General features: G+C 45.6%; 2 protein-coding genes and 1 long non-coding RNA gene across 4 annotated transcripts; 2 read left to right on the top strand and 1 right to left on the bottom strand.

Annotated features, from left to right (window-relative positions):
- Positions 1–1,894: 1,894 nt before the first annotated feature.
- HGD (homogentisate 1,2-dioxygenase) lies at positions 1,895–26,450 on the top strand. Of its 2 annotated transcripts, XM_008922534.2 has the most exons (14): positions 1,895–1,909; positions 6,621–6,692; positions 9,569–9,657; positions 11,380–11,485; positions 14,782–14,841; positions 15,315–15,406; positions 16,064–16,098; positions 17,265–17,344; positions 17,474–17,573; positions 19,909–20,033; positions 20,604–20,708; positions 21,847–21,973; positions 25,306–25,487; positions 26,082–26,450. In XM_008922534.2, the coding sequence occupies exons 1-14, from the start codon at positions 1,895–1,897 to the stop codon at positions 26,211–26,213; spliced, it is 1,320 nt and encodes a 439-aa protein (XP_008920782.1). In that variant the 3' UTR covers positions 26,214–26,450. The 2 variants fall into 2 exon arrangements, with proteins under 2 accessions (XP_008920782.1, XP_017930177.1); XM_018074688.2 differs by lacking the exons at positions 1,895–1,909; positions 6,621–6,692; positions 9,569–9,657 and adding an exon at positions 9,906–10,031 and having other exon boundaries at positions 26,082–26,213.
- A 3,141-nt stretch (positions 26,451–29,591) lies between these two features.
- Positions 29,592–31,823, bottom strand: NDUFB4 (NADH:ubiquinone oxidoreductase subunit B4). The gene is given in 7 exon segments (XM_018074689.2): positions 29,592–29,709; positions 31,245–31,391; positions 31,622–31,636; positions 31,638–31,658; positions 31,660–31,707; positions 31,709–31,799; positions 31,801–31,823. Coding segments are annotated over 7 exon segments (405 nt in total). The 3' UTR covers positions 29,592–29,649.
- A 1,282-nt stretch (positions 31,824–33,105) lies between these two features.
- LOC108640069 lies at positions 33,106–54,237 on the top strand. The gene is made up of 3 exons (XR_001920921.1): positions 33,106–33,141; positions 38,483–38,607; positions 54,118–54,237. It is a non-coding gene; the product is annotated as an uncharacterized LOC108640069 (long non-coding RNA).
- The last annotated feature ends 6,711 nt before the right edge of the window (positions 54,238–60,948 follow it).

Here is a 60,948-nt window from a genome sequence, read left to right as displayed (position 1 = left end):
ATGGAATGGACTGGAATAGAATGGTATGGAAAAGCAAGGTTAGACAGCCTAATAAGCTTTAAAACATTACATGGCCATCAAGTGAGTAAAGTGATAACACCTTGTCCTTTTTTAGGAAACAAGAACAAGCAGGAAGTAGGTCTACCCATAATTAAAAAACAACACCTTTATTTTTACCTGTGCCACAAGAAGAAAACAAGAGAACAGGGCCTGTAAAGAGGTGAGAGCAAGGTGAAATGTAGTATCTCAAAGGGGAATGTAAGCTAAAATGTGATGTTACCTCTCCTTCTGCGTGGCTCAGTAGAAAGGGATCTTGCAGACCCCTGAAACTTTGCAACTCCAGGTTGCAAAACTGTAGTCAAATGTGTAGTTCTTCACTGTCAGAAAATAAGTGAGGTGAACTTTTTACTCTTAACTATTGTCTGGTAGGAAAGGAGTCTCAGGGGTGGGTGACGAGTGCCAACCACTTTATTTCTTTGGCAATGATGAATCACTGCTCGGGGTGAGCTAACATATTCACAACCTCTGGCCTGTGCTGGAGAATTCCTCATCGCTGGTGCAGTTTTTTATGGCAAAGCTGAAAGAGGCCAGGGTATGGAGAGAGCCTTCTTGGCAAGCAGGAATGGAGATCCGAAGAAGACCTAAACTTGGAGATTACTCAGTTTATAGTCTTCTAGAGCCAAGGAAAGCTATCTGTCCCTCTCCCCCATCCATAACCACTGTCTCCTCATACACCCCATCTTCTCCCTTGTGGCAGCCAGCCTATTTTGCCAGACCTTAAAAAGTGACAGCTCCCAGTGGTCCTAATGTACTGCTCAGGATGGTGTGAGGAGGTGCCTATTTTTAGAGAAACCAAAATTATTTAAGACCTGTTCTTCTTGCAGCCTGAGCTCTCACTGGCTGCAGTGGGGGTCACATGAGCTGGTAACTGCTTTGGGGAGGGAAGGCTTCCAGGGTGCTCTATGAGAGGAGGAGATATTAGGTTCAGGGTCACATTCAAATTTCCTAGAAGTTTCCTGCTGGCAGGACGTATAGTAGAGCAGGTGATGGAAAGGGGAAAAAATACTGTTTTATTTATTGAAGGGGGGGGCAAGGAAGTTGAGAATTCAAAGTAAAAAGAAAAAATCAAAATCAATTGTGGGTTTTTTTCCTTCTTTCTGCAACTTCTGGAAATGCAGAGCTACTTTCATTAGTATTCTGTAGCTAAATGCTTACTGCTGTTCCTTCCTTGGCAACAGCTTTCTTGAAAAATATTAATATTTCAGAATTTGTAAGTTCCCCTCACTGACTCTAATCACAGGAATACAAAATCTTCCCCTACTTTTGGCTCCAAAATGCTGTGTAATGTTGCCACACAATGTTTCACAAATAATTCTACCTTCACCAGGATGGGGATGCGATCCTTTCTATCCCCATTGTAACACAGGTCAGAAGAAATAATGAACAAATATTTGTTACACATTTAGAGCACTGTAAATGAAAATTGCTAGAGGTATAATATATGAAAGAAGGTTATGAAACATTTCTAAGTACCTTGTTCTAAATACCTTGTCCTCTCCCTCTCCCCATGTGTGGGAACTGCGACCCCTTTTTTAACATTTATGGGGAACAGGAGTGATGAGCAAACCCAGTCCCTCTGCCCTCCCGCCTCTTTATTATCTTCAAATCGATCCTGAGGTTGGTTCTGCAGAGAAGGGCTGGTGTTTGGTTAAACACACACCGGGTTGAGCAAACAGGTTGAAAATTCCCTTGGACTTTCTCACTTCCAGCACTGTCAGCCTGCCTCCAACCAAGCTCAGTTGACCAGCGAGCAGGCTTTGCTTGGCAGGCTGCTTCAGCCAGATACCTGCTTGGGGTTTGTGTCTGCTCCAAGAGGAGGACAATCAGGAGGAGGATGACGGGCTTGCAGGTAAGAGGTTGGGTGTCTGTGCTGGCTGCGGACACCCCTTCTCTGCTCACACTATTTTTTTGGAGCCTGTTTCATTGTATTGTGCCCCTTTTTTGTGGGTCAAGGTGTGTTTTTAAAGCTTTCTTCAGATAAAATATTTTGCTGTGTTTCTCCCCCTCTTCACCCCCTTTGGAAATCATTCTTGGTCAGGCTGTCCCAGCACAGAACCTCTTCATGGTGGGAGTTGTCCTTCCTCCACCCTCCATGCGCACCCCTCCTCCCAACCTGGTGCCAGGGGGGGTGTTTCCCCCTCAGCCTATGAAATCTGGCTGGCAACATCTGCCCAGATGTTGCAACCCTGTCAACCATCTTCTCCAGCAGCCCAGGGGAGTGACTCCATTCAGGCCAATTTCTTAGTACCCCTTGCAGGACACCCTGGCACAGTGAGGCTCTGGCCATGCCCTTCTCTCCGAGCCCCAGCAGGGCAGCTGGTAGGAGCCTTCCCTTCCACCATTTGCCAGAGCAGGGGGGAGTTCTGGGAGAAGGATGTGGCATGGTGGGCTTGTGCCTCATGAGTAGGAATATGAGACTTTCAACCCTGAATCTCATCAGCATCTCACTGTTGTTGTGGGGGACAAGCCATTCTGGGGCCATCAGGGTGCACAAGTAATGCTGCAGCAGGCAGGAGTGGCAAGACCTCACCCCAGGACATGGTGGGTCTCAAGAGCTTGTGCAGGATCATCAGGTTTCTCCCCAGGCTTCAGGGCTGTGACTGTTACTAAGCATTTTCCTAGCCCTGGATATGCCTGGGATATGTGTATTCCTTCACCACCTTCTGTCAGGGGAAATGGCATCTTTGACTGGGGATATTGGCCCTTGCAGCACCAGGGCAGAGCTCCGATTTGTGTGCTTTGGTTTTAGGCTGCAAAGAGGCTGTGGAGACCCAGACAGAGGGTAAGACCTACTTTGCCACAAATGCTCATCTCTGTTTCTGCATGTTTGTGTTAAACACTCTGGTTTTGACTGGACTGAGCTGATACATCTCTTGTCAAGAGACGAATATTGTTTTCCTGTGTCCTGCAGCAGGAGCTGAGTGAGAAATATATTATGCAGTGTTTGAAGAAGGGTCTTAATTATTTTACTGACTATGTGTTCAGACTTCAAATGCCTTTTTCCCATGCCTGCTGTCTAATCTGGTGAACAAAAGGTTATGGTTTATAGGTCAGAGCATGACACCCATTGCGAGCACTTTGCTTTGCATCCTGGTTATTCCAATCAATGAGCTTTGCTGAATTTTTTATGCTGTGCTGGGCTTTTATCTCTCTCATTTTATTGAAAAACTATAGAACAAAAACCAAAGTGGAGTCAGATGAATTCCTAAGGCCCTGTTGGCATAAAAATCTACAGGATCTTGAACAAAATAACAACAGTAATTAAAACCAGAAGTGAAAACAAAGAGCTACAGGGAACATTTTGTCTAACAGAGAAACCACCTGCCCAATTACCACAATAGTGTCCATGAACCTACCCAGTCTGGAGATATCTAGAACGTAGCTAGGACTCTGGAGGCCAGGCAGAGACGTAGAGGGAGGTTCCTTTGGACTACAGTCATGGTGCCACTTTATGGAGAAGGTTTGGTTTCTATCTTTCCAGATATTTTTCACCCAGGAAGGATGCTCTGGTGCAGGTGCTGGTGCAAGGGGTCATTTCCCTTGGCTTGGGGGCACCTTGTGCCACACAAACTGAGAGGGAGGACGTGGACTCAGAGGGTTGGCAGGGAGAAGGGCCATGATGTGTCTGGCCTTTTCACTGCTGCTCCTGACCAACCTGCATCAGCAGGGCTCCTGCATGGTGCTCCAGAGCCCTGGAGCATGATGACTCTGATGCTCACAGGGAGCTGCTGTAGCACAGCTCTTTTTGCAGCCCAAGTAATATTTGACACCAACCCCTATAAGCATGTACAGGAGAGAAGCCTCTCTGAGGTCTGCCACAGGGAAAGACAAAATAAAGCTGAGGGAACGAGAAAAGCCACACTGAACATCTAGGCAAAGCCCTGGAGCCACACTCAGGGTGATAAATCATCAGCAAGACATCTACCCTCCCGCAGCTGCAGTCCTGCCAATGTCTTTTTTTCAGCCCTCGATGCAGTTACCTGAGAATTTTATTCTTTTTCTTGGCAAGAAAGAATTGATTTGACCAAACAATGATGCAGCAGCTTCTGCCGCCACTCTCAAGGCAGCAGGGCTATGCCACCCTCTGCAGCCCCAGTGATGTGCAGCTGAGGAAGGCAGCAGCTCTCCATCCAGCCCAGTGGGAAGCTGTTTCCTGCATTGCTGCACTCGGGCAAGGTGCTGTGCAGCACCAACGTGGGCATGGAGCAGCTACTGTAACAAAATGCTTGCTGATGAGTTTGTTTTCTTTCCTTCCCCTGGCCCAGCAAGCAGAAGCAAAGGGACTTTGGGGAATGTGGATGGTCAAGCCAGATGTGCAGGTCGCCAGCTTTTCAGCCTGAAGGACAGAGGATGGATTTGTCACAGCAGAATCTCTGTGCCTCCTTCCCCCCTCACCCCAGCAGCATGGCAACGTGCTGCCAAGGAGCACGTGATGCTTGCCAGATACACAAACCCATCAAGGAACCACATAGACTGTCCCGTCCCAGCTCTCCACCAGCTTTAAGTTGAGCCTTTTGTAGGTGATGCTCAGAAAGCAGCCTGCACACTGCATTATTCTCCTTGCTGTGCTAATGGCAGAGCCTTTCAGGCCTTGCTGGCTGTGCCTCCAGAAAATCAGTGTGTTCTCTCCTCTTCCTCCTCCTCCTCCTCCTCTTCCCCCTTTCCTCCCATTTTCACCAAGGCTGCCCTGAAGGCAAATGCCCAGACCACCTTTATGTTACTGGTAGAGGAGTATGCAGTGTGGAGGTCTCAGTTAATTCTGGAACTGCTGCAGTCCCATCAGATATTGCTGCATTTCCGTTTAAAAGAAGCAAGGGGGGAAAGAAAGAGGGGGAAAAAATGCTCCAGTACAATACATTTGCCAAGGCTGCTTAGGTGACCCGCTGCTTTGCATATCAATATGCTTCTTGCAGAACCCAGCAGAGAGCAACTCCTAGCGATGTATGTTCATTTGCAAGATGGAGAGAAATATCCTCCCTGAACCGATGGAAACCAGGATGTTTTCAGGTTCAGGCTGAGCAGGGCTTGCAGCCAGCCTGGCTCCCCTGGGAATGGCCTTTTCTTACAGGTCGCTGAAAGGGGCCTGAGGAAAACACATTGTTTCTCGGGAGGTTTCAAGCTTGCTCTCTTAATGTCTGCTACATTTGGAAAATTGTAAGGGGACTGCAAATTGCCCAAGGCTGAACACTCCTGGGGGGAATAATCCAGGGGCTGTATAATATTAAAAAAAAAAAAAAAAAAAAAAAAACAAAAACCAAAACAACACCAGGTCTAAGGGCTTTGTCCCTCCACCTTTGACTCAGACCTGTGCCTCTCAAGGTGTCACACCGCACGAAGGGAGAGTCCTGCCACTTGCCAGGGTTGCTCTGTGCAGGAGCCCGCAGGCAGCTCCTGGGGCACAGCAGCACTGCAGCGACCCCGCCACAGCAAGGGTGTGTCAGTCAAGGGCTCCTGGGTTTTGCCATCCCGGCACCGCTGTATGAAGGTTGATGAGCAGCCTGGCTACTCTTGCAGTACTTAGAGGGGAGCATTAATATTTAACTCTCTTCCCAGGCCACAGGGCTGTACTGTTGATCACTGCCAAAACACCTCTGCGTTCATGCAGAGTTCAAAAGTGCTGCTTCGTGCCTTTCTATAGGATCTGAAGGGACTGTATTTACATTTCTGACAGTGCAAAGCTAAGGTCTCTGTTATTCCTTCTTCCTTTGTGTGGCTCAGGCTTGCTGTGGGGCTTTTCCCAGTGCTGCAAATCTGGGACCCACACCCACCATGTCCTGTGGCTTTTGGCCACACTCAGACCACGGCAGCTGTAGGCAGGGTAGGCATGGCAGGTCATGCACGTCTGTTCCATCCACGGGTCTCTCGGGTATTCATTGCCCTAGAGAACCAGATTATCACCCAGTAATGGATTAATTCTTACTCACTACCATGATGGATGGTTCATGCTCAACTGGACAATGCTTATTTAGGGCAAATCAGTGACATAGTTTAACTTGGCTATGTTTCCCTTCCTCCCTCCCTCATCCCATCTATGTCCTGACCCTTTCCTTGATGAACACGGGGATGTATCACAAGACATGTCAACCAAACAACTCCCAGTTTTATTTCCCGAGAATCAGGACTCAGTGAACAAATTTGCTAGGCTATCTGCAGATTTTGGAACATCCATGACTCAAGCAAAGTCAGACTGAACTTGAATAGTGCTAGCACACATCCATAATGTTGGTGTGCAGTTCTTCCTATCCATCACCCTGTTGTTCTTGAGTCTGACTGTATGTGCAATATTTGTTTCTCAAGTAACTTCATGGTGCAGAGTGCAATCAAAATAGACATGCAGACTTAGCAGGAGAGCAAATCCTGTCTGTGCTTCCCAGCCCACCACATAGTTAGCTAATGAAGCAAATTTAGGAGCTGAGAAAATGGTCTGCAAACAGATCGCTTGAGAAAGTCTTAATGCATACAAAGAGCCTGAAAAAATGCACGGGGAAGTAATGGATGGGTTGCTTGGAGTTTTGCTTGTGTTTTCAAAATGCTGATGAGCTGTGTGGTTTATTTTACAGTACTTGTCAGGATTTGGAAATGAACATGTTTCTGAGGATCCACGCTGTCCAGGAGCTTTGCCAGAGGGACAGGTACTGAGCTTTTTTAAAGTGATTTATCAGAACGACATGGAATATAGTGAATATCTGCTCCCTGGGCTTCTTTTCATCTTAACTGTTTCCTTTCTCTCTGCCACCATGAAAATCACCAGGAACCTTCTTTATGCAAGACTGGAATAATAAGATGCTGGAAAAAATCAGAATTAAAGATTTCCATTCATACTTTCTATTTTTAAGTTACTTGTGAGCTTCCAAATTTCACCTTGGGGGTTAGGACTTGCCTAAATTACCTCTGCTCAAGAGCGGGGTTTTTTCCTAAAGGAGTCTGCAATACTAGTGGCTCAGCCACACCAAGAAGGAAGCCACTGGCTCTGGAATAAACCAAAGCAGAAGCCTGAAGCTTGGCAGAGAGACATGCTTGTGCAGGAGAAGCAGCTTTTTCAATCTCTTTAAGAATCAGGTTTGATGAAGCCGACATCCAAGCCTTTGGCCAGAGAGCAGCTTTTTTGTAGGGAAGGGACATGAAGGTCTGTAGTAACAAACTGACAGATTCATTCTTAAAGGTCACTTCTGAACATGTTTGATGAAAATAAATTATGTTGGGTCATTCTGTTTTAAAGAAAGGAATCGTGACCCATGTGGTGCTAGCCCCTTGATCTGTAGAGGCAAAAACGAAATCCTGAAGAATTAAAGCTCTCTCATCTCCCTTGCGCAGTCTTTTTCACACCAGCACACGTTTTAAGGCTGCCTGTGGCTTCCCTTGGATCTCCTGTAAATGCTTGGACTTGAATGGCAGCACCGCTTCTATGAAGACAGGCTGAGAGAGTTGGGGTAGTTTGGTCTGGAGAACAGAAGGCTCAAGGGAGACATTTTAGCACCTTCCAGTACCTAAAGGTGGCCTGCAGGAAAACTGGAGAGGGACTTTTTACAAAGGCATGTAGTGATAGGACAAGGGGGAATGGCTTCAAACTAAAAGAGAGTAGGTTTAGATATTAAGAAATTCTTCACTATGATATTGTTGAGACACTGGAACAGGTTGTCCAGAGAAGTTGTGAATACCCCATTCCTGGAAGTGTTCAATGTCAGGTTGGATGGGGCTTTGGACAACCTGGCCTAGTGGAAGATGTCCCTGCCCATGGCAGGGTTTTGGAACTAGATGATCTTGAAGGTCCCTTTCAGCCCAGACCATTCTATAATTCTATGATTCTATGGATTAATGCTCAGTCAATCACTTGGTGCTCCTCTTCACCCTCTGTGCAAAGAGGCCAACGGGAAGCTTCACCCTTTGCTTTTCCTGAGTTCTCTGGATCTCCCCAGTTCTGATATTGTGCATGTTGTTTGCCAGCGTGGATACTAACATAAAGCACAATGACACATTAAGTGCATATATATGTCCCCCAGGTCTGCATGGCAGCCTATGATGTGCTCACAAAAAAGACAAACCACTGTGCTGGATCAGACTGATGGTTTGGCTGGCTCAGTGTCTTGCTTCTGAGGCTGGCTAGAAAAAAAAATGTAAGAAAGGGACACCATAAAACTGGAAGATCGACAGTGATGGCTACTGGTCTGATCAGGCAGTAGGCTGTGGTGAATGTGCTCCACCAGGTTTTCCAGAGTAGCATCACTTTCCAGAGGCAGACCCTGGCTGAGGTGCTGTCATCTGGCCAGAGTCTGGACTCAGTGTCTAAAGAGTTAATAAAAAAATGTGAAAATGAGCTAGACAAAAAAAATCTTCAGTCCCAGGGGTGGATTCTTTCTCCTATGCAGTATTTATAAAACTGGCATCTGCAGTAGTGCTGGCTAAGATAAAAATTCCAAGGGCTATTGATCCTCCTGCTTCCCTGTATACCTATGCCGACAAGACAGAGTTTGAGGGTTGGAAGTTACACATATTATGAGAGCTCTACTTCTTCCTTCTGCCCACCTGTTAGGGCAGTGTTTGATACTGTGTGGATGGCTGATCCGCTCAGCTGCAGCACGATGACAGGATGCTGTACTAGATCTTGCGGGAGGGAGATTGGATAGCAAATGGTGTATGGCTGTCCCCACTGGGGTATTTCCTGCAGTTCTTGGATGCCTTTGCTTCTTCCTGATCTCAAAAAAATAGATGCTGGCCTACTTAGATCAAAATGTTTAGTTTCTTCTCTCTGAATAGGAGGAATCTGTCCTTCAGTTATGAACTCATAAGGGCTGCTAAACCTGTGCTAGTTGTACCCACAGCTCTGCAAAGGGGAAAGTGCCCTCTTTGTACTCCAGATGAAGACTCTCACTGTGCAGAAACCCTGTGGAAAAGCAAAGGCTCCTACACAGGTCACTCAATGCTTTTGGGCAGCAAGCAGCATTGCCAGGAAGAAGCAGCATGACATCAAAACTGCTCTGGGCACCAGTTCCTTGGGCAGAGGGCAGGAGGAGAAGGGGCAGAAGGTTCAGTGCGTTCAGCTGCTGTGAGTCTTTATCAGCCCTCTGGGAAACCAGCCAGTCACGATGCTCTGGGGCAACCTCCATGAACACTTGGTCTCAAAAAAATCTGTGCATAAAAGTGGTCTGCTTTGCAGTCTGTAAGCACTGGCAATGATTTTGTTTTCCCTGACGCTCCCATTGCTGACCCTGCCAAGCACTGCCCTTTGCAGCTTACCCTATATTGCTGCCTCAATGGCTATGCCAACTCCTTGGGGAACTTTTGTGACATGTAGGAAGGGGATTTGGGGTCTGGCTGGTATCTGCATGGCATCCAGCCTCACAGGAGCAAGAAGATACAGCTACTGGGACTGAAGCACAGCCTCAGGAGAGCACACCACCCCATGGCATTGGGATGCCAGGTACCTGTTGCAGTGCTCTGCTGGAGGCTTCAGAGCCAAATCCTATGCTACTGCTTCTCATTCCTTATTTTTCCTTCTCCTCCCATTCAGAATAACCCTCAAGTCTGCCCATATGGTCTATATGCTGAACAGCTCTCGGGCTCTGCCTTCACCTGCCCCCGGCCCACCAACAAGCGAAGGTACCGTGACCCCCTGGCAGTGGGTGGGTGGTGTGGGGCACTTGGGGTGAGCATTGGGGAGCAATGGAAAGGCTGCCTCAGTGCCACCAGTGCTTTCTGCAAGGCCAGACTGGTAAAAATCCTCTGCTATGCACTGGGAGAGGGGCAAGGACAGAAAACCACGGGAGAGGGAGAAGAAAGGCTTTGGTGGTGCAAGCAAGTTAAGAAAATGCTGAGAAAGGACCAGCCAGGATGGTTTTCTGAGCGAGGTGAGGGAAGGAAAGGATGCTCACAGAGGCCAGATGGTCCCCAGCGGGTCGTGTGTGTTGTGTGAAAAAACCTCGGGATTTCAGCCCTGATGCTACTATGGAAACATCACCCTGTGACGGGCACTGGTAAGCACCTGATAGACAGTGTCAAAACCAAGCCTGTGAGCAGGACTCTCCTCCTAAGGGATGTTCCTGCACCATGACTGGGACCAGTTAGCTGCTGGTTCAGGCTGTTCCCATTTTGGGGCTGCCCAGGGGCTCAGACCAGTGCCAGGCACCCAGCATGCAGTTTAACACCTCAGAAGTACTGGGGACAGCTTGTTCCAGCCAGCAGCAAACTTCCCAGAGCTCTGTCCCGGTTGTCATGCTCTGACCATGACCAGATTGCAGAAGATGGGTTTCTCATTTTGCTTCTCCCACTGTGGCTTTTCTGCCCCTTTTGTTGTTCATTCAAATGAAAAGCAAATGCATCATCTGAGATGCCTCTGCTCTCCAGGCTGGTGCCAGCTCTCAGTGTGCGTGGGAAAGGGATGAATCATTGTTTGCCGCACGAAGATGTCCTTGATGGAATTTTTCCAGCTCTCAAGGGAGAGCTCCCTCTTCCTCTCTCCCACCCACCCAAACTGTAATCACCACTGTTAACACATCAAAGGCACTGGCAGACCTGCCTAGCTCAGGCTTTTTCCTGATTGCCTCTGCTCTCTCACCTGATTAAAAGCCCAGCTTTGGGCGTGGCTGCACCCCTGCATGGCATGCGAATGCTGGCCATGGCTGCTGGAGAGGCAGGGGCCACAAGGGGCACAGCCACAGGGCACAGCAGGCAGCCAGGAGGGAGAGTGATGGCCCCAGGCAGTGACAGAGGTATGGGTGACCTCCTATAGCGGCAAGAAGCATCATATAAATATCTGGTCTTCGCTGCATGGGCTTGCCAGTTGCCCTATGGGCATGACCAGCCAGGCATAGGATGCTACTCTTAGTAATCCATCCAAATTCAGATACAAGCTGTGACCTTCTGTCTCCAGAGAGCCCCTCTGTTCTTTCAGTTAGATACTGTGCTTATCCCTGTCTTGTCGAGCTGCTTTGTAGCTGTGTTTAAACAGACATTTCTTTCCAACTGAGAGATTGTTGTATTTCAGCCGCAGAAAAAGCTTTATTTTTTTATATGCATACATATGTGTGTAAATGTAGACATATGTAATTATATGTAAATACACATATAGATATTTACCTATGTATAGCAGGATAGGTTTATATTTAGAACCAATAATAAAAGCCATCTCTCTGGAAATCTCTGGCTGTGAGCTGGTGTTTGATGTTTAATATTAATTTTAATATTAATATTATTGATATTTAATACACCTTTTGTTCCAGTTGCCACCAATGTAAATGTTATTTTAAGAGCTCTATCAGCCAGCAGCCACCCAGAGGTTTAACCTCTTCCTCAGGCTAATCCAGATGTTTTCCTTCTTTGTAGCTGGCTGTATCGAATCCTTCCTTCAGTCTGCCACAAACCCTTCAAACCTCTTGAGGACGGACACTTGACAAATGACTGGGATGAAATTGAACCTGACCCCAACCAGGTAACCATGCTGGAAGGAGCCCTGGCCCTGCCAGGAGGATGGTCAAATATTAAACTCACCAGGAGCACAAAGGCACTGAGCTGCAAGAGGTCTGAGGGGAGCCTTGGGATCGGGGGGTCTGGCCAACACAGGAGCAGGGCCTTGACTGCCACCTCTTCACTGCTCCTCAGCTATGGGTCACCCAAGGAAGGACAGCCCGCTGTGCGATGCTTGTTACTTCCCACCTCACTGGATCCTTGTGCTGCTTCCCAGCATGTCTGCAGTGTCATAGGGTTTGATCTGTGCCACCTGGAATCTCCCTTCAGGGCTCCTGTTGGCCACCTCTCAGTCTGCTTTTTCTTCTACTTCAGTGTCCCCCATCAAAAGCTCATCGTGCCCCAGCCCAGCCAGCAGAGCAGCAGCATGCCTCTGCCATCCATCCTCTCCTTCCCTGTGCTTTTGGAGAGGCTACTGGCTGCCAGCCCATTTCTCTGCAGCCCTCATGGGAAATCAAGCTTCCTTCTAGAGAGTCACACAGAGGCATGGCATTTATCTTCCTCTGTTACAGCCTTGCCATCATCTTTAATCATGATTTCTTCCCTGCCAGCCCCAGAACATTTGAGTTTGCTAATCTTCTCCTGCTGTTCTCCTCTCAGCATCATCTCATGGTCATTGGTTTTCACTCATCTCAGGTTTTGCCCTTTGATGCATCATCATTAGGTAATTTCCAGCCTCCCAGCAGCCTCACCATTTGTCTAAATATTTTCCCAGATCTGCTAGAATATGTTTTCCAGCCATTGACCAAGGAGCAGTGACAGGCTCATATTTACATGTTCTTGGTGCTCCTTCACAGATGAAGCTCCAATGATTTCTGTTACCACCTCATCCATCCTTGATGCCTTTTCACAGCCCGCATCTACCATTACGGTTATTTATGATTACAGTAATTCCGAGATGCCCAGCTCTCAAGCATCTCAAGCCATTTACATGTAGTACATTTTTTACCTAAGGGAACAGCAACAAAGCTTCTGCCCACTCTCTCCCTCACCGCTTTCAATGGCAACCACCAAACCCAGAGGAGTTATTTCCTAGCAGTAAGTGGGAGCCACCTTCCTGCTTTCCTTCTCATTCGCTCTGAAGCAGAGCCAGAGACAAGGTTCTGTTTGTTGGACAAGATCTACTCTTCCCTGCAGTGCTTTTTGTCTCACCAAGCTTACTTAAGGAGCTTTCCCAATTGTCATCCATCTGAAAAGATGGCCATATGGAGGCACCTTATGCAAAGCCCATTGAAGTCAATGGAAAAAAATAGATTACCCTAGGACAATGGCAGAATTAAAAAAGACACAGAGGTCAAAACTGAAAAGCGGACAATGGTGATGAAAATATGTGGGGTGGCATCTGTGCAAGAAGTGCTGAAACAGAAGAAAGCTCTCCAGCCTGGAACAGAGATGACCTAGGGAAGCTATGATTGAGAGGCAGGGGAAAAAACAAATACCAATAACAAATGTCACAGTCAGAAAAAAGAGCATAAAGTGTGGAACATCTTGCCGGAGGATGCAGGTGGGTTCGAAGAGTGATTGGGAGATAAAACCTGAAAAGTAATAGTAAGCACAGAGGTGCTGTATCTCAGGAGCATCACAGGTCATAGAGCAAAGAAACAACACTAAAAGCTTCCCCAAGCAGCTGGTGCTGGCTGGTGCTGGCTGCTGTGTCTGTCTTGGTCGTTCTTCTGGCTCAAGACATTAATTCTTTTCTTCTTGCATCTCTAAAACCCAAATGGAGCAGAGATGCGCCAGACAAGCAGCACACAGAGCTTGTGGCTTTGCAGGTGGAAAGCCCTTGAGAGGAAAGGGACTAAACACCACTGAAAGTAAAACCTGTGGCTCAGCACCTCACTAACATGTGTGAGGTGTCAATACCTCGCAAGAGTAACATCTGATCTGATCTTCTAGTGGGTGTATTTATCACCATCCAGAAGTATGTGGCTTCTCCAGCAGCTTCTTCCCCCCCACCCAGCACCCCCTGCAGTGTGACCCTGAGCAGGCACTGGCCCAAAACTGCCAGGGTCTCCTGGGGAGGAAAAAGTGCCTCTACCCAGCAGTGAATGGGATGGGGGGAGGAAGGGATGAAGGATGGATCCAACCAGGTGACCCAGGGCTGCTGCAGCAGGGTTGGAGAGCAGAGCAGAGAGGGCCAAGCTGCAGGGCCAGGCCTGGGGTGCAACTTATTAATTAGGGATGGGCCCCTGCTTCACTCAGCTTTACCATCAGATTCTCTCACTGGGTACAGTTGCCTGTTTCCTCCCAAGGCTGGCTTTCCAGGAGAGCCTGAAAAGTTACCTGGGCACCTACATTTTGACTTGGGTTTGGAAACCTTCCATGAGGCTTGGGGGAATCCCTTTCAAATTTAGCTGAAATTCGTCATAGTCCATATTTTTTGGAGCAGCAGGCACAGACACAAAGTACTATAAACTGTTTTCTCAGGGCACCAGCCTAAAAACATGCTAAGAGAGACCACATTGGGTAGATAAAAGCAAAACAATATTCTTGAGGTTGCCCAGAGTCACAGGTACTTTCATCTGGGGTCAAGCATATCAATGCAGGGGTTATATCTGGCATCTGGCCACATCAGCATCCTCCTAATTTGGGGTGTTTGAGTTAGTCTGCACTGACCCCCTCAGTGAGGGGCTCTCAGCTGCAGCACCTCATTTCCAAGAGCTGCAAAGACCCTGAATATTACAGTAGCAGCAATAAATACTTTGGACTCCTCTGGCACCTTCTGCCAGAGGATCTCAACAGGTTTTGCAAAAAGTAATTAGTGCTGCTCATGGCTCTCCCTCACGCAGGTAGAGTTATTTCTGCTTCTTATGTGGGGAAAATGAGGTGGAGCAAACAGGAATGTTATGCTTGGGTCATGGAGGGACTGAATCATCCAGAGTGGAGTGGAGCACAGGACCATGACAATTTGGCTGTGAAAAACCAGCTCATCTGAATTTCTTTGCTCTCAATGGTGTTGTTAGTAATAGAGAGAGAGACGGCTTTTAAACAGGATTTTTTTTAACTTTGGGACTCCACAGGCCTGCCAACTATTTTAAAAAATTATGATTAAAAATTAAAAGGGCTCCATAAATCAAAAAATTCAAAAAAATCAGACTACCTGTAAACCAGATTATCAAGGCAAAGAGGAAGGAGAACTACCTCAGCTAGCAGAGGGCAGGGAAGCAGGGAGAGAACAAGGGTATGCTTTCTTTTGAATTACCACCATTTGTGTTATGATCACTGGCGTCTCTTTCTTGTTTTTTGTTTGCTGCAATCTAGCTGCGATGGAAACCTTTTGAGATTCCAAAAGCCCCTCACAATAAGACCGACTTTGTGAGCGTAAGTTGGGGGACCAGGGCATCTGGGCATCCTCCATCTCCGTTCCCCCTCAGGGGGTAGCAGGGCACACGAGATGCTCAGCATTGAGATAATAGTGGTGATTTTGAAACCGCTGAGCTTGCAGAACACTCATGGGAGGGGAGAGGAGCACGGATTTCAAACAACTGAGAGTGGACAATTTTCTTCATACCCTTTCAAGGAACTCTCAAAAAAAAAAAAAAAGCCCCAGTCTCCAGCTCTCCCCAAATCCCTGGCTGGAAAACATCAGCTTACATGAGTTTTAAGAAATCCTTAATATATTAAAGAAAAGCCAACATATTTGACAAAAGGCTATACACAGAAATGCTGGTAGTAGTATGGGAAGTGGGGAGAAGGGATGAGCCCCAACAAAAGGGTCGGATGAGGGGAGGAAAGGGGGCTGCTCCTGCTCTCCTGCCTGTTGCTCGCTCCTGATGCTTTGGATTTGCCTGCAGGGACTGTACACCTTGTGTGGTGCCGGTGAGCCCAGAGGACGCAACGGCATTGCCGTCCATATTTTTGTCTGCAACACCTCCATGATGGACAGGTCAGTGGCTGCTGCTCTGGGGGCTCGGGCTGGTCCAGGCTGGCTGCCTGCATGTGTAGGTCTGCTGCCACCATGCTTGAGTCTACCTGCTCCCACCATCACTCTCTGTATATCCCTGTGTTCCTTGTGTGCACAGGCAAAGGTGCTCACAGTGTCCGTAGCAGGTGTTTGTGAAGCAGGTTGTGCTCAATGGGCAAGCACTGGGGTAGGGGGTGGGGAGCCACCAAGAGAATGGTGGGTGGATCAAGAGGAGATGTGTTGGATCCAGGTGCTCTTGTCCCAGGGACTGGAACTGCTCCTCAGAGTTCAACACACATGCAGCTTCTGATGGGCATTGCTGCTCCTTGCAGCGGCTCATGGGGGAAATCAGCCCCACTCCTCAGTTTACAACGACTGATGTGCTCATGGCCACGAAGACACATACATGGTAGAGGTTGGAGGATGTCCTGCTTCCAGGCCAGGCACGTTAAAACTCCCTGCTTCCTTCACACCAGACATGATGTTGCATTCACTGACCTGCAGATACCATTTCTGGGGCCAAAGGGAGATCTCTGCCATGTCAGTCTCCCAGCTCAAAACTCCCCAGCTGTGGCTGTGGTGTGCACAACGGCCTGGGGCTTACACCACTTTGACCTTCCTGTTTGCCTTTTTCTTTAGATGCCTTTATAATTCAGATGGTGACTTCCTGATTGGTGAGTTGATGTTTTGGCCTTTTCTTTCCCTCACTTGGTTCTACCTCGGTTGCCACCTGCCTACCTCTTTGTTCTTCCGGAACCTTGGGCCCTACATCCAAAATTTGGAGGAGGGTTGGCTTCACCCTCATTCCATGTAGATTTGGTGGTCTGGCATCAGCTGGGCTGTTGGGCAAATTGCACTGCTCCTGTGCAGCTCAGAGAGTTCACCTCTGGGACAGACCTTAACTGTTTGAGCAGTGACCCCGCTTCCTTGGCGCAGTGCTCAGGGATCATTTCCCAATGCTCCCCAGACTGGTATTAGACACGCCACAGGCAGAGGTTTTCTGGAAATCATAAACCTCAGGATTTCTAAACAGCTTACAGTTAGATGCCTTTGTTGCTTCAGCCCAAGAGTATCTGGCACAGCAGCTTAGCTCCCACGCTCTGCCAGCCTCAGGCAACCAGACTACCACGGTGAGTGTGGAGATTGGCACATAAAATCCGTACATTCTGAAAAATATTCTGAGCGGTATCAGAAGCCAGATATTTGCTTGTATCTTTCTTGACCAAGGGACGGGAATGCCTTCAGGTCACCCACAGGAACATTTCTCCCATCAAACAGCTATTAAATTGTTCTTGCTTACTTCCCTCACTACCGTGAAGTAGAAGTGCCAGGGCAGGTTTTGTAAATCTGCTAGTTTTTCAAGTCAAAATTTGAGCTCTTCTGTGCCAGGACAGTCATAGAAAATAATGTGGATGTCAGCAAAGCATTGTTTCTACCCTCAGGAAAAAGTTATTCCCAGACATCTCACACTGCCACAGCCATGACAAGGATGGGTGTCTGCACTGTTTTATGTGAAGATCATGAGACAGACAGGTGTGACCCCAAATATATCAAGTCCCATTTATTTAGACTGTGGTGTAAACCTCATATCAAAGGGCCACAAGGTGATGGCCCACACAGGTACCTTCTGTGCTGTGGGGATGATGGGGCTGGTCTGGAAGCTTTCACTCCAGTGCAGGCATCTCAGCTGCAAAGCTCTGCATGGGAGCCTGGACCCATTGTGTAGCTCTGTCAGAAAGAGCCCATTGCTCTTCCTTGGAGCCTGGTGCTCTGGCAGGGACAGAGAAGGTGCCAGTCACTTCGTTACTTCAGCTCCTCTGCCTGCATTTTGTTTCCACAGTGCCCCAGCAAGGAAAACTGCTCATCACAACCGAGTTTGGGAAGATGCTAGTGGAGCCCAACGAAATCTGTGTCATCCAGGTAAGGGCTGACTGTGCCTTGCCTGTGGCTCAGAGCCAGACATTGGAGCAAGCCAACTCCTGCACTCAGCTGCTTGTGGTTTGTCAGCAAAGTCCTCAGAGGATCCTAGTGTCTTCCTTTGTTTTCCAGCAAGGAATGCGTTTCAGTGTGGAGGTGTTTGGAGAGACCAGAGGCTACATTCTGGAGGTGTACGGGGCACATTTTGAGCTGCCTGACCTGGGACCCATCGGTAACAATCTCCTGTTAGACCTACAGTGAATTTCATAGGGACAGGCATGAATTACAAGCCCAAATCCATCCTTTTATATCCTATGTAATACATCCCCCCATGCATATACTCCTTCACAATGATGGTTTCCAACCCAGCACTATTAGTCCCCAGCAGAGCAAGCATTCCTGAAAAAATGTGACAGCCTAGTTGTCCCAAGATTCCCCTGGCACCAAAGGCACTATTTATATCCTACCCTTTTGTCTACTTTCTCTTTTCCCTTCTGGCCTGAGTGTCCCCATCTGCTGGCTCAGAACCTATTCCTACTGAAAGAAACTCAAAAGGTCATCGCCACTGATGCCTCTTACTTACAGACAAGGCATCAACTGGAGTAATAGGAGAGAATTTATGTGGCAAAAAGAAAGGCAGATTTCAGAGGCAACAGATATTCTTGAAGCCCTGCTTAAGATTTAATCAAGTGGGTTTTTCCCCCCCACCTCTTTTAACAGAGGCAGCTTGGAATTCTAGAGTGCCTTAGTGCCAGAAGCTGCTCCCCTTGGAGAATTAGAAACCAATAAAATGAGCAGCAGAGGGCTCAGATCAGCAACACATTCACATCTCAGTGTTGTGCTGCCAGGGCCGATCTGCTTTCACTGAGTGCAGGTCTAGCTCTCATAAATCACAGATCCTCTCTGTCAGCTGCCTCCTGCTCTGTGCATTGCCACAGATCTTGAAGGCACAGCCTCTTGCTGCCATGACAAAGATATTGTGAGGGGGCACAGCATCTGAAGCCCCAACACCCACGTTGTGATTTCCCGGCCAGCTTTCTGGCAGTGCTCAACTCAGGTTATGTCACCTTCCTTGTCCCTGGAGTGCTTGCCTCCAAATTTATCTTGCTGAGAAAAATGCCTCCTGGTTACTGCTACTAAGATTGTCTCAGTGAAAGGAAGTGAAACTGCTCTTGTAACAGCTAAAATAACTACATAACCAGCTCCAATAGTTCTTCACTTTTCAGACAGGTGTTTTGGGCTTGGTTGTTTTTCATTTTAAGTTGGATTGGGATTTTTTTCCCCACTTGACTGAGCTTGTTTCATAACTCAGTGTGATTTAAAAGACTGGCCATGCTTCAAGTAAACTAGATGTTACCTATCAGTAACAAGCTTGGCATGACACATCTGCATTCAGGGGGCATTTGCAAACATCTCATGGCCGTGGCGAAACAGAAGCTGGTCATTTTTGCAATAGAGAACTAACCCAACTTGCAGCTGTTTAATGGGACCTCATTTGAGCATCTCTCCCGTATGACATGCTGGGCACATCTTTTCCACATGGAGCCTACAGTGACTTTTCAGCAGCTTGCCTTTCAGCTGCAGATTTCTGCCTTCACCCACTTATTGTGGTCTGTGCCTGCTCCACTCTATTATTGATATGGTTGCCCTAGCCTGTTTGTAACAAGTTTTCCCATTAGCTAGTTTTTCAGACACAGTTGGACTGGCTTTGATGGGATTTTTTTTTTTTGGTCTCCAGAAGGTAGGACTCTATTATAAGGTTTACTTTCTGGAGAAAAGAAAAAGGGTGCACTTGCCTGTAAACCTTTTCAGGAGGTGGTAATTATAAGAGCTCCTCTTCTCACCACCTACCTGCCTTCCCCTCAGAGACCAAAATCCTTTGTATTTCACTCTTACTTTATTTTAACTTCACTTTTCACTTGTAAAAAGTGACAGCTGGAGAAAAGCAATGACTGCTAAACCTTAGCAGCAGGTAGTAATGTCTGCATTTTTATCCAAGAAATTCAAAACTACTTTATAACAATAATACTAACGAGAGGAAGAAGAATGCTACAGTATCCATATGGTGTTTTGCACTTTGAAAATGCACTCCTCACACTGAGCAACCCCCCAGTATGCCCAGAGTCTGTAGGTATCACTATTTTATTACTCATTTTGTAAGTATTCAGAAATGTATTTGGCCCCCTCACGACATGGCTCATAATTTTTGCATGGCTAAGCATCCAATCAGCAGGATGTCCAGGAACAGAGAGCAATTCACCCTCTGTTTTTCACTTAATTCCTAGTTCTTACATGCATTTAAATGAGGATGATGTACTAATCTCATTCAGAAGGCAACTAGGGGAGACCGGTCTTAGTCACAAAAGGGACGTAAATGCTAGGATGTATTACAATTACCTACTCGTAGGAGCACAAGTACATGACTATTTCTGGTTTTGTGGTGGGCCAAGAAGCAATAAGGTCATTCACAATGCAGAAGGGCACCCACAAAGCCAGGAAATTGTACCAGTCTCTCACTTCGCTACCAGGTTGCTCAAAGAGCTCTGGCATCTCTCCTTCTTTCCCAGGAGCCAATGGCCTGGCCAACCCACGTGACTTCTTGGTGCCCGTCGCATGGTATGAGGACCGCCAAGTGCCGGGGGGATACACGGTGATCAGCAAATACCAGGGCAAGCTGTTTGCAGCCCAGCAGGTGAGGATGCCCTGGGACAACAGGTAACACTGAAACTCAGTGCCAGTGCATGGCCTGGGATATGCAGCTGAGTAGCATGGATGTAGTCTCAGGAGGTCCTTCTGAGCTTTATGGAATAGAACTGATCCCTTGTCTTCTTGTGTCATTCATCTTCCCACCTGGGGAAAAAGTGTTAGTGAAGACTCGGTTGCCCAAAGACCCAGTGATGTTCTTTGCCTCACTGTTTCCATACGTTCATAGTGGCAGAGAAGAAAAAAGGAGCTGGGGATGTGAAAAGCCAAAATTTTCTAACCAGACAGCCAGTGTTGCAGCTTGCCTTGTCCAAGCACTGCCTGGGCATCAGAAACCCTCTGAGACCAAACCTCAGAGGGAGAGCTGAGACTCACCAAGTGGAAATGCTGAGGAAAACTCCCATCCTCACAGTGTCGAGCTGTGCCCAAAGGGCTGCCAGTGTACCTCTCATTGGCACTAAACCCATTTTTCATTTGGGAAAGAGCAGTGTCCTGCATATGTGCAGCATGTTGGAAGTCTGTGTGTGGTAACCTTCTTTCTGTCTCTTTGCTTTGGTAGGATTTCTCCCCCTTCAATGTTGTAGCTTGGCATGGGAACTACACGCCGTACAAATACCATCTGGAAAAATTCATGGTCATTAATGCTGTTGCTTTTGATCATGCGGTAAGTTCTGGAGCTGGGCAAGGCAAAGCATTTGTGGCTACCACTCCATCCAAACCCGCCCTGAGTTCCAAGGGCTCAGTGCCTCTTAAAAAATACATTGTGCTCTAAGAAACAGTGTGAAATCTCTTGTGCTGCTTTCCCTGAGCCCAAATCAAGCTCTTGTAGAGCAAGACTTGTGGTGCAAAGACATAACTGGAGATTGATCAGCTTCTTAAACAGCTCTATACAGCTTAGCATAGAATTTCTGTGCCCTGGAGGAGGGATGAATATTGAAGCCAACATATACCGTGCAACTCAGCAAAAAGGCTGTTGCTTCAAATTCTTGCCTTGATTTATTTCTTGCAATTGGACAGACTCCTTCCCTGGATCCTCTGAGTCCAGCACAGAAATTAATTTGAAGAGCTGGCAGCTTTCATTGTTATAATTTCTAGATCTTATGGAAAATAACTAAAGCCAAAACTAATGTGAGCAGCCCATCTAAAAAGGAAACCAGCCCAGTGGGAGAGGTGCCCAGAGCAATGCAAGTGGGTGTGCAAGGAGATTGGAGCATTTCTAGGGAGAAAACCAACAGACAGTATTGTTTAAACTCCAGAAAAACCTGCCAGGAGAAGGATGGTTTTGGGATCAAATCCCAGAAAATCACTTTACTGGACTAGAGACTTCCACGAGCCAAAATTTCTTCTCCCTATTGGTAAACTAACAGGGCCATGAGGCTAAATGCCTCCAGCAGAATGGTGCTGTCCCCTGTAACTGTCTAAGCAAAAGGTGTGGTTTTGTGGTAGGAGAAGTGCTGGAGACTGCTCCTGGAATTGCAGTACCTTATCTTGCAGGGCTGTTCACTCCCTGCATCTGGTCCTCCAGCTATGAGGGCATCATGGCCAGGATGGGGAAGGATCTCCAGCACTCAAAGGAAGAACCATCCAGTCCAATCTCTTGTCCCCCATATTCAGCATGGGATTGAGATGCTGGGTGCTGTCCCACGGGGCCCCAGATCTCCTCTGTAACACCAGGTGCAGGTAGAAAAAGTATTTTGGCAAGGGAGAGGTGCAATCAGTCATGTTTACCACCTGGATGACATGAGTAGACAGCTCTGAGCCCTGCTTTGTTTCATGCTTTTTGCTTTGGGTTTTTTTTTCAGGATCCTTCTATCTTCACTGTCCTGACAGCCAAGACAACCCGTGCTGGAGTGGCACTCGCTGACTTTGTCATATTCCCCCCGCGATGGGGGGTAGCTAACAACACCTTCCGTCCACCATACTACCACCGTACGTCTGCTCAGTGTGCTTGAGCTCAGCACTACAGAAAAAAAACAAGCCTCCATTTATCTGAGAGCATATGCAGGGAAGCAGCAGTCTGATTTGTTGCCCTTGGCTCAATTAGTCAGCTTCTTGGAGTCAGTCAGTCAGTCCTCCCTGGAAAATGAACAAATCCAAAGATGTGCCTATTTAGAGCATCTCATGAAAACTCAGAGGCGATGGGCTCATTGTGTCTACATAGATGAATATGTCTGTACTCGAGGGGGTCCCAGAGAGACCAGGTGCATATTGAACTTGGCATGGTACAAATGCGTCAGATATTGTCCTGTCATCCAGCCATGAATTGCTTAATATCTCGCTAGAGGACATAGATAAAGAACAGGGGAAAGGAAAATATTGTGTTACAAGTGGTGAGAAGCACAGAGGGGTGTAAAGCTGGCACTTGTGTGGTGAGATCAGAGTTACAGCGAAGGAGTGACTTGGCTCTCCTGAGCCCTTCATCACCACCTGCACAGTGATGGAGGTACTGCTGCCATTTAAGAAGACAGTGATCAGGAACAGGGCTCTTTCTCAGGCAGGGCACTGGATGATGGTTTTGGGATTTAGTTGCCATCACCAGAGCAGGTTTGTTTTTGGCAGTTTCTTGGCTTCTTCTTGGCAGAGCATGGCAACATGTTGCATTGAATGGGTGCTAGAAATCCAGTTCCCCACATGGAACTTTCCAGTGTGAGGATGAGGCACGCTGCTCTGTGAGACTCAGGGGCAAAGCTTGGCCACCCTGCACCCCTTCTGTCAACAGCTAAGAGGCCCCATCTCAGGAGATATCAAGTGGCCATACTGTGGTCACTTTGAAGTACTGCGAGGCTTTCTGCACACTTACTAACCACAGTTTAACAGCCAGCTCCTCCTGTTACTTAGACTACTTCCAAGCATCTTGGAGGCTGGCAGAATTAATAGCACTTGGAAGCACAGTAGATGCACCTGTGCAGCCAGCTTAGTAAATCCCACAAAGTCCTGTCCTGTCATTCTGATTTCATTTGCAATAATGAGGGAGACATGCAAACATGTCTTCTGACTGGTTGGTATAGTGCCAATTAACTTTTTTTAGATGCCAAGAGGTGAGACACGCTGCTGGTTAACCATGATGAAGTTGCTGCTCATCAGCAAAGCTGTGCTAACTTTATGCAGATGCATTGTGAACCATAACAAATATGAAGTTTTTCAACCTTGCTTTGTCTGTGTTAAAACCAGCTGAAATAACTCTCCTTCTCTTGTCCATGTTGTGATGATCTAAGAGTACTTATGCAGACAGCTACCACAGCTACTCACTTGACCACAGTACCTTAGCCACAGGCTTCAGCACTAAATTCACGATGAGCAGGTTGGTTGTCTGCTCTATCCCAGCCCTGGAGGGGAAGAGCTTGAGCTGGTAAGGCAGACATGGTGATAAGTCAGTTATCAAGACACTGCACATCTTAGTTCCCTCTGAATTTAGTGCCATGATGAGAATCTCGTACCACGAAGAGAGCTGTAACAGGACTGAGCAAGTCTGGGGTAGTGGAATATTTAGCTCAACAAGTTCAGTGCTGCTGAAGACTGCCCTCTGCATATATTGTACAAGAGGCCTATTTTGTGGAAAGCCTGTGTTCAGAGAATTTTGGTGCACCCAAGAGTCATGGGTTTTGTCTTGCCTTAGCTTTGCCCCAAGTATAGCAGTGGTGGTCCAAAAATATTCCCCCATACACCATAACAATTTCACATACAAAGGTGGCTGTACAGCTTATAAATACTGACTTCTCTTGGCCACCTTTACATCCTCAAAGGCTGTGAATTACTCTGTGTACTTTGGAACACAGGCCGAAAAATGTCTGATGCAGTTTTTATACCACAGGCATATACTACCTCTTTGTCTGAGGGAGCGCTTATGTGATTCTCATGGGGGATCTAATACCTAATAGCCACTAAAGGATTTTAACTTCACAACAGCCTGCTTGTAGAGACAGCACTATTTTACTGTTAGGGATTAAAGGCACACGTAAGTCATTGGGGGTCACACAGGAAATCTGCAAAAGAATAAGAAACTGGACTCAGCTCATCTCTTAAGTTCCAGCCTGGTTTCCTACTCACCTGCCCACTCTTCCTAAGAGATATTAAAAGTCCTGTTGCAGACACATTGATGATCCAGCTCCTAGGGTCTGTACTGCAGTCTAAATGTGCCAAGCACAGTACATGAGTGGTTTCAATGAAAAGCTTGTAACAATCCAGTTTTACATGAGACACTGACAACTTGGGATGAAAATTAATGAATGTTTGCATACATATGTAGGCCAACTCTTCTTTGAGCTAAATTAGTTTTGTTGTTAAACATTTCAGACCCTGGATTGTACTTAACAAAGACAGAACTAGTGGTTAAGAAGGTCTATATATAACACAGCTACAGAAGCATGTCCTGGTTTTGCAAAAACTGACTGCTAAGCAGAAAGCTGCCATATTGTTTAGTCACATCAGGTCTACTAAAGCTGAAAGCTTTGGAAGGCAGCTGTTAAAGTACTTTCCTTACAGGGAGCCTAACTCAGTAAGTACTGAATTATTAGATATAGCCATCCTTACCTAAGTTAGCGTTACTAACTTAGATTAGTGTTACTAAAGTATATTACTCCATTTGTTTCAGAGGGTCTTCTTAAAGAAGAAGACCTTCCTTAGGGAAAGGCAGAATCCGGTTCCTTGCCTTTGGGCACACAGTGGCTGTAGTAAGATAGGTAGATACTGCATGAATCAAAAGCATAAGCTAGTCAAGCGTCTGCTGCACTGGAGGTGGTAGAAGAGTATCAAACAAAATAATTTCATGCTTATAACCTGGGACAGCAGATGAGGCTCTCTCACCAGGCAGGCATTTTGTGTCTGTAGCACAGGGATGATTATACAGAACTTCCTTTCCTGCACTTTAAGATCTCTAATCCAAGTGTGTAAAATTAGGTTACACCATGCAGTCCATATGCAGGTGTAGTACTTAAAAAGCTCAAGGTGGTAAGAAAAACACAGGTCTACCTGTGCATCAATCATTTGGGGATTGATGGAATCACCTTCATTAGGGTGATTCATAATGAAGGAACAGCCTTCATTAAGGAGCTCTGTTTCTGAATCCAGATAATAAAATCCTGTACAGCTTTAAAAGCACTGCCTGTAGAATCCCTGATGTCCCCTCACATGATACCCTTCTAAGGAACTTCCACTCCACCCTCAACCTGGCCCAGCTAAGCTCATGAGTTTCAAGGAGCTCACAGCATAGCTATGATCCCTCCCAGTCATACTTCTTTGCAAACTCTTCTCTTTGCCTCCAGGGAACTGCATGAGTGAGTTCATGGGGCTCATCAAGGGCCACTATGAAGCAAAGGAGGAAGGCTTCCAGCCTGGAGGCGGCAGCTTGCACAGCATGATGACCCCTCACGGGCCGGATGCCGACTGTTTTGAGAAGGCGAGCAAAGCCAAGCTGGAGCCTGAGAGGGTTGCAGACGGGACCATGGTAAGGAGCCAAAGGAGCTAGTAAGACTTTGAATACAGCTTGGCACAGTGCCACTCTTAAACTACAGCCTAGTACTGTAGCATTTTGGCAAGCTGGAAAAGTACTTGGACCCAAGTGCTGCAGCATTCACCTCCCTTACTGATCAGCACCATTCAACTCCCAGGAGCTCCCCTGGAGACATACGATGGCAAGCGGCTTTGATCATCTGCCCATGTAAATTGTTGCCTGTGCAGGAAGCTGGGAATTTTCAGACTGATTAATTGAATTTTTGGACAAAGAAGCAAACCCCTTGACTGTCCTCCTGTCTCTACCCCTAAAATCTAATGATGATTATCAACAGACCTTGAACTAGAGCTTTTGGAAGAACATGGCTTGTCTGGGCGTGCAGGGAGTCCAAAGTCACTCCTGAGACGTGACTAATACCAGCATTGCAATGCCAGATAAGATCTTTCTTCCCTTGGGTTGATCAGGTTGGAGACATAGCCTGGCAGTGCTGGACCGTGCATACAAATCCTGTTTGTGGCAGAGCAGACACCTTGCCTGGATTTAAGCTCTCCCTCTCCTGCCCTAATCTACCTTCCCTCTTCCCAACAGGCCTTCATGTTCGAATCATCCCTCAGCCTTGCTGTCACCAAGTGGGGCCTCCAGACCTCCAACCGCCTAGATAAAAACTACTACAAGTGCTGGGAACCTCTGAAAAGCCATTTCAACCCTAAATGCAAGTAAAGAGAAGGTGCTCGCTGCTTGCAACACATGAGTGAAGGCAGGGAAATCCAGCATACCTACGTGTGATGGCACAGTCAACTCGGGCAATGCCGAGTGCCCTAGCACAGAACGGCACTTCCAGCAGCCACCGAGCCACGAAAATGATCATCCCTATGTAACTTGGGAAATGCAGCAAAAGAACACCATTATTCTTAACTTTCAAGTATCCAATTAAAGCTTTCCTGGTGCCACATTGAAGCTGAAGTACTTGCGTGTCTCTCACCATACATAGTCGGTGTGAAAGCTGCACCTTGTGTGGACACAAGGTGACAGTCGGCTCTTGTTCAGAGGGTTTTCAGAAAATACAACCCCATGTGTCTTTCACAGGGAGGAGCTAGGGATTGACAAAGCATTTCATACTGTCTGTATGGGAAGAGCTTTACAGAGCCGAAGGCTCTATCAGACCTAAGCCCCCTATTAGAGCAGAACACTTCAACCTGCTCATCTGTGGAGGGTTGCCAAAGGAAAGACTTGATTGTCAGAAAAGTAGACCACAAATGAAAAAAGGCTGGAGAATCCAAAGCATTTCACTGATAAGTAAGGGAAAGTTTCTGTTCCACACCCTGGCCATCCTTCAACATTGGCTCGTTTGTCAGCACTTGACAAATCCTCTCCGTAGTTCAGTGCTAATTTGCAGCATTGCATTGGTGGAGACAGAAAAAAAAGCCCCAAATAGGGTGGGAACCAGGAGGACAGCCCAGACACCTCACACTTCAGGTCTCTACCACGTACCCACATGAAGGTTTCTAAGCTTGGTGCCACCAGAATCTATGTTTCTTATTTCCCAAGACAAACAATTTTCCAAAAAAGAAGGAAATGTAGAGCTGCGACATGTAATTTCAGTCAGCTACATCTATCATCAGTTTTGGATCTGCACCAGATCCTTGGGAGGAAAAAAAGCATCAGCTCTGAGCAAAGTATTACATTATAAAATCTACACGGAGATGTTTACTCTAAAATAACCAATTCAGAAAAGGACGTTCGGGAGAATCAATTTGCCAGACAAGCTGATTTAATCAGACTGATTCAGGGATAAATGAGGTCTGAATGTTTCACGTGCAGAGGGGAAAAGCTTGTTTTCTGTTTGGGACTTAAATTATCATGTGGTGACCAGCAGGCTTGAATTTCTCTTGTATGGACATATCACTGAAGCAGATATGGGTGGTAACACATCAATCAAGGGTCAAGTTCCACAAAGCACATTTAATTCCCTGTCTTCATTCTACATATCTAAAGGGAAACTTAATTCCCTTTCCTTCCTCTATGCACCCAGCACCACTGCCTCAAACACCAACCCCACCTCTAGTAGCACGGCACATTCATTCCTTGCAAGAAAACAGCATGGAGAGTTCTGCAAATAATGAGAAAAGTAGGGCAGCATATCCCCCAGCACCACGCTCAAATCCACAGGGATGTAGCATCAGAGACTTTTATCTGCACAGGAAAGGGCTGTGGCAGGTGCCGCAAGCATCAATCTGAGGCTGGCCTGAAAGACCAGAGGCACTGTGCTCATCCACAATCCATCCCAAACCATCGGCTCAGCTGGCCTGAAACAAACACAGCTGCAAGGGAGAATTTACATGCGTGGCAACTCGAGCTGCAATTAGCTGAGGAAATGGGTCCTGGGAGATCAAATTAGTTTGTGGCAGCAAGAATAGTTAATTTAGCATGCGCAGACAAGCAATTATTTCTTTCCCTAAATACCACTCTCTCCATGCATTGATGCCTCTCTGCATGGATCCACAGCCATATCTTGTAATATCATTTGTGACAGTCTTTTAGAAGCTGTTCTGCAGAGAGAATAATCCAGGTTTGCTTTAGTTAACCCTGCCCAAGAACAAGCTGCAGAAACAAGGGCAAGAGGGTTGCTGGGAGCACATAAGGGATTGCAAAAGCAGGGCACGTCTTCGCACAGCTTCTGCACGCAGAATTAGTGCCAAACTCCACACGGGCTGAACGTTTTGCGACCCAGACAGGAAAGGAAAGAGCTACAACAGGAAACACTTAAAGAAATTATAAACAAAAATAAACTTCAGGAAGCATTTTTATTGCCAGGGTGACTGAGCACAGGCAGAGGTTGCCCAGGGAGGTTGTAAAGTCTTCAACCCTGGAGATACTGAAAAGCCACGTGGACATGGGCACCGGACAACCCACGTTAGACAGCCCTGCTTAAGCAAGAGGTTGGACCCAGATGACCTCTAGAGGTCCTTTCCAACCTCATCCATTTTGTGATTATGTGAAAAAGCTCATTAACTCACTCTGCTGAAGACAGAAAGCAAATGGCCCATATTTACATTCAGGAAAGCAAATGGCCCATATTTACTCGGTAGAGCTGGTTTTGCTGACTTAACATTGGCTGCTTTCCCAGAAGGCAGAGGGAAGTTTTCAACTTTTGCATCAGATTGAGCTTTTGGCATTAACCTCAACGTTTGGGAAGAAACCACTCCCATACAATGTCCAAAGAATGAAGGTTGTCTGGGTCACAATGGCACCTACAGGCCACTTGAAAATTCAACTCTGAATTAAAAATCTTTTCTCGCACTCACATTCCAGTACCTTGGCAGTAACAATTCCAGAGTCATCTATACCAGTTGACCTAGGTAGAGAAGTCTTGTGTTCTTCTAAGAATAAACAGAGGAGGCATCTTTGCAGGCACAAGGCTTGCTTGGTGTTGGTTTCTTGTTTTTGAACACAGCCCCTTTACAGGGATGAAACAGAATTTTCCTATACTGCAAGGGATCCAGTGTCAAAACAAAAATCTTTCTCTTTTACTTCTTATCTCCCACTCACAGGAATAACAGAATTAGTAGAAATGCTAGTCACGTATGGCATGACAACCTTGAGCTCACTGTTTCCAAATATGGTACTGTAATTTCATCCAGAAGTTTATTGCAATATACATGATTTAGGCTTGCATTTTATTAAGGAAAAGAAAAATTAATTCAACTTATTAGACCAGTCAGGCAGGCTCCCAGGTTCTTAAAAATGTATCACAGAACTTGCCTATTCCCAATTAGGGCAAACCACACAGTCAAACTGACACCAGGAAGAAATATCTGGAAGGCAAGCAATAGTTCTTTAGGAAAGTGCTTTGGTCTTACTTAACATTTTACCTGGCTAGCAATTCTAGACTTCAGCCTGCTTAGACAGCAACAACTTCTGTGGTTTAAAAGGAGCCTCTGTACATAGATCAAAAGAGTGCACTGGCCGAGTTTCAGACACTGTCTATCCATCTGGTTTAGATACAGAGATCCTACTTTATCACACTTTCCATTATTTTTAAAGATGCAAGACAACCAACAAGCAATTAAGATTTATTCTTATGAAGGAGAAACGTCAGCACATAATATATCTTATTTTATTTATATTCCATGAACATCACTGCAATTCCAGGAACTCAGAATACACTGAATGGCCGCTCGAATTTACCTTCTTTGATAAGCTTCTCTTTATGGTCCTGTGGAAGAAAAAGAACATTTGTTATTATTTTACTAGAGAAGGATTTCAATCAGCCTGGGATAAGAGAACAGCAGCTCTAGTATTTCAGCATGGACTACACAGAGACAGCACCATATATGATCTTAAGGGTCTTTTCCACTCTAAATGATTCTATAAGCACACACTCTGGTAAGAGCTGTTGTGGTTAAAAAGATAATAAGGCACTTAACTTCACCTACTAAAGACCTTCTCAGACTGACCTCACCTCACATCAAGCTACTCTTACAGGCCAGCAGAGACCAATTCCTGTGAAGTATTTTTCACCAAACTAGTTGTGTAACAGTTAATTTGTAGTACCTTAGTTTCTACCTCCTCCTTGTGGCTGAATAATCCAGCTTAGAGACATAATTATGGAGAAACTTCCTAATAACTTGTCTGACTGCTCACTTTCAACCCTTTCGTATCTCACTCTGCAGTCATTTACCTTTCTGTCAGGTACCATTACAGGACACTGCAGATACTGCCCAGATTCCTTCTGCTGGATAAAACCAGCAGATTTGCTTAAGACTTAGCAGTGTATCTTTTGCTTTCCCAAACAAAGAGCAAACACTTCTCAGAGAAAAATGTATAATGATTATTGAGCGTTATTTACTATCAGAAAAACAAGAAAAATCCCCAAACATCACTAAAGGAACTGCAATAAAGGAAAAGAAATTATCCTGGGCACTAATTAAAGACCTCAGTATGACTGCAGAGGTACTGAAGTCTCAAAAATATTCATATCGACATGCTCAGCATGTTTCCTAAAACCTGTATTTTCAATTCATCCTAGCAAATAACATTCCCTACAAAGACTCAATTTATGTTAGTGACTTGATCTAAAATGTTACTTCTGTGCAAAAGAGGGAAACAAAGAATATTTTACCACAGCTCCAAACTCTCTACAAAAACCAGCCACTGTATGCCAGTTACCTAGAATTTTCTTATGTATGCATAAAGCTGAGGTTTTTCATAATCATCTACCATTCTCAGATTCTGATGTCCACATTCTAGAAGTTAGAATGGAAGAAAGATAAACCTTCCAAAATCTTAAACAACCAGCTGAGGTCAGGCACTGCAATCAACATTATTATAACTCCTCCTGATTTGTTTCATGAGATTAGAGAAATAGTCAAGCAATTGCACTGAGACATTGATAAGTCTGTCCTCCATAAGCTTCCTATTTAAGTTTAGAAAGTATAGGTAATGCTTATCAACCGCTGAAAATAAGAGTCTCTCATGATTAATTTCCACTATCAGTGCTACAGAGAGCTTTATTACAGCAAAACAGCCTGATCGGGCAAACTGTGACTGGCCATACCCCAGCATACAATAAAAGGCTCTCAGAAAAACAAGACTTTGCAACCAGTTACGAGGCTTTGAGATAGCAGGCTCGGTATCAGTCTTCCTTCCCTCATTACTTTAATGGTATTAATCATTCTGAGGTGCAGATCTATACCTCACAACCCGGTGTTTTTGCTGTTCACCGACGTTCGGTGTCGCCAGATGACTTACCCTGTCAAGTTTGAAGACAGCGATCCAGAAGAGGATGGGGCCTATCGCACAAACAGCTCCTAGGAAGGACGTCTTGGGGGTTGGGCGGAAATTAGGGTACACGTTGTGCGTCCTCGCATAGACCCAGCGGATCATGGCGGGGTCTTCCTGGGGTGCAAAGAAAACCGCGGTGAGGCCTGCGGGCCCCTGCCATGGCCACTCCACCCGGGGGACGACGGGAAGGGCACCAAGGTCACGGGGAGGACGGGCAGCGTCCCGCCGGCACAGCCCCGGGCACGGCCCCGACCCCAGGCCCGGCGCGGACCCGCCGGGTGAGGCCGGACGAGCCCGCGCTCCCCCCGATGCCCTCGGCCCGCGCCCGCCCCCCCCCCACTCACGATGACGGCGGGCGGGTTTGGGGTTGTTGAGCTGCAGGCTGGTACTGCCGCTTGAGCCGGGCGCGGATGGCCAGGCGCTCGGCCTCCGGCGCGGCGCTTCTCCGGCGACGCATCGTAGGTGTCGGGGTCGAGCTCGGCGGGCAGCGAGACGTAGGCGTTGGGCCGGTACACTTCGGGGCGACGGAGGCGGCCCGACAGCCATCTTGGACCCGGCCTGCGGCGCCGCCTCCGCCGCGCCCCTGCGGCCCCGCGGGATGGCGGGAGCAGCGCCCGCTCCCCTCAGGGGGGCTCGGGGCGTGCGGGGCACCTCGGGGCGGGTGGGACAAAGGTGGGACTGCAGTCCTGTTGAAAAATGTGGAATACGTAAAAGTTTTCTTAAGGAAGGCTGTCCTTTGATGTTTGATCTTTGTATGCTTTCAAGCCTAATCAACGAGAAAGGAGATTTAGTCCGCGAAACGGCAGCTAACAAGCTCAAAGTGATGTCCAGGTGTTGGAAAAACGAATTACTTGTTGGTAGAATCATTAAGGTTTGGGGCTCGACCTGTTTCAATGATCTCAGGACTACCGGGATGTTAACAAAGCTTGGGAAGAAGGACGTACCACTGACGGTGGATACAAAGAATGCAGAATTTACAGGCCACAAGGACATTTGGCAGAGCCCCCAAGATAAGGAAGAAACTAATAAAGGCAGCTTGGCAATTGTGCTGAAATCAGCTCTGACTGGGTTAAAGGTGGTTCTGGAAGGGGCAGATCATGACCACCAACTCAGGGACCAATGACCCAAAAAGCCCACTGACTCAAAAGAAGTGAAAGACTGAGCATGTGGACATAACTAGCATGAGAAGCGAGAGAATCATTAACCAATAGAAGATAGAATAATAATTAATTAATGCAATATATTAATACTAATTAATAAGAGAACTAGGTAACTTGTAGCCACTGAACATTAATGCCTTTGCTTGCTAAAATGTATAAATGGTGAAAAGTTTTTGCTGGCTTTCTGGATTTGCAACTGTTTCTGTGCAGAACTGTAAATAAATCAATTACCTGGACTCTCTGGATTGGCTTCTTGCATGCCGGGTGAAAGAACCTATTTTGGGACAATAGTCCCAGCGGGTTGATTTCCCTATCCCCCGCAAAGAAGAGGGCCTTTGGGAATGAGCTGGTCAGGGATGTCGTGTTGTTTGCCTGCTACCTGCTGGGAGACAAAACTGGAGGAGCATTGCTGCAGGGACTTTTGGAGCCCTTTTCAACAGTATTCCTATGTTTTAGAAAGCATAGTTAATGCACATCAAACTGCTGAAAATAAGAGTCTCTTACAATTACAGAATCACAGAATATCCTAAGTTGGAAGGGGCCCACAAGGATCATCGAATCCAACTCCTGGCCCTGCACGGGACCATCCCGAAGAGTCACACCATGTGCCTGAGTGCATTGTCCAAACACTTCTTGAACTGTCAGACTTGGTGCTGTGACCACTTCCCTGGGGAGCCTGTTCCAGTGCCTGACCACCCTCTGGGGTAAGAACCTTTTCCTAATATCCAACCTAAACCTCCCCTGACACAACTTCAGGCCATTCCCTCAGGTCCTGTCACTGATTGCCAGAGAGAAGAGATCAGTGCTGGGTTAATGACTGGACCCAGTGATCTTAGAGATGTTTTCCAACCCTAATGATTCTAAGGTTTTGACTTTAGGAAGTTTCTTTCTTGTTGATATTAAAGGCTTTGTTCTCCAGAGATGTAGGAAAATATATGCAAGTTGTTTTTCTGGAAACAAAGTTGCCAGTAAACAAGTTTTCTGTTTTTTTTATTTCTTCTGATATACAAAACAGTGATAGCAGTTATGCTGATTGGGACCAAATAAGTCAATGGCTGTGCATATATAGTTATGGCCTGATTTACACTGGGGTAACTCTGCAAACTCAGGTAATGTTGGATGAGGGATTACAGTTTCCTCCTAAGCACACACAAAATAATACTGTTGACTTTATTTAAAGATGCTGTGCTTTGGCACTGCAATAATAGAACAAAAGCTCTGCCTCAGATTTTCAAATTTCACTCTTCTTTTTTCTAAGCACTTGGAAAATCGATGATCGCCTTTTGGTCTTAGCAGCTAATTAGGAGTTGTGACTTGCTTCTAGCAGGATGAAATACAAGTTGGATGTTCCTGAAGTTCATGTACCTTGAGCACCTGCACACATACACAGCAGGAGGTACTTTTCCCTCTCTCAAGTGCAAGCCTATAGTCCTTTCAGAAATCTCTCCTGCTGTTTCTCCAGCTTTTCCACCCTCATTTTCCTCACAAACATGTGGCTGCAAATCCAAGTGAAAACCAAGCTGCTTCATTCACAGTCAGCTCCCAAGGAAGTACTTACATGCCCTTTTTCTTTTTTCCCCAGTTTTCAGTTTGGGTCAGTGACTCCCGCTGCATGGAAGAATTTACTCCCTTTACTTTCCCATTTTGTGACCATCGGATTTAATGATCTCTGTGTCCCCAGCTCCACAATTGTCTCTCTCCATGACCAGCACGTGGAGAGCTATTTTAGCAGCACAGTACCTATACCAGCAGCACTGCCATGCGACACTCCTCTGGTACTTTCATCTCTGAGTGTTTCCAAAGACTTGGCAGCCTGTGTTTCCCAGCCCATATGTGGCTTTCTTCTTTAAAAGCTATTCCTCCCTGCTCTGTCTTATTTCTTAATAAATGACACATGGAGCCTTGAAACAGATTAATTCCTGGCAGGAGCAGGAGTGTAGGTTGGATTAGCAAACTGGGAAGGGTTAGCCACTCTGTGGGAAATGGTGGGTGTTTTTCCCCTCTTTGTTGCATCACAGAGTGGAACAGAAAACTCCTGTTCCTGCAGATCTCCCAAAGGACTTTGAAACAGCCAGATGCTTTTCCCCGAATCTGCTGGCTCCTGATGCCTGTCTGTAGTGGTGTGAGACAGTTCCTATGGGCAGGAGAAAAGATGGTCATGTGGTGAAGTCACTTGGCAAAGGCAGCAGGTTCAGCTCCCAGCCCTCTTGCAGAATCTTTGTCCAAGCTGTGCCTTCTCCCTCTCCCCAGAGCTCATAGCTGTGAGTGTGCATGCTTGGCATGCAAACAGTGCTGAAATTAATTCTACTGGGAGAAAAACAGAAGGTATAAAGCAACATTTCCATTAACAACGTAATGTACTGTATTGGAAAATCGAGCAACCAGCTGCTGTGCTGAAAACACCTTTGCATTTCATCTCTGATCACTAACTCATTCTACCTCCTGAAGAATCAAGGTTCTCACAGGGAGTGTTTTCTGAGAGATGTCACTTGTTTCATGGGGAAAAAAATAACTAAATCCCTTCCAGAGAAGCATATTCTCTGACACTGAATCCTATACTTTGCAATTTGTTGTTTTCACTCCTCCAAGGGTGAATTGGTGCACTTTCTTCATTTTGTAACAGCCATGTCTCTAACTTTAAAACACATCCTTCAGCAAAAGCCCAAGTCACCAATAGTAAATGTCTAAACCTTGCATAAAACAATGCAGGATAAAGACAGAAATACTGCAGTCAAAGCACTTGACTGAAATCAGTGATTGTTTTTTCTCCTGCTGACAGGGACTGCTGCACAGAGTTAGAAATACTGTGATGACAAACTGTACTCCTGTGCAGACCTTCTGCATCATCTGCTCCTTCTGGACCACCTTTATAGCAGACTGAACACAGCCTGCCTGCTATTGCAAAACCACCTTGGGAACAAAAGATTTTGCAAGAATGAACAAGACCCTTCTTGTCTCTGTTTTTGTCAGCCAGATCATGGAGCTCATTTGACTCTTCTCCTGACGGCTGGTGTTGACCTAAGGAAAGCAGCGGGAATATAAAACAAGCACTTAGGAGAGCGGGGCCACTCTCAGCGGGGCAACACAGGCTAGAACTAGAACATGCTGGTCATAAAACCACATCCTTTTGGGTTTATGCACCAAGGCTTGACAAGTAAGACCCCAAGTGTTTTTTCTTCTTTTTATCAGGGCTGATGCTTACTGAATGTTCGAGATTGGCAGTATTAAATGAAATGGACAGTTCTCCTATGAAAATGCCTTTGAAGTTTACATCATCTGTTTTCTTTGCCATTAGCAGTAACCAAAATGGAAAGAACCAGTCAAGACAATTAATCTTTGTCCAGAACCCTGTGGAGAGTTGACCTTGACTGGCTGCCAGATTTCCACCCGGCTGCTTTCTCACTCCTCTCCTCAGAAAGACCAGGGGAAAAAATTACATGGAAAATCTCATGGGTTGATATAAGTGCAATTCCTAGGAAAAGCAAAAGCTGCACAAGGGAGCCTAGTAAAAGGAGGAAATCATTCACTACAGCCCAGTCAGCAGACAAATGTCCAGCTACTTTAGGGGAAGCAGGACCTCTATATGCATAGCAGTTGCTTGGGAAGACAGATGACATCACCACAAATGTCTTCCCATCGTCCTCTTTTCCCTCAGCTTTTATTTCTGAGCAAGACATCATGTGGCATGGATATCCCTTGGGTTCTTTGTAGCAGCTGTCCCAGTTATTTCGCCTCCCAATCTCTTGTCCATCTCCAGCATACAGTCCTTTAAAGTTGTGGTGGAGTGTTGGAGGGAAAGCCTTGATGTTGTGCAAGCACTGCTCAGCAATACCCAAACTTGGTGTGTTACCAATGCTATTTTAGCTACAGATGCAAGGCACAGACCAGACAGACTGCTGTGAAGTTTAACTCCATCCCAACCAAACCCAGTACAAAGCCAGCTTGAATACTGTCTGACACACCACTGAATTTCTGAGATCATTCTCATATAAATTAACCTGAAATCAGACACATTTCTATGACACTTTTTGATTGAAGCTGCAAATAACTTCCACCTTGAGTTTAAAGTAACACCAGATACTGACCTTCAGTTTAGAGCTGTGTGATTTTTCTGGTGACTTTTTAGTCATGCCCCAAAATACACAGACTGAATGTTTAGACTGTATACACAAAGTCACATCTTTTCAGTCACCAGAATAAGTGACTCTGTTCTTCAAGTGAATGAGAGAAAAATTAACTTTATTCACAGACCTGTCTCCAAGGTGATCATGCATAACACTTTCAGAAGAGACAGGTTAAATGTGCTGTCATCTCAAAAAAATACTTGTGCCTGTCAAACTTGTGCTGAGTGCTTGCAATTGCTCCATTTGCATCACCTGTCAAGCTGGGTCAACATGCTGCTGGGCTCTGTTGTGAATTCTCACTGACCTTTTGCAAAGAAAGCAAGCTGGAAAACAGGGAAGAAGCTGACAAAGTCATTCATATCACAAGGAGGTTCCTGAACAGAGGTCCCTTACTTCTAGTTCCCACATGTAATGGGCAATAATGGTCATTTGTCTCCTGTTCCTATTCCATACAAGCGAATAAATTCTGACGTGTGTGCTGCTGACCTTCTTCTGAAGGGGGATCAGTATCAGGCATCCATCTGCAGGGATATATCCATGGTAAAAAGCCAAATGGATACAGAAGGGGAGCAGTGTAAGAAGTGTTAAGACACAGCATAGTTTATCTGAGCTCAGAACAAGCATGTCTAACTGCAGCATATAGGTATGTTATTAAGTTGTCCAGATAAATGTAATCCGTTCTGCATTAAGAACTGAGGTCCCCAGTATCTTTATCTTATAGTTGTTTAAAGGAAGCCTGTCGTGCAAATGAAGGAGTTAACGTCGTTAGGGGAATTACAAATCATTAGTACATACAACAGGCCAGCCATAACTGTGTATCAAGTGTTGAGCTCAGCAGGACTTAGTTACAAAACCAGGACACTTAATGAGTCATAAAGCACCCGGAATAATGAGAGATGGCATTAAACAAGCCATTTCTGCCTCTCCTTGGCTTGTCCAGAGACGGTGACAAGAAGCCCTCTGTTGTTTCAGCTTTTCCTGTCAAATAAAATTTTCGAGTCACGGTGAATTATAGCTGTGGCTGAACTTCTTGAGCCAGGGAGCTGGTGCCTCTTAGGCGGCCCTGGTGGGAGAAGGAGAAGATGACAGCAAGCATCTTGTCTCCACTCCTTTGCAGGTCATTGATTTTACCATTTTGGGTATAATATTCTTAGGTCTCCCTCTGCTTCCAGCTCCTTGCACAAGAAGCTATTAATAGTCATGTAACATTGAAAAGTGGGAGAGGAAGAGGTCTTAGAATAAAGTAGAGTGGCAATTAAAAAGCTGAATGTCTCAGGGTAAGTCCTGTTATTGGTGAAGTGTTAGAAGTGCTTAACCAGTTAAGTGGCAATGCTATTCCTAGACTTCCCTGACGATGGCTGTCAGGAACTGGGCTATTCCAGCAAGCTGTCATTGCTCCAACCAGCCTTCTCCTGACTCTCCGTTACTTGCTGGCTCACGAGTAGCATTGAAGCTCAGATCCTTGACCTTAGTGCTGGCCTGAGCTGTGAGAAATGTGTGTTGTATCTCACCTTGGCTCGAGTTCCCAGCTTGACCTTAGACCTTCCTTGTTACTTTGGCCTTGCCTGGACATCACTGGGCTGTGGCTGGTCATGGTTATTGCCACTGGACCTGGCCCCGGCCCCATCACCTTGTCTGGCTCCCAGCTCATTCCAGTCTTGCCATCTCTGAGCTGCATTTTCACTCATGAAACAGTGCTCAACCTCATGACCATAGGGAGTGTGTGTGGTGCCAAGGGTGGACTCATACTGACAACAGCAAAAATTCACAAAGCAGTTGCTAACAAGAGCCAGTGAGAGGAAATGCAAGTGTTGCAGGAAGTGGCTCTCACAGGGTAAGGGGAGGCATCTTTTCTGGCCTGCTGTTCCAACACAGATCACCACCAGCAGCTGATGTTTCTTTTTCCCCCATTTCTCCCCAGGTGTTTTGTTCTGTCCACAAAAGAAAGGATAGATCTGCTTCATTCAGTTTGAGTATTGAAAAGTAGCAGTGCCTGCTGGGAACTCTGCCTGCTTCTCTCTGACGTGATTGAGAGAATTTTGGATGGTGAGTCCTCCTGCCCTAAAACATATCTGAGACACTGCTAACAATCTCCTGGAGATTCATTTTTTCCCTGTGGGTTGTGGAAAGAGTTTAGCATAGCTCAGATACTTCCCAGCTCCCTGAGTATCCAATATGTGACAGAGTGCTGCATAACCAAATGTTATGCAGCCCTTATTGCACCTGGAGGATGCTCCTGTAAGTGCCTCCCAGACCCACGGGTAAAACCCTGGACTTGCTGACAGCAAAGGAGAGCCCTATGAAAACGGCTCTGGCCCACAAAGCCTTCAGTTTCCCTACAATGCCTCACTTGAAGTTACATTATGGGTTTGGATGGATTTCCTTTCACAAACAGAGTGTAAGGAAAAGCCTGCTGAGTGAAGACCCAAACAGGATGGGCCAGTGAAACTTTAATCCCCAACAGATATGACAATCCTGCTTCTCAAGACAGAAATACAGTGCCCCGAGAGCTGGTTGGCTGTTAGGGCCTTGGCCAGTCATGGTGGGGTCCACTCAAGAATACTATTTTGGAGGGGGCCTCACTTTGGGGATCATCCAGTCCAAACTTCTCCACAGCATGAAATTAATTTTTAACTGGAGAAAGAAGCAGGACCTTATAGAAAATGACTCTTTAAGAAGTCCCAATTTTTTCCTTTCTACAGGAAGACACCCAAACCCTGTGTGAGGAAAAAACTCCAGCCTGAAATCTGTGATAGATCAGCTTTGAAGGAGAGGCAGCTCTCTCGTACTGCTACATAGGAAAAGATACTCACTTTGTTTTCCTTTCTATATTTTGTTGGAAGTCTGGGGCTTAAATTTTAAATCAAGTCTTTGGGAACACGCTGTGAAGCAGACCATCAGTATGAATAAAATATGTTAGTAGGGACATGTTGAATTTATTGTGACTGTTTGGCAACCTCTGTTTTGCAGTGAGGAAGTACTTAGTTGTGGCAATGCAGAGTGGAGATTTTTTTGCTGAAGTAAAAGACAGAATACAAATGAGGCTGTTGCCGCAGAATGCCAGCTAGCGGGAAAGATACACAGTGTCCAGCCTGGGTATTTCAGTGTTTAAAAAAAATGGTGGTACTACTAAAACTTGAAACTTCTGACCTATAGAAATAGAAAAGCAGAGCAGTGCTTTCCCTGGGCTCCTGTTATCATTGCATAAATCAGGAATATTCATTAAACAAGAAATAGCCGGTAGCATTGCAGGACCCTGTGTCCATCAGTTTTCATCTGCCTTGTTGGGGAGAATGGGTAAGGCAGCTGCAAAGATTAAAAATTGCCTCCTAAATTAATGTCTCCCTGCTTCTCTGGATAACCTCTTAGCAGAGAGGTTTGCTATTTGTATAAACCACTTATATTTACAGTGCCATATCACCCTAATCCAACCAGTGTAATTGTGATTTGCAATCCTTAAAGGAAAGATTTCTACCTCTGGTGTGATCCTTGTGGGGCTCTTTAGACATGATGCTTTTCCTGCTCTCCTACTACCCCTGACTCCATCGCCTTGCACGTGTCTGCTTCCTCCCTACTCACCTGCAGATGTTTTTGCCCTACCCAATCCTTCACTGCCATCACTGCTGAAGGGCTCTTTACTCTTGAACCTACTTCGACTTCCTCTGCCTCCTTCACTTGCTGCTCAGTCTTCTCCTTGCTCTCTTCTGGATGTATCTCACTCACTTTCTTCCAAGAATCTTCATTCAAAAGAAGATCCAGTTGTGGTGGCAGCCACTTGCAAAATACTTAACAGATGACAACTGCAACTTTGCGGTACTCCGCTCCCTGTTCCTTCTCATCTTCTCTGTGTCAAGTGATGTGTACATAGCACACTGGGAGCAGGGGCATTCATGTTCTTTGTCCTTTGCTTTCAGTTACTTTAGAGCCTTCCCATGGAAGGGAAAACTGAAGCCAATGGAAGTGCAAGCAGCCATCGTACTGCGTGCTGGTTCTCCTCAGCACATGAGGGCTGATCAGTTTCTACAGCCAGCCCTTCAGTTTTATAGAGCAGTGCAATGGTGAGAGCTCTGAAGAAGGACCCATCCATCTCTGTACTAATGCTTTTCAAGGTTAATCCTTCTTTTCTTTGTGTGAAATATGCTGTCAGGAGTGAGTTTTTCATTGCTCAGGCACAGGCACAATATCCCCACCTTCTGTTGCTGTGTTGGTCTTCCTGCAAGCTCCGGGGAGGCAGCTCCCTCTTGTTCATGACATGGTCCACCAGCCACTGCAGTGACCAGAGCTGCCCCCAGCACATGGTCACAAACTGAATGAGTCCATGGCAAATTGCAAAGCCTAGTTCTGTAATGTCTGTATCAGTCTTTCACGGCTGGCTAAAATGCCTCTTCTGCCAGACCCATTAATAGGGAGGTTGCATTTCTCCATAATTTCCCCGAGGACTGAACACATCTCATCAATTGAAGGAAAAAAGGATGGTGACTCACACCTCAACCTGCCTAATTGTTTCCAGGATAGTCCTTCCCACCAAGGATTGAGAATGTCTGGGGTACACCCAGAGGAGAAGCTAATATGCCAAAATCTGTTTGTCTAAAATCCAAACAAATATTTGAAATATGATAAATTGCTCATGCTGCACAACAGTTGCCAAAGTCAAAATGCTTTTTCTTTACAATTGTATGACTCCTCCCCAGCACAGAGCAAATCTCCATTTCCCATCCCTTTGCTTTGCCTTGTGGGGCTGTGTCGACTTCTTGACCCTTCCTTATTTTATTTCACTGTTTAAAGAGCTTGGACAAAGCAGGAAAACTGAGCTCCTAATCTTGAAAAACAGCATATTTTTTAAGATCAGTGAAATTATGAAGCGTTGGTTTCCTTGTTCTTAGACATAGTTTTTGCAGATGGACTGCAGGGGTGAGATGTGCTCCTGAAAGCCATGCTACCCTTTTGTCAGGCAATGATGGAAAAGGTTTTTTGGACCTGCAGAGCAGTCTCAGAGCAGAGTTACCTCTGGCTGTACTCTCCCACCTCTGACAGTTGTCAAGCAGTTGACAACTTCAGTTGACAGCTTATGGACTTTTATCATATTTTCTCACAGCACAACTTCTCCCAGATACGAGCATCTCTGTATTGTCTGAGTGGACTTATATTGCATTTGGCACCAGCTTTATCAAACGTTGGATGAACCTGTCCAGCAGCACATCTATATTTTTTACAAGATTTGGGACAAGTTCTTCTGACGTGCCTCTCATGTGGTATACTGCTTATGCAAACTTTTTAGGTGCACTGTGCTGATGCACAGGAACACAACTGCAAGATGTGACACTGTGGTGGGAGGTCTCTTCCCTTGGACCTCTTGAAGGGAGAAACTGTCACTCACTGCATTATCTTGACCTTGTTCAGAAGCAAAGGTGTAAAAGTATTTCTTGGTCCTACAGTCCAGACAGTCACAGATTTGATCAGGACTGAGTTCAAGCAGTTTCCTACAGAGGGCGGCCCTAAGGAGGCCTTGGGGCACAGCATGCAGCCCAGCTTCCTGCAGGGGGATGTCCCTAGCACTTTAGGGCTGATGATGTTTTTAGCACTGGCTTGTCCTTGCCTGATACCTTATTCTTGGAGAAAAAGAAAAGTCGGGATTGGATGTCCCTTGGACAGAACATTAGTTGATCACAGCATAGATATTTTGAGGCAATTTACTCTGGCAAAGAATTACTTTCTTGCTTGAGAGTTGCTTGTTGTTTGTGTTCTGTGGCAGTGAAAGGCCAGGATGTGATGAGGAAAAGGTGGTCTTTGGTTCAGAGCAGGAGTGAATCACCAGCTCCACAGCTGGAATTGCCCTTTCAACACTGTTTGACACCCTCCTGCTTTTATGGCCTGACCCTGTCTCAGGACTTGAAATCTTAGGATCCAGTCCAGAATTTCTGAAGAAGTCATCAGTCTTTCCTAGCAATGAGAGGTAGCTCTGAAAGCATAGTGGGTTAATGATGATGGTGATAAAAACACCAATAAAATAGTCTGACAAAATTTACCCCAACAACCACTTTCACATATTTTCTGTTTTGATGCAACATTTCTGTTTTATTTGGCAGAAACAGAAGTATTCTCTCTCCTGTTAAAAAAATATTTTTGTTTGTTTATTTTTCACTTCTTTTTCTCCTCTTTATACCAGTTGCTAAGGGAAACAGAGGAGTAAACAAGAAAGAAGAGTGAGAGGAATAAAGGGAAAGAAAACAATTCAGGTTTTGTTATTTTGGATAAATTTTTTCAACCAAACTCAGAAATATCATCATGATAAAAGTACAAGAAAAACTCCTTTCAGCAAAAGCTGCTGGTTCTCTGTGCTTTCTCAAATCAATTCCTGCTGCATGGTGTGTCCCTGAGTGTAGCAAAGGCAGACTAGCATTAGGTATGAAGAAAATGTTGGCTCCTGACAACAGTCCTAGTTCAGTTTTAGAACTGCAGAAAACCAATGGTAAACAGAAAATCCTAGTTATTTTTTTGACAATTATCCATAGCTGCTGTTTCACTTTACAAAGTAACTTTAGGTTGCTCCTTTCTGCATTAGTGACCAAAGCCTCACGAGATTCTACGTAGACTGTTCTGGTTGGTTCTGCAGTGTGCTGGAGTCCTGCTCCAAGGAACCTTCAGCTTCCTTTCCTGAGATGAAATCAATGAAGCTCTGCAGAAAGCAGGAGGTGAATAGCAGTGATGCAGCAAAACTGTTTCCTAGACAAAGGAGGTCTTTTCTGCAAGGGTTCACACTGCCCTGCAGAGACCAAAAGAGAGTCAAAACAAGCTCTGTACTCCTTTAGACATTACCAAACATCTTATAGCAAAACTGTTGCTCTTTATTAAGCTCTAGAATACTTTTCCACTAGGTAGCCAATAATTATGCAGAGCTAAATGGGGAAGGGAGGTTGAACAATGCAGTCCCAAACTAGGAAAACAGTGAAGGGTTCAAAAAGGAAGGGATCTCTGATCTAATTCCAAACTTAATATATGTTTTCAAGATGTGTCTCAGCTGAAGCAGTAAAAGTAATAAGGATCAGAAGTAATTCTGACCGGTATGCTGGGTTTCAGCCCAAAGAAAAATTCCTAAAGGGAAAATACAAAGGTTTATAATAGAAGCACCAACCAACTGTAGCTGTGATCAGTCATGCTTCTTCTACACCTTCATTCTTAACCCTGAGTTGCATTCAGTGAGTAAAAATAGCCACTGCCAAAAATACTAATTACTTTGAAGAAGCTGCAGTGGCATCACTTTTAGAGGAACTTCCTGTTGTTTCTGTGTACAGTGTTAAAATAAGCATCTGGTTCAGAAAACAATATTAAGGTTGTAATAGAACTCCAGTTGCTGTTTAACTTTGTCATAGAAAACAACACAGAGGGAAAATGAAAACATACAGGCCTTACTTACACAGAGCCCCATGTAGCAACATTGAATACATAAGATCTCAAGCCAAGCTGAGACAGAGCTGCCGGCATCTGTCCAGAGGCACCCCTGACAGAGGGTTCTCAGATGTCTCCTTGGGAATGAAATGAAGGACTCTTCACCAGAAAGAACAAGCTGGTGTGTTGGCCCTGCAAAAAAGCACAAAGGAAAAAAGCAATCTCCCTCTGCTTGATCTGGTAGCCAACACCTGTTGTAATGATGCAATGTGTGGGAGGACTGGAAAGAAAAGAAAATACACTTCCAGCCCAAGTCCTGGTGGATTATTAAATGTCAAAACACCTTGCCACCTGATGACAGGACCAAAACTCATTCTTAGGAGCTGCTTCAAGAGATCCATGCACAACAAGTCATGCTGTGAAAGGGTGAGTAGGAGCACTGTGCCATTTCTTCAAGGCAGAAGAGCTCCTGACAGGGCAGGGCTGTGTAGCCCTGCTGCCTGCTGGGAAATGCCAAGGGGCTTCATACACGATGATGGACTTTTCCCGTGATGTGCAGTGCAGCCCATGGCCCCCTTCACCATTATCAGTGGGACAGTCAGGTTCAGAGATGTCTGTTATTCTTACCCATTAACCAATGTGACTGATGAGCTTTTACAGTTATGGCTACAGTGATCCCCATCTCCTTTGTGGGGATGCTCATTTATCCTTCACCACTACCAGCTGCGGCCTAGTGGGTTGTGTCTAACTGCAAGCAGTGTGAGGCCTGATTTTGTTCTTGGCTCTCTTTCTCACCTTGGGAAATCTCTGCCCCTGCCTTCTTCAGTTTCCCTGCCTATACAATTGTTATAATATTTTTATCCAATTTTGTTGATGGTTTGGGGAATTACAAATGGACTGCATCCCACATGCAGGAATTTCTTAATGGAGATTGCATTGGGTTCTTTTCCAAAGAACCCAAGACTAAGTCTGGAATGTCATGGTTTGCTACATAATCATCTTGAGACTTGATCTTACTGTCACAAGGGAAGCATAGCCCTATGTATAAGAACTGAAGCAAAAAATTATTATGGAAAATTTAGTTGAGGTTCCCCTCTGGTCACTACAAAAGGACCACTAGAGCTGATTCTCACTATGGCTAAAATTCAGTGTAGAAAGAGAATTTGACATCTGAGTTACCTAGGTCCTTAGTGCACAAGGTCAGGAAACAGTCCAGCTTTTTCTGAGTTCCTAATTCAGAAGTTTTGCCCAGGGACATTTCAGATTGCCCACATTACCTATTATTTGGAAATACATACATAGATGCATTTATAGCACCAGGCATTTTCATCCAAAATTAACGTAGTGGTACCACAGTGCTGCCACATCAAAGCTCCTCAGTACCATCTATACTGTGCCATTGTCAGAGAAGAGTAAGAGCCATTTGGCAAGTGGAGAATATATGTTTAAAAGGGGACAGAGCAAATATTTGTAGTTGCCTTATACTAGACAGGAGATAACTCAAAGAAATCACAAGTCACATCGCAGGGGTTTTACCATGGTGATGATGGATTCTCATTGCTTCTTGTGGTGGGCCTGCTGCTCCCAGGCTGGAGATCAAGCATGGGGGGGTAGTAGTGGCTGTATTGCACTGTGGGCACCTGCCCACCATGTCCCTGGAGCCCTGCATTGGGCTTTTGCAGCCCCCAGTTTTAGTGCTCGGATTTCGAGCGTCCTTTGGGAGGAACTCTACCAGTCTACCAGGAAGGCACTCCTTATCCATGTTGTGCTCCTCTTTGCTGGTGATAATTGCCTTTCCCTTTCTGAGTCTCCAGGGCTGACTGCCTGGCAGCTCCACAGACTTGGAGGCATCTGGTGCATGTAGAGAGACAACTTGTCAGATGTTTAAGACACCCATAAAAGACCAGCTAGTGCCTGATGGTGAGCCTTCATGGAATGCTGATTTGTATATGTTTCTCCTTATATAAAGCTGATCCTTTAAATTGCTCTGTATTTTTAGCAGCCTAATAACTTCCATAGGAATACAATCTTGGTTGCCTGGGAAAATTGTATGTTTAAAGTCACCGCTTTCAGACTTCTAACCTTTTCCATCACAACAGGCTCTGATACCTGGCACTTGGACATAGCAATATCTTAGACTGTCTTTTATTTTTGTTTTAACCACTGAATTGCTAAATTCCAGTTCATATGCATTTTATCTGCAAAAAATAAAAATAATGTTTACTATATTTCTTCCTCAATATTTAGTAACTGCTTTGGTAAGATCATGTTTGCCTGTTTTACGTGGGTGGTTGTTCATATGGATGGAAAATTACAGTTATTTATAACTCCATACATATTTGCATCTGAACAATTATTTCCATCTTGCTCTAGTATTAACTAAGGATAAATGAAATCTTAGTTTATCAGACTAAACCAAAAAGTTTCACTAATTCAACTTCTGTTTCTTCTGACTTCTAATGTCTAAAAACAAAGTTTTGCTTTTCTAATCATCAAACAAAAAACCTGAAGATGCCACTGTTGGAGACAAGGCATATATGTCTTCTCAGGAAGAGCAAATTATTTCCCAGCACCTCACAACCTGAAATGCATTTGCATAAGTTCCTGAATGAACTCTCATCAGTGAGAAATACCTCTGGGAAGTTAGTCCTAAGTCCTCATACAGCATCAAAAAGGCCATGTTGGTTTTGGAAATGCTTTCGTTAGAGAAAATGTGAAGAACTTTGCTACAAGTTAAAATTTTTTGCTTCCCAATAGCTGTTGGAAAGCCTCACTGTAAATTGAGTTAAACTGAACCTCAGCCTAGTGCAAATTACCATGCACACAGTGTTTCTTCATTGTTTCACTGTCAGCGTTCCTGAACTCACCTTACTCTGACTTCCCAAAGGCATCACTAACATCCTGTATTTTAGCCTGTATTTTATTTATGGCAAAAGAAAAAAGGAATAAGATGAAAATGGTTTAAATCCGTGGCTGCTCTGGTTAGATTTTTGTTGTCACATCAAAGCAGAGGGTATGCTGGTTGTCACACTGTGCTGGCAGTGGCTGTTGGAGAAGAAATAAAATAGAATGTGCTGTTTACCAAATGGCCATTGCAGAAAAAGGTCACTGTCCTGTTACCCTCTGCCCTGAATGCTGAGGTTTTGAAGTGGCAGTGAAGGAGGAGTGAGCATCTGGTTCAGTACCCAGCTTGCTTCCCACAGGTCAAGAGCTGCAGCACGCCTCACCTACACATGCCCCAGTCTCTGCCTGAGGCCTCACTGACTCCCAGGCAGGGCTGTGGTCGCTGCACAAACCTGTGGCACAGTGCAAACTGGGCAGAGCTGAGACAGGAGACAGGGCATGTTGGCAGAGCTGCTTCTAAATAGGATCCACATAGGATCGAGACAAGTTGCACGCTGTCCCAAGCCACATGAAGTGACAACTGTCTGTCTTCCACCTCGAGAAAAGTTCTCAGGTACTTTCTTCTTCTCAGACAGGACTTCAGGTCCATCCAAAAGGCAGAAATACAGGTATAGGGGGAGGCGGGAGAAAAAGGACATCACACTTCTCCAGCCGGCAATCCCCTTGCCCTTGCTGGCTGATGCTTCCCCGGCAGAGAAGAGAGCCGTGCCCTCTGGTGGCAGAACGGGGGAGAAAGAAGTTCAAACCTCACCAAATATCCAGTCCAAGGACACAAAGGCAGAGTCTGCACGCTCTGACCCCTGCCAAAATATTTGACCTCTGGTTAGGCTTGTATTGCCCTTATAATTCAATCAGCTCTCATGTGAGGGGAGGTCCCCCGTGCAGTCAGGGTTTCCTTGCTGCAGTCAGAGGCTCGCCTATGTTGGGCATGCCATTGTCCAGGTGGAATGGCACATTTTGGAAGAGTCCTCCAGCTATTCATTGACAGCATGCCCCTGACCATGACAGCTATTGCAGGTCAAAGTATGCAGCCAGGGCTGTCAGCATTTGAGTGCTTTGATACCTGCTCTGTCTCTCAGAGCTTTATAACAAGCCTGTCACTCAGCAGAGTTAGGAAGCTTTTAATAGGTCATGTTGCAGGATAAAGTTGATTCAGATTCAGATGTGGGAGAAAAGCAAGCAGAAGAGTTTACTGTTTGGAGGAGGACTTTCAGCTCCTCTTTTTACAGAAGAAGCAAAAGCTATTCTTGCCATTTGGAAGCAGTTTTTATGGATTCTGAATTACTGGTAAGGAGTACTCTCAGTTTCCATTCTATCCTTCAGTTTTGCATAGATTTTTCTTTTTTGGGGAGGTATTTTTGTGACATGCACTCAGTATGTTAAACCTTTCAATTATTTATCTAATTCATGATATATTTAGAGCCAGCTGTTTCTACCCAAATAAATATCTGGGCTACTTAGATTCAACTTGCAAAGGGATTTTTTATTACTAGATATTAAAATACTGTCTCAGTTCATTGGTCCCCATAGAATCATAGCAACAATGCAGTAGCAAAACATATGGAAAGTGTGTCTCCTTGCAGCTGATGGGGAAATATGATTTTGTGGAAGATGCTCTCTTTGTATGCAGTGGAGGACCACAGGAAGCAACCTGATGCTGGGAGGCTCTTTCTGTGGGAGAGGCAACATGGCTGATGATTTTGACATCTTCAAATTCATTTACTTGTGAAGCCTGCTTCAGCCAAACTAAAACACACATTTTAGTGCCAGACTAGTCCCTCATGGGCAGTCTGTTGAATATGAGACATTAGAAGGTGGCTTAGTAAACAATATCTGTTGTTCAGGAAAGATTCCTTTATTTACTACAGTATCCAATATACTAAAGGCTCTTATGGTCTTCTATATTTCATTATGTTCTCATTACCTACACCCAGATGGCAAAAACAAAATGCAAAAGTACTCATCTCAGGTACCTTTAGATACACATTATTTAGTGGATGTTGCAATCTTGTGTCATCTCACTCTCAAAGAACACCCTCAACTTTTGAAAGAAACTTCGCATGCTGTTCTAGCTGTTTTCACCTGCTTTAGCTGCAAAAAGGCAAAGATAGGACTGGAAACAACAGATTCAGTCCTTTGCCCTGCTGTAAATTCCCTTCATGGCCCTTGGGAAATTGTTTGCTCTTGCTGTGACTTGGTTGCTGATCTGTAATACGGATCTAACTGATATTACTAACCAATCTCCTGGCATGTGGGGAGCAAAATTACATTGCTCAGTTACTGTAGCAATGAGGCCTGGAATTTGGGTGCATATTTTCCCAGGCACAGTGCTAGAATCCAGAGCAGTCCTTGGTGGTCTGTAAAGCCCTGCACAGCCTCTGCTGCTGCCTTTCGCATCTACCCTGGCCTCCTCTCACCCCCCTCTCCTGGCAGATGTGTGTGCAGGCCAGCCAGTCCTGCAAGGGCAAAGGAGCCAGGGTCTGGACAAGCTCTTGTTGCCTAGTATTTACAGAACAGGATGAGGGAGGGGAGAGGAGATGGCAGGGAATGACTTTGGTCTGTGGGAGAAAAACAAGTTTGTTGCAGTTTTTAGCAAAAATCTAAAAGAGGGAGAACTAAAAGAGGTCAGAGGAGATGAAAGTAAAGAAGAAGTGTACTAAAGAAGGTTTATTTTTAAAGCAAATTCAGGCTACCCTACACATGCACATATTGATTCCCATTGCACCCCATGTTGCATTGGGGATGCCCCCAGGCTTCTGCAAATGGGTCTGGCAGCATAAATTCCCCACCAGGCTTGAATGTGAGTTCATTAATACCCCTTGCCCTGCTGGTAAGGGGAACTGGGTCAGTTCCTCTGCCACTTGCATCCTGAACATTTCCCTTCTCTGTCTCATGCTGGCTCTGGCATAGGGATTTCGGGGTAGTTGGCAGCCATCTGGCATGGCTGTCATGTCCACACAAGAGACAAGCTTGTCTCTAATGGCTTTAAACTGAGCAATGGTTTAGATATTGGATTAGATATTAGTAAGAAATTGTTTACTGTGAGGGTGGTGAGGCAGTGGAATGGGTTGCTCAGACAAGTTTTGGATGCCCCATCCCTGGAAGTATTCAAGGCCACATTGGATCTAGGAAACCTGGTCTAGTGGAAGGTGTCCCTGCCCAAGGCAGGGGGGTTGGAACTCGATCTTTAAGGTCCCTGCTAACCCGAACCATTCTATGACACTGTGATTCTAAGGGCAAAGTAACTCTTCTTCAAAGGCTCCCTTCTGCAGTGTAACAGGCTGGTGAGGAGAGGTGTGCAATGCCCAGAGAGCCTCACCTGCAAGTGCCTCCATCTCCCCAGAGTACCTGGCTGGAGGAAAGATAAAAGATGCGACTACTCCGCTGGCGTGAGTTCCAGCACTGCCAGTGTGCTCCCACCTCACACCTGCCTCTGTACTGGAGGAGTGGATTTACCAGAGCTGAGGGATGAAGTGCATCAGCAGAAGTTGGTGACTGAGTCTGCAAAGGGTCTGTCTCTCCTATGCCTCTGCATGAGCAGCTCTTCACCTCCCTGAGAGGAATTGTGTTCCCCAGAATGACAGAAACTTTTGTTTCTGTCATGCTTTTGGTTTTGTCATTCTTTTGTTTCAACAGCCTGCATTGACTGTGAGGGAAAAGATAAAATTTGAAGGAAAAATAAATGGTTTTGGAGCTGTTCCTTATTTCAAACATGCCAGCCTGCTTCCAGTCTTAAACAATGCCTTTGTTCACAAGGCTGGGACATTTCCCTTGGCCAGGAGGGAGATTATACCCTTCAATTCGCAGCTAGGGCTTGGCATATGGTTTTGCCACTGCATGCAGAAGAATTAATGAAATGAGCTTTGGGCTTCCAGGAGATCTCATGGCAGGGATACTTGCTATACCTTCTCTGTGCTAAGTGATCCTGCTTGATACACACAGACAGCCCTACATTTTAGGTTTTAAATTGAGTTAGTTTTCTTTTAAATATATTATCTGTTTATTGTTATGACTTGCTTCCAGGGTCATGGCTTGTCCTTGGCTGACTGCACTGGTCTACCAGTCAGTCAGAGCCCCTGCAGAAGTGCACCAAGTTTGACCAACTCTGTTGGCAGAGGCTTCATCTATACTAGAAAATCTAAACATCTGTCTGATTTCATGGTTAGCATGCCCTCTGACCACCTTTTTGGCCTGTGCCAGTCAGTTCTAGCCTAAAAAAGACCTGGACACAATCTGAGAAAGAACTTGTTAAGGAGCAGTTCCCATTTATTTCTTTATTAATGAAATAACCCTGAGTCTGGTATCAGTTTCTGTTCACATCAGAGCACCCTGGACAGGTCTGGGATCAAGCCTAGGGTTCACTTTTAAGGCTCTGAAGAACTTATTGCATGAATATAGGTGGCAGCTTTCCTAGTGTTTGACAGCATCTCTAGGTCTATGGACATATCAGCAGGCAAGAGGGGTTTGGACACAGCCATCCTGTTTTGGTGGAGAATTTAGGTGGCTGGACATGACTTGTGCCCTCAGGCCTTGGACGTCTCAGATGGTTTTATTTCATAACATAGATGCAACCAGTTATCAAGGGGGCCATCGCTTGGCTACAGCTGTGCTGAGGACAACAGCTCCCAGGCAGTCCTGCTGCTGCCAGAGGCACAACCTTCCCATGCAAGGAAGGAGGGTGATGGCAATGGCTGTTGTTCACCATCACAGGGGCAATGCTGGGGCCAGTGCAGAAGACTCATCTGCCTGCCATGAGACAGCTTTCAGCAAGTCTCCTTTCACTCTGCAGTGCCACTGACTGGCATCTTTCATGATGGTTTTTGGAAGCTACTTCTTTTTCATTTCCCATTTGGCCTCCCAAAATGCAAGTCTCTGTGAACCAAACTCTGCGTGGCCTGAGCAGAGATAAGTTTACACAGGTGATGTTCCAACACAAACAAAATCTGCAGCAGATTATAGGATTAACATTCACCCTGAAGGCAGCAGCAACTGCCGAGCCTTTTGATGAGAAAAATGGAAAAAAGTGGGAAAATGGAGAAGATCAGATTACAAAACCAGCTCTGCTTCACCTAACTAGAAAAACTGAGCCAGGCAAGCCTGCAAGGATGGCAGAGTGCTTGAGCATAGCAAATGTTCTTGCCGTTGACTGGCCCCAAGTCTCTTACAACCTTGATACATAGCACAGCCTGGAGAAGAGGCTGGTGACAAGGAGCAGAGCTGGATGTCTCTGGCTGTGGTAGGGAGGCAGGCAGGAGGAGAGCTAGGGGTAAGGTGCTGCTGTAAGATGGCTCTCTCTCCTGCCTATCATTTTTGGACTTGCTGTTGATTGAGCAGAGTTGATGTTTGCTCTGATCCCACTTTCTCTTTGCAGAGCTTTCTGTAGTGTATCCAACTGTAGCAGCCTGATACCGCTTCACAAATTAGCCCTCAGAATGGGACAGCTGCTGAAGGGAGAGTCACACCTCAAAGAGTGGTAGAAAGCTGCCAAGAAACGGTATGGGATTGCTACATATCCACAATATATGGACACATTGGCCATTGGGAAGTACCCAGCCCAACAGGATCTTGGTTCTCAGTTGGATTCCTGAGATACTGGTGACATATAATCAGAGCTTCCTTTTTCTCTGTTCTCTATGAAATAAGATGTTTCAGAGACTCCTTGCCACCTACAACAGGCATTACTGGCTTCTTCTCTCACATCCTGCCCATGTCATGGTCCAGTGGTCTGATCTCCACCTGGACCACAAAAACACTGAGTTTCAAGGTCGTAGCTACAACCACAGTCTTATCTCCCTTGCCTCCAGCTGTTCCTGGCTGTCAGAATCAGATGTGGTATCCTCCACAGAAGCATGGCACTCTGCCCATTCATACCTTCAGATACTTTCTCAATCAAGACAAGCACCGTCTTAAAACCTGGTGCCCCAAGAGAGCTATTATGTGCCTGTTATTTCAGCAAGCTCTTGAAGAGCTGTTTTGTTTTCATTCTACAAGGGTACCTATACTAATCTGCTCCTGGTATGAGCCTTTAGGGATTTCAATGCACAACCTGAATTCCTCTCCTTCTGGATGTCTTTAGAGATAAAAAAAAATGTCTCCTTTCTTAGTAATTTTGTTTTGTAGCTGGATGTTGGTTCGCCTTTCTTTGTGAAATCTTCCTTACAGTAAAAATCCTTTATTCTGCTTAATGCCCACACTTCTTCCAACACACCTTCTGCAGTCTTACAGTGTCTGCAAGAGTGATATCCATTGCAGATGGTGCTCTCAGAGGAGAGACAAACACTCCTTTGTTATTCACTCAACACAAAATAGATGCAGCAAATTCCCCACACACTCCTGTTTCCTTTGTGGAGGGAGAGGCGATGCAAGTGAAGATTTTTTGGGAGATGATCAGATGCTTCCTAGCAGACCAGGATGGTGTAGTTAGGCTGCCGAGTACCTCTGTGGTACCCAGCCCATATTGGAGAATCCATTTCCTGGAGGTCCTGCTCTGAAAGATGAGGAAGGGATCCCTCCCTGTCTCATGGTGTAGACTTGATCAACCTCTGGCCATGCTCTTATACTTGGCCTTAGGTCAGAGACACTTTCTGCAGTGTCTGCAGTGCAGTATCTGTGCAACGACAGTTCCCCTGTCCCCTATGGCTGCTACAGCCCCAGGGTCTTTTGGCAGTGCCTCTGGGATGGATGTGGTGTGCCATTGGGCATCCTGCCTCCACTCCAAACAGTTTTCATCTACTGCCAGGAGATTTTCACCCTTCTGATTTACCTGCATGGAGGATTGGGAAATGTATTTGGTTTTTATTTGTTTGAAAGCCTGTTTTCCTAGCTAGACATAAGGAACTACCATTCCCAGAGTTCCTGATCAGCAGACATTTTTTCTTTAACATAAACCTGGACAAAATAGTTCATCAAAGATTTACAGTGTCTCTGCCATAACCTACTGCAAGAACATCCCACCTCCACATACCAGATCCTCTCCAAGCATCTTTTATAAGTATTCCTCTAGTTCTTCCAAGCTAGGGATAAGGGCATAATTTAAACAAGCAGACCAAGTCATCTCACAAGAAAGCCTTTGCTCTTGAACTGGCTTGGATGTATTGCAAACTGGCCAACTTCCTTGCCTACATACTTTTCAGGTAGTTTTTTGGCTTCCATCAGCTTTCAAATGAATGTGTTGAAGCAGATGAGATTGACCCAAATTTACACAGGTAAGAAAGAAAACATCTTGCTTGAGATTTTCAGATGACTAACATGACTTTGTGTTTTCAGATCGATCTACTGGAGAATGACAGTGGAGAGAAGGCAAATTTTATCCTGGGATGTCACTACATAAATCAACTGATCTCAGATTCTAAGAGCAGAGCAATAAAGAGGAGTTTGGAAGGAGAAGAAAGGGTAACTCACCTCTTTAGTCTGTGTACAGACTTTTATTAATGTGGTATTCAAGATAAGTTTTATTCTCCCTCTCCCTTTTCAGTGTCCTTTGCACAACACCTTAAGGTACAAATGCTTTCACTCTATCAACATGGAAATTGCTGCCACTTTTGCTCACTGTCAGTATTGGTGGTGCTGGGCACTCCAGTTTTTTACCTCACGTCTGACCAGTCCCACTGCACATACTGGCTGTCTGGGCCCTCAATTCCTGGTGGAAACCCAAAGTGAGACCTGCACAGGTACCCACAGTGATACAGAGATGTAGGTGACAGCAGATGTGCCTCCTGCTATCATGGCTCTGCTATGGAAAAAGCCACTCAGTGGAAGAATGGGAGCCCACAATCTGGTGGCAGAAGGCCTTGTTGCTGGACCAGGCCTTCAAGAGCTGGAAACCTTTCTCCCTGTAGCTTTTGAAGGCCATCTCCACCTGGCTGTTCCAGCCTTGCTCCTTCTTGGGGCACAGTTTGGTCAGCAGGAATGCTTTGGCCCGTACAGGTTATTCTGTTTCCCCAAAGAGAGCACAGCTTTCTGGCCAAAAGATTTTATGACCAGCATGATCAAATTTACATGAAGGTTTTTGCCAGCTTTGCTATATTGGTCAGGGCTAGAGAATGGGCTGAGGGTAAATGACACTCCTGGAGATAGAGCTCTGCCAGAAAAAATTCTAGTATGCCTTACTCTTAACAGCTGCCCTTCTGGTTCTGTATGTCTGATTATTTTTAGTTTGCCTTTGCAATAGACAGACCCATACCTTTCTCATTAATAACGTGAAATTTGCCAAGTTCGCAGTGCACATCTTAATTAACTCAATGTTCACTTGAAAGAAAATTATATTGCTGCACTTTTATTTGATAATTCAAGTAATACTCACTGAGTGTTCACTCCTGACCTGCAAGCCCTCATATTTAAAACAAGCAGGGAGGTGGGGGATGGGGTAGGGGAGAGAGAAAGGCATTTTTTGGCAAAGAAACTGCTGCCCTCAGGCTATTAGTGCATCTTAATTCTGAACAGAAAATGAAATCACTTTGGGCAGGTGCCAAGCAATACAATGACTTTCCTCTGATTTCAGGGAGTTCTTGAACAGCCTTTCCCACATGAAGTAAGAGCCATACTCTTCATTGTGCTCTCACTTCACAAACATTTTATACCCCCACCAAGGCAGGGTCCCAGAGGAGTTTCCCCACACTAACAAAAGAAAAACAGACCTCATTGGTGCTGTTATTTATTATTTTTATTATGGCTCAGGGCCCATGTTTACTGTTTCTGACACTGGACTTCATGCCTGTAGAGCCAATGGGCACATTTTTTCTTCTAACTGTGCTTTTGAGCATAATTACCTCTATATGGCATCATTTGCTGGTCCCCTGATAGTGTTACTCAGAAAGAAAGATGTCTGAACCTCTTCCTGCAAGGCAGAAGATCTATAATAGTCATTGGGCTGCTCAAAGAAGCCAGATAGCATCCCCTTGTCACTGATTTGTCGTGGGGCATAATGCATGGTCCTGTTTAGCTACCCTGATGCTGCAGTGCTGACAAAAGGGACTGCTCAGGTCTCTTCTGCTCCCCTGGGGGCTTCTGGCCACCTCTTATCCCCCAACTAGGACCTGACATGAGAAGCTGTGAGTAAATCAGATCAGCTGACTTATTTGGCTAGAAATTAACCCAGGAAAATATCTGTGGGGTGTGTGCTGGTCTGAGTGACTGCCCAGCCATGCAATGATGGGGAGAGGTGAAGGAGCAGGATGGCTTCAGTTGCTGGCAACCCACACTTAAATGTCCTCTGAGTAGTAGCTGGTAAGATATTGGCTCCCTCCTTGATGTGGGTGCAAATGCAAGCATTGCATGAGAGGACTGCAGGAGATGAGGTAAGGAGCAGAGGGGAGCAGGGGCATGGGGATTTTCTGAAAAGGCAGCAAAAGGGGTGGGGCGGAGCTGAACACTGTGGGCCGTGGGGGCTGGTGAGGAACTCAGTGCAAATGAACAGGAGACAAAGCTCACCGAAAGAAAACATTTCTGCATGAACACCCTTCTGCATGAAACTATTGAGGAAAAAGAAAAAAAGCTGTGCAGGAAGAGCCCAGTGGTGAGTGGAGATTTGAGGCTATAAGGAAAACTCTGCTTTGCTGACAGAGAAGGTTTTAACAGAGTCAAACCAGAAAGGAAAATTAGTGATGAAGAGCCATTTAGCAGTTGAACAGAGGGGTCTCAGAGAGCACAGGCATCTAGAAGAAGAATGTGGGGTGGTGGTGCCTTGTAAAATGGAGAGCCGAGGACAGCAGAATGCCGTAGGCACTGCTGAGAGAGAGAGGGGGTAGCAGAGGGCCTGAGCTACATCCAGCAGTTAAAGTGAAGCCAGCAGCAGAGGAACATCAGCAGGATGTTGGTGTGCTGCATTGCACTGCAGAAAGCAACAAGCAGACCTGGCTCTCCAGAGTCCAGGTGAGAGCTTGTCATTTGAGCAGATGGAAAAGTACCTGGCCCTACCCACATGTGTGACTGCAGAGAACCTCCAAGGACAGCAATTCAGCAGCAGTGACATTGCACTCTTCCTGACACTGCACAGAGCAGGAAAAAAAATTGGTGATGCATCTCTAATTCTGATAACAGGACCTAGGAGACACACTGATGACATTGGATCTTCTCATGGGGGCACAGGCCAGCAGCCATTCTGGGACAGAGTAAAGCAGAAGCACAGCCGTCCCATTAACACCATTGTGAGACTGGCAGGATGCAGTCACCTGCATTTGGCACAGCAGGGAAGTGCAGTGTTTCAGACAGATATAAATCAATGTGTCAAATATCTCCGGTGCTGTGATACAGAAATGCCAGCAAAAGCAGTCCTGGGACAAAAAGCCTTCAGTCCCTGAAATCTGATAAAAAAATCTTAAAGCCTACCTCACAGTAGAGCAATGCTTTTCTGGGTTTTGAAGACATGAGATGGATAGTTTGTCAGGGCCCTGAGTACATTCTCCCCCTTCTAGGATTTTGGCTGGCGGCTCCAGACCAGCTGGCTGGTCAGAACTGGTGAAGAAAAAAGAGCTGGAAGAAGCTGTTGTGGAGGATCCCCTGCATAGCTCTGCTGAGATGCTTTCATGGGAGATCCCCTCCTTAGCCTGGGAACTGCTTTTCAGTCACGGCTCTCTCATGCTTGGCTCCCGCCTGAGTTGTGCCATGGCCATGTTCGTGCCAGACTGGTATCCTGCTGATGGGAGCCCTGACCCTGCCACGGGCTCTTGATTTCCTGGCTGAACCTCAAGCTTGCCTCGTCACTTTGGGCGTTGCTGCTCCCAGTTATAGTTTCATTGTGCCTGCCAGGCTCAGGCAGAGGCACTTGTCCAGCAATGGATCTGTGCTGCGGTGGAAAATGATGGATGATATCTCCTCTGCTGCAGGGAAATTGAATCAGCAGGAATCACTGAAGATGACATCCCAGGCTCCCTTGGGATTCCAACACAACCCCTCCCTGCAAGAGAGCAGCTACTGCCTGAAATTATGAATGCGCACCATGGCATCCACCACCAGCAAGACTCAGAAAGGGCTGGGGAGCAAAGCCTGTGCCACAACTAAAGACAATTGAGCAAGTGGAGAAAGCACTGGAATGATTTTGCATTATAATTCAGGGAAAGAGAGAAACATCATTATAATCTGTAGCTGCATAGGCTACTGAGGTGAATAAGGCAACAAAACATCGCTCTTTGCACACCCAAGATGTGATCACCTATCTGCTCTCTACACCAAATGTGCTATGTGTACTAAATGCTCCATGTGGGCACAAGCAGTTCAGGCTGGACCAAGAAAGCAGAATGGTAATGACTTTAAGAAGACAGCATTTCAAGTGTCTGCCTCTTGAAATACTGCCTATCTTGGAGATATTTCCCAACAGATTCCCAAAATAACACAAAGCTGGTGAAGGGCGAGAGTCACTCTTGATGATATTCTTAGGCATGACAGATGCAGAGAAAAACATGACAAAAACCCCCAAAACCAGCAGCATTACCTACATGAAGCAGAGAGTGCAGCCTAAAATTGAGTCACGGCAAAATGCAAATCCATGCAAAGGAACTGAATTATTTTGTCCACGCTGCAGAAAGAGAAGACATCAGATTTGATTCAAAGTAAAGAAAGCAGCTAATGAAGAGCAACTTCTCTCTCAAAGTCAGCAAATGCACAAGAAATATTGACATACCTCTCAAGATTTATACCATGAGCAGCATAAATGCATGGCTTATGAACTGGGGAAGGATATAAATGAGGAAGGCTTAGAGAGGCATTGGCAAGAAAACATTAAACAAGACCTCCAAATCAACAAAAGCAAGACAAATACCACATCAGACAGTTAAAGCAGTAGAAAGGACCTCTGGTAGCATATGGATGAACTGAAGCCAATGCTGCAAAACTATATTCCTAGAAAAGCACTTGTTTGGGTGTCATATTTTACTCTTTCACCGTACTGGACCACAGGCTGACACTGCCAGCAATTCACAGTCCATTAGCAGATGTTCTTCACAAGTCTCATGCTCCTGTACAACCAAGTAATTCACATATAACTCTCAACCTAGAAAGACTCAAATTGAAAGGGAAAATATAATCAGGGGAAGACAAGTTCTTCTGGTATGTCTTCTTCCTTGAAATTTCATACCGAATAGGAAAAAAAGTGTTTGAGGAAGGAATCCATATTGATAGTTGAACATTTAATAGTGTCTACATTTAAGCTATCAGAATAGCAGGAGAAAGCAGAGTGTGGGATGTGCTGGATTTTAAAAGGAAGCAAAGAGAGCAGAGTGACCTGCACAAGAATAACAAGCTCCCTTGGCTATTGCAAACTTTTGGAATGAGAAAAACGTTGTCTGCAGAGAAAAGACTAAGGCTGAAAGGTAAGGAGAAACTGTGATTCCTAGCAAAATGGATATATATATTAAAAAAAAAAAAAAAAAGATGGACAAAGGGCATTTTGCTGTAGTGCTTTAGAAAAAGAAAGTAAAAGAAAACATAAGGTTTTGACACGGTGCAAAAGCATGGGTAGAAGGAAATACTGGACGTTGCAGCTTAAACAGAAAGAGCACTGCCAGAGATGAATCACAGTTTGTGTTATCGGCAGAAACTGACAATTAGGAGAGATACCACAACCTACTTATCATGAATTATTGGCACAAGGTAGCTTTTGTTTAGCTACATCATTACTTATCAAATTTACAGCACTGTGTTGTCGAATCCCACAAAGGCAACATACACTCAGTATACAATGATGCCTGCAGTTCTTCAGAGAAAGTGGGGTAAGAGGGTCCAGGAGAAGTTCTTGGGGTGTCAACTGCTGTCTGTGTGATTAATGTGTCAGGAGCGTGGGGGCAGACTGTGAGGAGCTGGGAGCCAGCTGTCGGTGGAGACGTGCACAGAGTTGTGCTGTTAATTATCATCTACAGTTTCTGAGCTGACCTTAGAAACATTGTCACCAGCAGAGAGGCCATTTACACCACAAGGGCTGTGCTCATGAAATGACACAGCAGAGTTCAAATGCAATGGCAAGCTCTTCCTCTTCTGTCCACTACTTTTTCCAGCTGCCCCTTATTTGAATCAAATGGCAACATATGTCATACTCTGAGCTTTTTCCCATTTGTAGATGGGATGTAAAGATGGGGAGGTGACTTTTAAGAGAGAATGAGCAAGCAATTCTGGGATCCTGTTTCCTCTTGTTTGCATACAGGTGTGTGTGAAGATGAACTGAGCCATGGGATGGAACCAGGGCTTGAAATGTTGACTTAATTCAGTGCTGATCACTATTTGCTGAGGGCAACAGCAGCTAAGGCAGTGCAAGATTTTGGGCATTTGATATAATATCAAAAGTGTCAGAGACTGACTACTGCAATTTAGGGACATGGTTTAGTGGGACTTGGTTAAGTTTGCAGTTGGACTCAATGATCTTAAGTATCTTTTCCAACCTAAATGATTGTATTATCTCAAAGAAGGAACTTGTGGTTTCAGACCAAAAATGTAAAATGTGACCCAGATAGAACCAAAAAGTAAAAGACAAAAGAAAAGCTTTGCCAAGTCATCTGTTTCTCTGAAAGCCCAGCATGAAGCCTCCAAATTTCCCACACTTCCAGGAGGGAACAAACAAGCACTGAATGGCTCGTTGTCTGCAAGAGGTGTCAAAATAAGGGGGTAATGGTTTTATCTTCCCTTTGAACATCAAATTCTATGTTGCATTGGCCCAAGTTGTCACCTAATTCTTGGTCCATGGTAACAGAAATGCAACAGTTTTGCAAGGGAAGGGAGATGCCCAGGAGGACTGTGCATCCTTCTTCTCCAACCAGAGCATGCAAGGAGGAGAAAAGAGAGTTTATTTGAAAAGTGGGCCAACCAGTATCACATCCAATATGCATTTGCAAAATACAAGTCAGTCCTGGCTCATCCAAAAGTGCCAGGCTCACCAAAAATACCGGCATCTCATGGGGCTTCTATTATTTTCAAAGGTCTGCAATTTGAACATTTTAGGGCATTGAGGAATGGAAGCTGTTTAGTGAGATCGCAGAATTCTTCTGTGAAACTTGTTCTGTTTTCAGTCTTGCTGCACTGTCTTTGGAGGGTTTAGCCAAAAGGTATTTACAGGCTAAGCTCCCAGACAGTGGGGTTACTTAACTGGGAGGGCTCAGATGTCTCAAGTATTGG

This window comes from Manacus vitellinus, unplaced genomic scaffold (assembly GCF_001715985.3).
Source record: "Manacus vitellinus isolate BGI_N305 unplaced genomic scaffold, ASM171598v3 scaffold_28_pilon, whole genome shotgun sequence".
Classification (NCBI taxonomy): Eukaryota; Metazoa; Chordata; class Aves; order Passeriformes; family Pipridae; genus Manacus; species Manacus vitellinus.
Note: the sequence above shows the minus strand (reverse complement) of the source record. Positions and strands in the feature narration are given on the sequence as shown.

Bases quoted from the DNA above. Each gene is read 5' to 3' on its own strand.
- HGD (XM_008922534.2), top strand. The intron at 9,658-11,379 runs GTACCGTGACCC...CCTTCTTTGTAG, and splicing joins CGGCCCACCAACAAGCGAAG to CTGGCTGTATCGAATCCTTC. The intron at 11,486-14,781 runs GTAACCATGCTG...GCTGCAATCTAG, and splicing joins TTGAACCTGACCCCAACCAG to CTGCGATGGAAACCTTTTGA.